Source organism: Camellia sinensis, chromosome 1, assembly GCF_055761805.1.
Source record: "Camellia sinensis isolate YWXY chromosome 1, ASM5576180v1, whole genome shotgun sequence".
NCBI lineage: Eukaryota > Viridiplantae > Streptophyta > Magnoliopsida > Ericales > Theaceae > Camellia > Camellia sinensis.
The window spans coordinates 248,888,192-248,960,280 of NC_138961.1; the positions used below are offsets into that span (position 1 = coordinate 248,888,192).

General features: G+C 44.4%; 1 pseudogene across 1 annotated transcript; it reads right to left on the reverse strand.

Annotated features, from left to right (window-relative positions):
• Nucleotides 1-208: 208 nt before the first annotated feature.
• On the reverse strand, nucleotides 209-48,884 carry LOC145823083 (protein SIEVE ELEMENT OCCLUSION B-like; annotated as a pseudogene). Its single transcript, XR_014365204.1, has 6 exons — nucleotides 48,410-48,884; nucleotides 48,037-48,135; nucleotides 47,784-47,917; nucleotides 46,886-47,222; nucleotides 1,294-1,448; nucleotides 209-1,030 (listed from the first exon to the last, which is right to left on the reverse strand). The product of XR_014365204.1 is annotated as a protein SIEVE ELEMENT OCCLUSION B-like (transcript).
• Between the last annotated feature and the right edge of the window lie 23,205 nt (nucleotides 48,885-72,089).

The window sequence follows — 72,089 nt, forward strand, 5'->3', positions numbered from 1 at the left end:
GGTCCGATGAGCGGCCAAGGCAAGGTGCCTCCCACCGGTGAAGTGAAATTACTAGGTACTTATGCATTGTATTCAATGAATATTATCTTGTATATATAGGCTGAGAAAAAAGTATCCTATTAAAAACCTAATACTGAGAAAGAGTATTTTACAAGAAACCTAACTATGGCTATTCCTAAATATATCTAAGAAATCAATATCTAATATAGTCTAGGAATATCATATAGACATTAACAATATCAAAGCCCAAGGACCTTGACAATTACATTTCATCACACTGGAATCTTATTACACGAAAAAAAAGATATACGTATAAAACACAAAAAGCATTATTCATATTTCAATAGCAATAGTATAATAATAATTGTTCAACATCAGGGTACTCAGTCAAGTATGTTGGTAACAGGATTCTCATCGTGGCAGCATATGAAGGTGATGTGCTTCTCCATGCTACGGAGGCACTCCGGGCATTTCATGCTCTCCAGTATCCTTTCCACCATGCTTGGGGATTCAAAGCGACAACACAGGTGCTCAAACCCATGAAGCCTGTCATGGTGATCCTTGAACGATTTATCAAACCCTTTGGTGATCACATTTTGTTTCCACATATCGGTGTACTCCAACAAAGTAGGTAACACCGTGCGCCCATGCCCATTGACCACCACCTCCGATCCCTTGCAGAACACAGCCCATCCTCCTCCACTCTTGTCATAGCTAAGAAGTTTTTTGATCTCTTCCATCATGGGGTCGTAATCATTGGCCCTGCCAAGTTGAATCTTGGAGAACAGCATGTTCTCTAGCCGAGTCCAGAAAAACCATATCATAGGCTCTTGCCAGGCAGTCCCTATTTTACCAGTATTGACAGCTTGAATGGCTCGCCTAACTTGTTCCCTTTTACTACTCTTTCCGACATAGACCATCTCCAGAGGGATGTGTGTTCCCGTGCAACAGAGTTGGCCATGGTTGTGAATCTTTGCAACCACTCGACGTCATCCCCTCCATACAAGAAAATGTGTTTTCCTTCTCTAATCTATAATAAAAAAAGGTCGATCCGAATCACATGTTAGTTATCAAACTCAATAATTTGATCATATTAGTTTAAAAGATGAAGTACTATATAGAGATTGACATCCAATTTGAAATAGTCAATTTATTTTTAATAAACTATTTTGCCTTGGGATTTATATTATATTTTTTAATAGATGTTATCAATTGGACCAAATTAATAATGCAATAATGGTTATCTAGCTAGACAAAATAAAATATATATATATATATATTTTTGATGTTTACCCAATTGAGTATCGTTTGGTCGATACCATTCACCAGCAACTCAACCTTCCAAGTCTCTTCCTTCCAAAGAGCTTCCTCTCTCAAGCTGGTAAAAGGAAACGCATTGCTTCCCCATATCCACATCATGTGGATGGCATTGGGGCTCACCACCTTACCTTGTGTAGACGTCCCCGAACGCCCCCGGGGAGGAACGAGTGCCCCCCGTTCCGTTTGATATTGGGCTCACTACAGTTCGGACTCTCAAATTGTCACGGTTCTAAGTCTGAACCAAAGAGTCCAAATCCGGCAAATCGTTTTTGAGAAAATAGATTTTTTTTAGAAAAGAAGTGCCAAACATGGACTGCTTTGCCAGATACAGAGTCGCCACCTAAATGTTTTATTTTGGGGAAATTTAGGAAACCCTGACTCGTTTGCATAAGGCCACGTGTCCATCATCACCAAAGTTGCCTCGGCTCGGGAACTTGGGTACGATTGGGGAAGGTCACTTCGTGAGCACCCCCGCTCGCCCGATCAAAGATCGGCCTCTACTAACCATGATATCTATTTTTGAAAACATTATGTGTTCTTATTCCGGTTATTAGCCTAGATTACTATGTGATGCGCACAGCATACAAGTATAGACTGGGTCGCCTGAATTGGAACAAAACATTTCATGTTCGTTTGTTTGAAAATGGTTTGATGGTGCTACCCGCAAGTAGGCTAAGACGTGGATTTGCCACCCTCAGGTGGGCTTAGAAAACATGATTTTGCCACTATCTAGTGGGCTTTAAAACACACATTTGATGAATTGTTCCAATTCAAATAACCCAACCTTCACCCACAGGCATTCAGGCAGTTATATCACATAAGCATATAGCCTCATGGTAAGCATGCTATTCATGGCAGTCACTCACACGCATGCAAGGATGCTAAAGCATAAAACTTACCGAGTACTCCAAGCCAAAACAGAAGCTAATTAGAAATCCATGCATGACCCTAATTATACAGAAATGCCTAATGCAACACATGCAAAAGTGTAACTATAGCAGGCTCGGCTATTCTAAACATGGCATATGAAATGCTACAGCTAACATGTATTCAACTTTGGAATTGAAAATACAATGCAGTTAGTATGATGCGCCGAGCCCGGTGCATGCAAAACAGATGAATGAATGCAAACATGCTATCATACTGTATGCTAATCAAAACATGCCCTAATCTAACCATCATAAGCGGGTAAATAAAATGGAGAAAGACGTGGGGTTGGAAGACATACATCACACACACGCACACTTATTACAGCATTGCCCTCGCGCAGAGGGTCTGAATAAATAATATACAGTCCCAAATAATTACAGTCCAAATAATTACAAAAATCCTAATTAATTACCAAATTAACTAAGAAAACAATAAACAGACAGGCAAGCCAGGGACTGCCTTGACTCTTTTCCAGATGATGGATGATGCATGTTTGGGTCGCCTTTGCACGGAAATCCACTGTGATGCCCCAATTAGCCTCTGTTTTGCAATATTTTTTGGAAAGCGCGCCAAGCCCCGGAAGACTGCTGATTCTTGATTCGCTGCAACAGAGAGCAGGAAAGGGGCATGGCAATGTATTTTCACACATGTATACGTGACTACTCTTCAGGGAGTGTAGTCCTCGATCCTTGTGCCACCAATCACGCATCTCGATGCATGATGGCCGAGGAGTCGAATTGTGCAACTCAATATAGAATGAATGCATATGAAAACACAACAAGACCTAACTCCATCATGGATAATCTGGAGTGTTGGTGACTGGGAATTGAGACACGTTCCGTCACTCGAAGTACGAAACGTCCCTCATTTCCCGTGCTCGGACTAACTCCTATCCCAAGCACAATGCAATATGCATGACATGCATAAATGCAACTAATATACAACCTAGCATGCACAATGCTATGAGATGGCATACACGATGCACAAGGTAACATGGCATACACAATGCATTAACATACATCCTAGCATACACAATGCTATGAAATGAAACGGCATACACAATGAAATATGGGCTTACACCAACGTGAGTGGACCTCAGCCGCACTCACATAGGAGGCCATGTGATGAAAATGAGACAACTCGGAATGCGTGCACACATGCACGCAAACCGAGGACCAAACCTAAAGCACGAATGCCACTCTAACAAGACATGGAAAGGCATGAATATGGAATACTAGCATGCAAATTTCAGCACTAAAATATGACCCAAAACAGCCCCGAATCATGCAAACATGGCACCCGATGCATGGAATGAGACCCGAAATGCAAAACTAGGCATGCGCGATGACCTATAGCTATACAAAACATGCACTATTTGAACATGAAGTATGAAGACAGATTCAAGGCAGTCCCAAAACAAGCATGTTTATAGTTTTAAGCAAGGCCAAACAATGAACACAAATGGGGCTAAGCTAGCATGCAAAAAATGGCCCCGAAAGAGAGGTAATGAAGCAAGTGGCAGCTTATGGCCCTGAATGGCTAAGAGCCCTTCAACAAAGTTGAAGAGGGGCTCAAAATGAATCTCTTTACAGTTTATAACCGAGCCCAAAACAGTGCATAAGCAAGACTAAAATATTATGCAAAATAAGGCCTAAAAAGAGGCTTAAACACAAAGTGTAAAAATGGGGCCTAAAACAGCAAAAGACCCTTGATCAAACATGAATAGGGGGTCAAAATAAGGCCATTTACAGTTCGGACTAGAGTCCAAAAATGCAAACACAAGGGGCTAACAAATCATGCAAAAATAAGGCCAAAAGAGGGATATAAAGGCAAGTGGAAAATGGAAGCCTCAAATAGTGATGAGCCCTTCAACAATGTTGAAGAAGGGCTCAAAATAAACCACTTTATAGTTTATTATAGAGCTCAAAACAATTTACACGTAGGCCAAAAATACTACACAAGAAATAGGCACACAAGAGGGGTAATGAAGCAAGTGGTAGCTAGGGACCTAAAACATGGAAAGACCCTAAAACAAACATGAAAAATACATCAAAACAAGACTATTTTCGGTTAGGGTCGGAGCCCAAATATGCAAGCATGTATGGCTTAGAAATGATACAAAAATAAGCTTAAAAGAGAAGAAATGTTGCTCACCCTTGAAGACCAAACTTTAGCAGCCTTTTGGCTTGAGAAAAGGTGCCTCCAAAGCTCTAAGAAGGCCCTCCAAACTGCTGGAATGGAGTGGTGGTGTGGTGTTAGGTGGTGGTGTAGAAATGAGTGTAGGACTTGAGAGGTTTGAAGCTTGGAAGTGTAGAGGGAGAGAGATACAATATGGGAGCTCAAAGGCAAATTTTCTAACCCTTAAAACAGAGATGGGAGGCTGGTTTTATAGGCAAAAGAGGGGGAGAAAAGGGGGGGAAAATGGGGGGGGGAAAGGAATTCAAGTTTCCTCCCAAAAAGTTGGCCCCCCAAATACAAAATCTGGGGGGGAAAGAGATGCATATTTGAAATGTACCTGCAGCAAGGAGCAAGGCCGGCTGGTTATTGAGGTTGTAGGTGGCCGACCGGCTCTCCCCATGGCCGGCCGGCCAAGGGTCAAAAGGGTCAATGAGGATTAATGGCCGGCCATACCAAAAAAGGAGCCTCTCATGTGTGTACAATACAACCATGTAGTCAAAAACTGGAGAAAGTGAACCAGGAGAGAGAAAAGGCCACTTTTAGGAGGGGTTCAAAAGGGTCAAAAAGAATTACTGGCCGGCCATGTGATATTGGTGGCCTCCCAGGTGTGTACAACACAAATATGTGGTTTGGGGCAAGAAAAAGTGGCCTTAGGGTGGTCAACTTTGGCTTTCAAGTGGGAAACACGGGCGACGGAGGGCGATGGAGGAATAAAACTGGTTGTCAGAACAATTACTGGCCTCCCACCCTTCTACGACCTTTCCAATAATGAAACAGAGGTCCCTGCCAAAAATGAGCTCAAACTGATGCAAAATGGAGGTTTGGGGGCCGAAACGCGCAGTCCGAGGCCCCGAAAACTGGCTGTTAGGCACCGGAAGTGGTGTTCGACCACGAAGTTGGTTTTTCAGGCCACAGTGTCCCTCAAAAGGGAGCAAACAAGATGCATGCCAAAAACCAGAACAAACGGAGGTGGTTAAGCGGTCCCGAACCGAGGCACACGGCCAACGGCTCCAGAAAACCGGAAATCGGACTCCAAACGGGCAAAATGGCCTACGACCACGAAACGTAGCCTACGGCCACTGAGAGATGATCTACGAGACCTCTCCCTCCCTTCGAGAAGAGCAAACAGAGAAAACAGAGCCTGGTTCGCAAGCCGAGGCAAAGCATGAAAGAGTCCGGAAGTCCGGAGGCAAGGCTCGCGGCCAAGACTCTGAAACCTCTGAACAAGCACGATATGCAACATCACCAAGCGCTTAATCGGTGACGTCTGAGTCTTAAGGTCGGTCAAAAATGGGGTGTCTACAGTTGCCCCTCTTTGACAGAACTCGAAAGTCATAAGTGACGGGAGTGAATGTCAAAGCCCAGAGACGACCTATTTTTGACAAGGCCGAAGACTTAGACAAACAGGCGTGATAAACAGAGATGTGCCCACAGGAAGGGGCAAAATGCAACTGATAATGCAAGAAGCCAAACGTAACTCAAGGTCATGCAAATGCAGTAAGCTGTAATGAAGCACATATTCACAATAGATGCAACAGTTTTAAGCAAGAATGCAAAGCAACAACTACATTTCATGCAGTTAAGAATGCAGAGAATTATTCAATTCTCGTCGCGTCTCACACGGAGAAGATACGATACCTACGTGATTCGTCTGGTCGCACCAGACTCAAATGAACCGTACATACAATATCGTGCCTGCAAAATAAAGAAACTCAACAAGCACAACATATCTAACAGCATACGTTCAATGTGATATCGAATGCAGACAATCGCGGTGTTGATGGAAAAGTGCATCGCAATGCAGGAAGAAGCGCGCGTGACAACGCGAGTTTAAGCACGGAGGCTCGGTGATATCAAAGAGACATGCATAATAATGCAAGTATGTGCATGAGAATGCAAGTTATGCTCATGATAATGCAAGTTATGTGCATGATAATGTAGAACAAGCGTAAACCAGGATGTTTGTTTGTCACAAAACAACGAGCAAGGAAACGCGCGTTTCGGCGAGGGCGACTCGATCGCGGCCTCCAGTCCACCTCCCGAAGAGGTTACAACATGTGCAGAAGGATATACCTCACTTTCGATGAGTAAACGATGAGACATGCATCGGAAGTTGAAGCTGAAGTTCCGGCGGAGTGATTTCGCGACAGAAAGTGCACTTCTCTCAGACTTTTTCAGGTCTCAGGGACTCCAATCCTCCCCAAAATTTGCAGGGACCTTGGGGGGCATGTGAGGAACACCACCAGCCACCTTTATTGGGAGAGGGAGGCCACCGGCCAGTTTTTGAAAAGTGAATGGCTGGCCTGCCAGAAAAAGTGGCCGGCCGGCCACTTTGCCAAATCCGAGGGCAGTTTTGTCTTTCCGGCCTCTTTTCTTTAAATACACTTATCCAAACACTTTGTCCTCACAAGTGCAGCTCCGAAATCCTCTTCTCTAGCTTCCCAAACCATTTTGTCCCTCAGATCTGTGCTCTATACGCGTTTTCCAACGTCCCACGCAAGTTGTTTTCGCGAAATCTTTCAGTTTTAAGCATTTTGAACCGATTAAATTTTGGTTTCGGGGCTTCTTTTCTCATTTTCGCCACTTGAGGTGAGTTTGTCTCAATATTTGGAAGATTTTCTCGGGAGTTGACTTTTGTTGACTTTTTCATTTCCCGAGAGTTGACTTTTGTTAACTTTTTTCAAATTTTGCTCATTTTTGCCCCTTTTGCAGATTTCTTGAAATGGCGGGTCAATTTCCCCACGGCGGAGGTTCTCCAGGCGCCGGAGGCGAGCCTGACATCATGTCTTTGCCTCTGAGGGTTCGCCCCTTCATCCCCGAGAGGTATGACCCACCAGTACACATTCTCCCGCGGGCTGTTTTCCATCATTTCGCCGATTTTGACAAGCGAGCACCCGGGGATCTCCTTCTGCAAGAGCCGGAGTATCATCTCTCCCATGAGGCACGAGAGGTATTTACTTCGTTCTTACCTTTTCTGTAACATATTATGAATTTTTCTTGCATTCTGTTTGCACTCTGAACACACGGTCTTATCACTTGAATTCCTTAACACTCAGCCCATAAATTGATTGTGAACACACGGCACACATCGGTTGAGGGTTGAACACGCAGCCCAACACACTGATTTTCTGAACACACAGCCCAAGTTAAAGATGAACACACAGCACACACTAATTAAGACTTGAACACGCAGCCCAAAACATCGATTTTCTGAACACACAGCCCAAATTGAAGGTGAACACACAGCACACACGGATTGAGAGTTGAACACGCAGCCCAACACACTGATTTTCTGAACACACAGCCCAAATTGAAGGTGAACACACAGCACACACTGATTGAGATTTGAACACGCAGCCCAAAACACCGATTTTCTGAACACACAACCCAAAACACTGATATTTTGAACACACAGCCCAAATTGAAGGTGAACATACAGCACACACTGATTGAGAGTCGAACACGTAGCCCAAACACTGATTTTCTGAACACACAGCCCAAATTGAAGGTGAACACGCAACACACACTGATTGAGAGTCGAACACGCAGCCCAAATTGAAGGTGAACACACAGCACACACTGATTGAGGGTTGAACACGCAGCCCAAACTGATTATCTGAACACACAGCCCAAATTGAAGGTGAACACACAGCGCACACTGATTATTTGAACACACAGCCCAAATTGAAGGTGAACACGCAACACACACTGATTAAAGTCGAACACGCAGCCCAAACTTTTGAATTTCTGAACACGCAGCCCATTTTTTGATTGTGAATACACAGCACACATTCGTTGAAAGTCGAACACGCAGCCCAAACTTTTGAATTTCTGAACACGCAGCCCATTTTTGATTGTGAACACGCGGCGCACACTTTGTTGAAAATCGAACACGCAGCCCAAACTTTTGAATTTCTGAACATGCAGCCCATTTTTTGATTGTGAACACGCAGCACACATTTGTTGAAAGTTGAACACGCGGCTCAAACTTTTGAACTTCTGAACACGCAGTCCATTTTTTGATTGTGAACACGCAGCACACACTTGTTGAAAGTTGAACACGCAGCTCAAACTTTTGAACTTCTGAACACGCAGCCCATTTTTTGATTGTGAACATGCGGCACACACTTGTTGAAAGTCGAACACGCAGCCCAAATTTCTGAATTTCTGAACACACAGCCCATTTTTTGATTGTGAACACGCAGCACACATTCGTTGAAAGTTGAACACGCAGCTCAAACTTTTGAACTTCTGAACATGCAGCCCATTTTGAAAGTTGAACACGCAGTCCGAACTCTTGATGGTGAACACACAGCCCACAGTTTTTAGAAGTCGAACACGCAGCTCATTCATTTCATTTGCACGCAGCTTATACATCACACTTTGAACACACAGCTCACACATTTCACTTGTGAACACGCAGCCCACACATTTCTCTTCTGAACATGCAGCTCATTCATTTCATTTGCACGCAACTTATACTGAACACACAGTTCATACACTTCACTTCTGAACACACAGTTCATACACTTCACTTCTGAACACACAGCTCATTCACATCAGTTTGAACACGCAGCTCACATATTTCAATTCTGAACGCGCAGCTCATTCATTTTCATTTGCACGCAACTCAATCTTAATTCTGAACACGCAGCTCATAAATTTTCACTTCTGAACTCACAGCTCATTCACTTCATGTTGAACACACAGCTCACCTACTTCAATTCTGAACACATAGCTCATATACTTCAATTCTGAACACACAACTCATATACTTCAATTCTGAACACACATCTCATATACTTTATGTTGAACACTGTAGACACCCCATTTTTGACCGACCTTAAGACTCAGACGTCACTGATTGAGCGCTCGGTGATGTTGCATAATGTGCTCGTTCAGAAGTTTCAGAGTTGCGGCCGTGAGCCCTGCCTCCGGACTTCCGAACCCTCTTTTGTGCTTTGCCTCGGTTTGCGAACCAGGCTCGGTTTTCTTTGTTTCTTTTCCTGAGGGGAGGGAGAGGTCCCGTAGACCATCTCTCAGTGGCCGTGGGCTACATTTGGTGGCGGTAGGCCATTTTGCCCATTTCGGGGTCCGGTTTTCAGTTTTTCGGGACCGTTGACCGTATGCCTCGGTTCGGGATCGCTTAACCATCTCCGTTTGCTCTGATTTTTGGCATACATCTTATTTTCTCCCTTTTGAGGGACACTGGGGTCTGAGAAACCCACTTCGTGGCCGAATGCCACTTTCGGTGCTTAACAGCCCATTTTCGGGACCTCGAACTGCGCGTTTTGGCCCCCGAACATTCGTTTTGCAACGATTTTCGTTCATTTTTGGCAGGTACCTCTGTTTTATCACTGGGAAGGTCACTGAAGGGTGGGAGGCCAGTAATTGTTGCAGCAACCAGTTATATATCATCCGACGCCCTCCGACGCCCGTTTTTCACACTTCCGGGCTAATGTTGAACACCTTGGGCCCATTTTCTTGAACTTTGAACCACATATTTGTGATGTACACACATGGGAGGACCCTAAAAGTTGGTGGCCGGCCACTAATGTTACTTGACCCTTTTGAACCCCTCCTTCTGGGCTAATGTTGAACACCTTGGGCCCATTTTCTTGAACTTTGAACCACATATTTGTGATGTACACACATGGGAGGACCCTAAAAGTTGGTGGCCGGCTAGTAATTCCACGTGACCCTTTTGAACCCCTCCTTCCGGGCTAATGTTGAACACCCTTGAGCCACTTTCTTGGACTTTTAACCACAGGGTTGTGTTGTACACACATGGGAGGACACCACCATGTGGTGGCCGGCCACTAAACCAGCTTGACCCTTTTGACCCATAGCCGGCCGGCTAGGGGATGTGGCCGGCCGGCCACCTGCAGCAAAAATACTTGGCCGGCCATGATCCTCACACTGTTCACTTTACAGCTGTATAGCTTTATCCCCCAGAAAATATCTATATCCGGGGGATATTTTGTGGGGGAAAGTTTGCCTCCTTTTCCCCCACCTTTACACCCCCTTTTTGGTCCTTATAACCAGCAGGCAATGTTACATATAGGGGTTAGAAAAAATTGTCTTCAAGCCTCAATACACATATCTCCCTCCATCTTTCTCATTTTCCTAAAAATCCTTAAGTCCTACACCTTGTTTTCTTCATCACCACCAAGCTCTACCACCACCACTCCATTTCAGCAGAAAGGGGAAGAATTCCAGCAGCTTAGAGTCATCAAAATTGGTCCAAGAAGCAACAAAAGTATTGATCTTCAAGGGTAAGTCCATTTCCCTCTCTTTTAGCTCATTTCTTGCAACATTTCTTAGCCTCTCCTTCTTATACATTTGAGCTCCGACCAAAACTGAAAGTACCCCTTTTTTGAGCTCATTTTCATGTCTCATGAAGGGCTCAACCCTGTTTGAGCCCCCCATCTTGCACTTGCTTCATTATCCTTCTAAAGTGTCATTTTCTTGCATGATATTTTTAGCTTATGAGTGATTTATTTTGGAGCATGTTATAAACTGTAAGTAGTCTTATTTTGAGCCCCTCTTCAACATTTAAGAAGGGCTCAACACTGTTTGAAACTTCCATGTTGTACTTCCCTTTATATCCTCTTTTTGGTCCCATTTTTGTATGCCTTGGCAGCCCCTGATTTTGCTGTTTTTGGACCTTGGTCCGAACTAAAAGTGGCTTTATTTTGACCTCCTGAACATGTTTTATTAAGGGTATTTTCTTGTTTGGTGAATTTTTTGTATACCTCATGTTATAGCCACTTTTGAGCCTCATTTTTGCATTGCATTTCTAATATATTTGTATACTGTTTTTGGGGCTGCCATAAACTGTAAAACATCATATTTTGGGTCCCTCTTCAACATTGTTGAAGGACCCTAACCTGTTTGGGGCCAGAAGCTATGAGTTTCTTTTTAATCTCATGTTTAGGGCCATTTCTTGCATGCTAGTTTTGCCCTATCTTGGTTTGCTGTTTGGCCATGTTTTGTACTGGTAAAATGCTAATTTTGGGGCTTCCTTGCTTCTGTCTATACATTCCATGTCCATATTGTGCATGTTTGGTATAGCTATAGGCCATTTCGGGTGCCAAAATTCGTGTTTCGGGACTATTCCGTGCATCGGGTGTACTTTCGCCTCGTTTTGGGGCTGTTTTACCCCATATTTCATTGCTGAAAATCCATTAGCATGCTTTCATACCATTCTAGCCATATTGCATTGCGTATGCCATTGCCTCGGTTTGCGTGCCCGTGTGCACGCATTTCGAGGCACTTCATTTTCATCTATCGGTATCTTATGTGAGTGTGGCTGAGGCTCTCTCATGTTAGTATAAGTCCATGTTGCATTCTATATGTCATTTCCATGCCATTGCATTGCATATACCATTGCTTCGGTTTGCGTGCCCGTGTGCACGCATTTCGAGGCACTTCATTTTCATCTATCGGCCTCTCATGTGAGTGTGGCTGAGGCTCTCTCATATTAGTATAAGTCCATGTTGCATTCTATATGTCATTTCCATGCCATTGCATTGCGTATGCCATCGCCTCAGTTTGCGTGCCCGTGTGCACGCATTTCGAGGCATCTCATTTTTACAGCATAGTGCACACTAGGTTGTATCTTAGATCGCATTCTGTCATTTTCTCGGTTTGCGTGCCCGTGTGCACGCATTTTGAGGCATCTCATTTTCACGGCATTGTGTATGTTAGGATTGTATCTTAGTTGCACTTCATACATGTCATGCATATTGCATTGTGTTCGGAATAGGAGTTAGCCCGGGCACGGGAAACGAGATGCGTTTCGTACTCCGAGTGACGAAATGCGTCTCAATTCCCCAGTCGCCGACACTCCGGATTATCCATGATGGAGTTAGGTTTTAGCTGTGTTTCATGCGCATTCATCCTATATTGAATTATGCATTTCGACTCCTCGGTCATCATGCCTCGGTATGCGTGATTGGTGGCACGAGGATCGAGGCATGCATATATTTGTGAAATACATTGCTATGCCCCTTTCCTGCTCTCTGTTGCAGCAAAATGAAGAATCAACAACTTTTCGGAGCTCGGCACGCTTTCCAAGAATAACTGCTAAACAGAGGCTAATTGGGGCATCCTGCTGGATTTCCGCGCGAGACAACCCGGACATGCATCATCCATCAGAAGCAAGGCAGTCCCTGGCTTGCACGCCAGTTTTATTAAGCTTTCTTAGTTAATTTGTTAATTAATTAGGAATTTGTATATTATTCGGACTGTATTATTTGGACTATAATATTCTTTCATTCGGGACTGTATTATTTATTCGGACCCTCTGTGCGAGGGCATAATTGTAATAAGTGTGCGTGTGTGTGTTGTATGTCTTCCAACCCCACGTCTTTCTCCCTTTTATTTATCCGCTTATGATGGTTAGATTAGGGCATGTTTAAATTAGCATACAGTATGATAGCATGTTTGCATTCATTCATCTATTTTGCATGCACCGGGCTCGGCGCATCATACTAACTGCATTGTACTTTCAATTTCAAATTGAATACATGTTAGCTGTAGCATTCCATATGCCATGTTTAGAGTAGTCAAGCCTGCTATAGTTGTATTTTTGCATGTGTTGCATTAGGCATTTCTGTATACTTAGGATTCATGCATGATTTCTAATGAGTTTCTGTTTTGGCTTGGAGTACTCGGTGAGTTTTATGCTTTAGCATCCTTGCATGCGTGTGAGTGACTGCCATGAATAGCATGCTTACCATGAGGCTAATTGCTTATGTGATATAACTGCCTGAATGCCTGTGGGTGGAGGTTGGGTTACTTGAATTGGAATAAATCATCAACTATTTGTTTCAAGCCCACTAGATAGTGGCAAAATCATCTTTTCTAAGCCCACCTGCGGGTGGCAAAATCTGCATTTCAAGCCTACCTGCGGGTAGCAAACCATTTTTAAAAAAGCGAACATGAAATGTTGTGTTCCAATTCAGGCAACTCAGTCTATACTTGTATGCTGCGCACATCACATAGTAACCTAGGCTAATAACCGGAATAAGAACTCACAATGTTTTCAAAAATAGATATCACGGTTAGTAGAGGCCGATCTTTGATCGGGCGAGCGGGGGTGCTCACGAAGTGACCTTCCCCAATCGTACCCAAGTTCCCGAGCCGAGGCAACTTTGGTGATGACGGACACGTGGCCTTTTGGCACCGAGTCAGGGTTTCCTAAATTTCCCAAAATAAAATATTTAGGTGGCGACTCTGTATCTGGCAAAGCAGTCCACGTTTGGCACTTCTTTCAAAAATCTGTTTTCTCAAAACGATTTGCCGGATTTGGACTCTTTGGTTCAGACTTAGAACCGTGACTACAAAATCGAGTCCGAGCTGTAGCGAGGTCCCCCGCGGGCTTGTTACAAACACGCAGCTCACATACTTTAATTTTGAATACACGGCTCATATACTTTATGTTGAACACGCAGCTCACGTACTGCAATTCTGAACACACAGCTCATATACTTCAATTTTTGAACACGCAGCTCATAACATAACACTGCTCAATTTGAACACACGGCCCATAACTCAGTAGTCTTTTAATTTTGAACACACAGCTCATTCTGAACCTACAGGATGCGATGACGGAACTTGCAAAAGTTGAAACAAACTCAGATGTCCGACATCTTCCTCTTTTTCTTTTGCTTTGAAGTTTGGAACCTATATAGCTTCAGATGGGTTTTGGCTTTACTGTTCCCACATGGTTCGGGTTGAACCCTGCGTTTTTTTGAAAGAACAAAATCTTGTTTTGTACAAATGTGGAGAACGACACGGCACTCTGAGCACAAGACAATTTTTTGAAATTAAGAAATGTGTTCTTAACTGGGCATTGAGCCTACGACTGAACACAGCGAAAAAGACTGAACAATGAAAAAGAAAAGGTAAACAACCTAAACGCATCGAGACACACTCGGAACGACTCAAAGCAAGAATCGAGACAAACAAAACAAAAGACACGACACACAGACGTGTTACAAAGACGAGAGACCTCTCAGTACGCGAGGAGCCAGTTTCTTCGGGTATTGTTTCCCACCCTTTCTCATTTGTGATTCTCACATCACTTAGCCCTCAGGCTCTGTTTTTGTTGAAAAAGCCCTTTTCCTCACTTTTTCTCTCAGCGCACATCTCTCTATTCTTTAATCTCTCATTTTTTATCCCTCCCCTGGGTGGTTGATGGATGAACAGGAAGTTGCGGGCTCACGCCCAACATAATCAGCTCACGGCTATTTCCTTCGGTGACATCTTTCGATGCGCCGGATGAGGGAATGGAGCATCTCGATCCATTCCAATTTGTGTTTCGCACTCGGCTTGATACCTCGTTGCTTGGAGGATGAGAGAGCTTTTAGCCCTTTGTTGTTAACTTCAGTTATCCCCTTTTCTGGCGGGTAGAGTGTCCTTTTTGGCAAGTAGAGTGCCCTTTTCTAGCAAGTATGTTGACAACGGGGAAAAGACAGAACACCTGACTTAACTTTGCCCTTAGTTCATTATTTTGACCATTTTTGGTTTTTGACGTTCTGTTAAAACAATTTTGACCAACATGAGAGTTAGATTAACATGCTTGTTCGATTTTCTGATTTAAAATCATTCAAGTTAGGTTATGAGCACTGAAAATTTTCCTTTTTTGGGTCTAAGAAATGTTCCAGTTTTGAAAAATGGAGTACTTTTCGAGAAGATTAGTCAACCTCAGTAAAAATTCTCAAAAACTATTTTTGCAAATGACCACTGCTCAACGAGCACGGAACCTACTTTTGAGATGCACAACTTCGGACCCATAGCAATGGAAAATTGCCCCTTGTCTGAAAGACACTGCATGGCAACGGAAAGTTGCCCCTTGTTTGAAATGACACTGCGGCGTTTTGAATGGCAACGGAAAGTTGCCCCTTGTTTGGATAGCACCGCAACGCATTGTAGTCAGTCCTCAGAGCGACGAACACAACCAGACTCTCAGATACAGAGAAGACAAAGATGACCAAAACCATCGCATGGACACAATCGAATTTGGAAGTGTTTGTGGCTGGACTTCAGAATGAAGTTGCCTACGTATCCCAAGCATGGGAATCAAGCCTTACGTAGTTCGGGGTTAGGTTCACTCGAGTATTTTCACTCTCCTTTTACGCTCTAACTTTTGCCAAGGTCGCCCTTTGCAGGTTTTCAACCTTGCGAGCTCAGTTTTTATATTTTTCAATTTTTTGTGCTCTAACTTTTGCCTAGGTCACCCTTTCGGGTTTTCGGCCTAGCGAGCCTCTCAGGGGTAATATTTCTTCAACTTGTCCATGTTGATCGGTTGGGAGAACTCTAGTCCATCTAGATCCATCAGAACCACAGCTCCACCTGACCAGATAGTTTTCATGATGTAGGGACCAGTCCAATTGGGTTTGAACTTGCCCTTTGGGTCGTGGATGGGAGCTCGGTTGTCCTTGAGCACCAAATCTCCTTCATTTAGATTCCTGGACTTAACTTTCTTGTTGAAAGCCCGGGCAATTCTACGCTGATAGCCTTGAACATGGTACAGTGCTTTCAGTCTTCTCTCATCAAAAAGCATGAGTTCCTCAAATCTGCTCTGCTGCCAATCTACTTCGGCTATTTGACACTCAGCCAATACTCGTAATGACAGAACCTCAATCTCGATAGGTAGAACGGCCTCCATCCCATAAACCAATGAATACGGAGTCGCTCTGGTAAAAGTTCTGATTGAAGTCCTGTAGCCCCACAGAGCAAATGGCAGCTTATCTGGCCAATCCCGGTAGGTTTCCACCATCTTCTACAGTATGTGTTTGATATTCTTATTGGCGGCCTCGACCGCTCCGTTGGTTTGCGGCCGGTATGTAGATGACTTATGGAAAGCCACGTTGTATTTCTCCAACAAGTCAATCACTTCCTTCTTAAAGTGGGATCCATTATCTGAAACGACCTCGTTTGGGACCCCATAGCGACAGATGATGTTGTTTCTGATAAATTTTGCAACGTGCGACGCCTTCAACATCGCATACGATTGGGCCTCGACCCACTTTGTGAAATAATCTATCGCAACCAGGATGAACTCATGCCCATTCGACCCCTTCGGAGTGACAGCCCCGATCACGTCGATTCTCCAAACTGAAAATGGCCATGGCGAAGTCATGTTGTACAGCTTTGACGGTGGGATATTCATGCGGTTTGCATGAATCTGACACTTGTGGCATCGCCGAACAAAACCGATACAATCCTCCTCCATGGTGGACCAATAGTAACCCTGTCTGAGGATCTTCCATGCTAACATTACTCCGTTCATATGCGCACCACATTCTCCTCCATGGATGGCCTCCATCAGGCGCTTCGATTCCTCGGCTTCAACACACAGCTTATGCATTCCCAGATGACCTCTCTTATACAGTTTACCCCCACAGATGATGAACTGAATGGCCATTCTTCTGATTGCCCTTTTATCCTTGGCATTTTCCCATGGCGGGTATGCTTCCTTTTCCAAGAAATTCCAAATGTCATAATACCAGGGGTTTTCGTCCTGAACCTCATCTATAGCAGCAATCGACTCGTAGGCTGGCGCAAATTTTTGGTCAATGACGACTGGACGCATCCGGATTCCAAATGGGATGTCTATCATGGAAGATAGAGTTGCTAAAGAATCTGCGAACCTGTTGTTCTCTCTTGGAAGATGAGTAAAGTTTAGCTTTTCAAACCGAGGAATTAACAAGTCCAAGGTCTGGTGGTACATCATCATCTTTTCTTCTTTGACTTTCCAGTCTCTGTTTGCTTGAGATACAACAAGGTTTGAATCCTCGATGACGTCCAACCGTCTTGCCCCTAGTTCCAGGGCCGCTTCTAGGCCGACAATGCATGCCTCATATTCTGCTTTGTTGTTCAAGACTTTGAACTGGAGTTTGAAGGCTAGAGGGATACGGGCATTGTCGGGTGTTATCAGCAACACTCCTATCCCATACCCGTACTGATTTGATGCTCCGTTAAAGTACATCGTCCAATATTCATCGTCGATGTGCAAAATGGCTTCATCTGGGAATAAATACTCAACTGCTTCACCTCCTTCGACTAGATGATCGGCTAAGAACTCTGCCACTGCTCTTCCTTTGACTAACTTGCGTGTCACATATTTCAGATCGAATTTGGAGAGCAACAACAACCAACGAGCTAGCCTACCCGTAAGTGCCGGTTTCTCGAAAAGGTATTTGATGGGATCCAGTCGTGAAACCAACATTACGGAGTGAGCTAACAAGTAGTGCCGCAGCTTCCTGGTAGCCCATACCAAAGCTAAGCAAGCCTTCTCGAGCGGAGTGTAGCGGGTCTCGTAATCCAACATCTTCTTGCTCAGATAGTAGATGGCCCTCTCCACCTTATCCTCTGATTCTTGTGCGAGCATGCAGCCCATTGTAGTCTCAATCACTGAAAGGTACAATATCAACGGTTTCCCCGGCTTTGGTGGCGACAACACGGGCGGGTTCTGTAAATATTTCTTGATCTGTTCAAAAGCAGCTTGGCATCGGCCGTCCCATTGGAATTTCTTTCCTTTCTTCAGAAGACCAAAAAGTGGTTCACAAGTCAAGGTTAATTTTGAGATAAACCGTCTTATGAATTGCACTTTACCCAGAAAGCCTCGCACCTCCTTTTCAGTCCTTGGTGGTGGCATTTCTAAGATGGCCTTGATTTTTGAAGGGTCGACCTCGATGCCCCTTTGTGTAATCAGAAATCCCATCATTTTTCCCGCTGTAACACCGAACGTACACTTCTGAGGATTTAGCCGCAATCGAAATTCTCTGATCCTTTGAAAGAACTTTTGTAAGGCGGTGTAGTGGCCCTCTCTTTCTTTGGACTTGACAATCATGTTGTCCACGTACACCTCAACCTCTTTGTGGATCATGTCATGCAATATTGTGGTCGCGGCCCGTTGATAAGTAGCTCCGGCATTCTTCAACCCAAACGGCATTACTCTGTAGCAGTATGTCCCCCACGGGGTGGTGAATGCAGTCTTTTCCCAATCTTCAGGTGCCATCACTATCTGATTGTACCCTGAGAAGCCATCCATGAATGAGAGCAAAGCATGCCCTGCTGTGAAATCCACCAACTCATCAATATGTGGCAAGGGAAAGTCGTCCTTCGGACTGGCTCTGTTCAAATCCCTGAAATCCACGCACACCCGGATCCTGCCATCCTTCTTCGGCACTGGGACGATGTTGGCCAGCCAAGTCGGGTATTCGGACACCAACAGGAAGCCTGCGTCGATTTTCTTGGTGACCTCTTCTTTAATCTTGAGAGCCCAGTCCGGGCGGATCCTTCTGAGTTTCTGTTTGACAGGTCGGGCCTCGGGGTCAAGGGGGATCCGGTGCTGTACAATCTCAGGATTGATCCCAGGCATGTCTTCGTAGGACCACGCGAAAATATCTTTGAAATCTTTTAATAAAGCGACTAAGCGCTCGCGTTCCTCCGAAGACAACGTGGACCCGATCTGGACCAGCCGCGGGTCCTCCTCAGTACCAATATTCACGGTAATGATTTCATCTGTTAAGGGTTTGACAAATCTCTCCTGCTCCTGCTCAATTAAACGTTGCAAACCGGAGGAATTTCCTCCTCGTCGTTTTCATCAAAATTTTGAAAGTCTGAGTTTATGCAATAAATTAAGGGCACAGAAAAGTACTCAGAAACCACAGCTACTTGATTCTCATTAAGCACATCCAAATCATCCGAAATCTCGGTTACAACAGACTCAAATGAGAAAGAAAAAGACGACCTGGACATAACTGTGGCATCCGGGTTATCATCCCCAGGATTACCAGACTTAGATTCAGTCGAGCTGGAACCTGATTCCGACTCACAAGACTCGGTGGAATCAGATTCTGGCTCACTACTTGACTCGGTGCTGCTGGACAAAAATCCCTCATCGTACTACCAAGTGAGAGAGGGTGCGATAGATGCATCCAACATAGTTGCTGGTAGGCCCGCAACCGTTTCATCCCCAATCATGGAAACCGAGGAGTTATCCCCCAAGCACTTTTGGTCGATCGAAGGATCTGAAAGTAGACATGCCAGCATTACCCCTATCTCAAGTTTGGCGCTCTCGGAATCCACTGCCTTACACTGCCCAACCTTAGCTGATGGGTCTGTCTGCTCTTCGGCAACGTCATCCCCGGGTAGTTGCAGGTCGAAGAAGATCTCGAAACCAGGCACGCGCTTCTTCTCCGCGTTTAGCCATGGTTCTGGGAAGCCACAAAATGGAAAGTCATCCCCCTCCCGAACGAAGCGTCTGTTTAGGGTACCCCGAATGGGCCGATGCATTAATTCAAAAGGCTTCCCCGCCTTCTTTGCTCTGGCTCTCCCAGCTATCTCTTTACCCTTCCTCACCCAGTCCTCTTTGGTGGGCAGATAACCCAGGCCAAAGGTATGTGTAACAGCGCCCGCGGGCCTCATGCTACAGTTCGGACTCGATTTGTGTCGCGGTTCTTAATCTTGAACCAAAGAGTCCAAATCTGGCAAATCGTTTTGAGAAATAGATTTTTGAAAAAGTAGTGCCAAACATGGACTGCTTTGCCAGATACAGAGTCGCCACCTAAATATTTTTTATGGGAGAATTTAGGAAACCCTGACTCGGTGCCGAAGGCCACATGTCCGTCATCACCGGAGTTGTCTCGGCTCGGGAGCTTGGGTACGATCGGGGAAGGTCAGCTATGAGCACCCCCTTTCGCCCGGTCCGAAGACCGGCCTCTACTAACCATGATATCCGATTTTGAAAAACGCTATGTGTTCTTATTTTCCATTTATTAACCTAGAATTACTATGTTATGCGCGCAGCAAACAAGTATAGACTAGATTGTCTAATTTGGAAATAAACATTGCATATCCGTTTGGTTTGAAAATGCTTTGGAATTTGCTACTCGCAAGTAGGCTAAAATACGGATTTCAACGAGTTTTTCCAACTCAAACAATCCAACCTTCACCCACAGGCATTCAAGCAGTTATAACACATAAGCATCTAGCCACATGTTAAGCATGTTGTCATGGTAACATTCACACTCATGCGATATGCTAAAGCGGAAATACTTACATCGTACTCCGTGCCAAAACAAAGAACTCGTTAGCAAACATGCATGATCCAAGTCCATGTTAAGTGCCTAATGCATCGCATACAAAGTGTTGCTAGAATAGGCTCGGCTATCCTAAACATGGCATGTGAGAATGCACAACTATCACATATTCAGTTTAGAATTTGAAGTACAAATGCGGTTAACGTGATGTACCGAGCCTAATGTATGTAATACAAAATGCATGAATGCACGCATGCATAGCATAAGGTATGCTGAATTTAAACATGCCCTAATCTACCATCATAAGCAGGTAAATAAAAGGGAAGAAAGATGTGAGGTTGGAAGACATACACACACTCACGCACACTTATTACAGATTTGCCCTCGCTCGGAGGGACCGAATAAATATTACAAATTAATTAACTACGCAAGCTAATTAATATTACAAATTGCCTAATTTAATTAACAAATTAAATAGACTAAGAAAAACAGTAAAACGCCTCGAGAAGCGCGCCGCCATGCGCAAGCTGCCTCTGTTTTCCTTCCTTTCCTCCCTCTAGAGGCTGTCAAAGTCTCAGGACTGCTCCCTTGGACAGAGAGGATCACCACCGGCTGATTGAAATTGCCACCGGCAGTGTGGTATGGCCATCGGCACAAAATTGAATCTGTCGGCAGAGAAATTGTTGCCGGTCGGCACATTACACTGCCGGTCGGCAGAGCATTCCTGCAAAACCTGCAACTCACAGCAACAGAGGGCAAGGCGAAGCATGGCAGCACAATTCAAAGCATGTATGCATCAACCATGTCCCTTATCATTGTAATGACTCAAAGGGGCATGCGCCTCGATTCTCGGACCACCAATCACGCATTTCCATGCATGATGGCCCAAAGAACCAAGTATGCAACTTTGATTTCAAATGTATGCAAACCAATCAAACAAAACTCCCAATCCCTATCACCCAAGTCAAGGGACAAGGAATGCATGCAAGATGCAATGCAACCTAGGCATACAAGCTAAGGATGCAACATGGCATGACAATGAAATTATGCAATCATGCAAGCATACATATGGCAATGCAAATAGATGGAAAGGTGGTCTTATACATGAATTAGGAAGCTCTAATAAGGCCTAAAACAGTGGCCAAAGTGCTAAAAAGTGAGGGCTAAATGGCATATACACACACATGCACATAAGGACCAACACTTAAGCGCAAATCAAGCAACATTCAAGCACACTTGAAAGGGACAAATATGAACAATTAGCATGCATTATAAGCTTTGAAATCATGCTAATACAATCCTCAAGGATCACTTAAATGGCATTCAAATGACTCAAAACAAAGGCATGAATAAGCACCAAACACATGGAGCATTGCTACACAAGCTTATGAGGCATTAAAGAGACATGCAAGGCAATCAAACAAGCATGGAAATGGGACTGAAATGGTATATAGAATGATCCCAAATCACCAAAACAATGCAAAGATGCCATACTACACATGTACATACTCAAGGCCAACAAGCCCAAATACAAAGGAGCTATATCAAGCATGCCAAAATCAACCCAAACACTTATGGACAGACCTAGAACATGGCAAAATAAGCACATAATCTTCACAAGACTAAGCCTAAAACATGCTCCAACAAAGGCTAACAACCTAAGGCACATTAAGGCATAAACAAGGCATTACATGGCAACTATGCTAAACATGCATGGAGTTCCAAAACCAACTTGAAATCATGTTATATTATGGATATATAAGCATGAAAAACAGCCCAAACATGTTCAACACACACTCAAACAAAGGCTTCCTTAAGAGGCCAAAACATGCCCTTTTCAAGGACAACAAGGAGAGGGGGTGGCCCTCTCCTTCTTGGGACTTCAAGGCATCATCTTCACCACTGAAATCCCTCAAGATTTCAGTGGTGAAGAGACCTCAACACCAAAATCCCGGAGCTAGCACAAAATGGCTCAAAATGAGCCCTTTTAAGGCCTAAGGGTGGTCAACAACCCTCAAACAACAAAACACTCTTAATAAAAAATAAAGAGGGCCTAAAAATAGAACTTTTTTATGTTATACAATAAGCACAAAAACAGCTCTAAGATAGGTATAAAATCAATGCAAAAATGGGAGAAAATGGGACTAGATTCTCACCCTTGATGACCTCTTCACAAATGGTGCTCCAATGGCCTCCTTGAGCTTGAATCCAACACCAAAACTTCAAAACAAACTCTTTAGAACCTCAGCTCCGAGAGGAAGGTGAAACACTAGGTGTTTGTGTGCAATAGTAAGACACAAAGCACCTAGTGAACAAATGAAAGGGAAAGAGAGATAGAAAATATATGTAACTCAAACCCTAAAACCAGAGCTTCTCTCTGTCTTTTTTCCTCTCTAAAATGTCTAAAGTCTCTCCTCTTTTCTTGCCTTAGAGAGAGATCCCCCTATCTATTGTAAAGCTTACAAGTTAAGCCAAACTAGAGGGCCATCCCTCCATACACGTGTATGGAGGGAAAGTCACTGCAATACAGCTGCCTAAAAATATCTCAAAAAGAAATTACACAGTAACCGGCCGGCCAAAAATGCCATCTTGGCCAAAAAGAGTGCCGACCGGCACAAAATAGTGCTGACCGGCAACAAATAGTGCCGGCCGGCAATAAACATTGCCGGTGGCAGCAAACACCAGCCGGCGGCCTCTAGCCACTGTCGGTGGTGGGTGGGGATGGTCTACAAGCCCCACACTGCCTCTCAAGGGCAAGATGCAAGTGTTTGGTGCAAAACCAGACACTAAACGGTCGAGTTCGAGGATCCTGAGGCAAGGCGCGCGAGCCGAGACCTCCGGGAACTCCAAACGAACACAAACATGGATAATCACCGAGTGTTCAAACGGTGACGTCCAAGTCTTGAGGACGGTCAAAAATGGGGTGTCTACAGTTGCCCCTCTTTGACAGAACTCGAAAGTCTTAACAATGACGGGAGTGAATGTCAAAGCCCAGAGACGACCCATTTTTGACAAGGCCGAAGACTTAGACAAACATGCAAGACGATCAAGATATGCGCCCGAAGGCAGGGGCAAAATGCAAGACAATGCACGGAGCCGAGCATAACTTATGATCATGCACAGAAAGCTGTAATGAAGCAAACATGCGACAGTTTTAAGCTAACACACACCAAACTACACTACAATGCAGAAAGGATGTGAGAGAATTATGCAATTCTCAATATGTCTCACTCGGGAGATACAATACCTGTGCGGCTCGTCTGGTTACACCAGCCTCAAATGAACCGTACATACAATATCGTGCCTGAAAAGAAAACAAACTTAACAGGTACAACATTGTTAGCAACATGCATGACAATGCAAATGTGGATGCAAAACGAAATGCAATATATACAAAACAATGTATAAATAATGCAAATGAAGATGCAATGTAATTGAAACAATGCAAGCTACATGCAAAGCATTTGAATCGTGATCCAATCACGAACGGTTCGAAACCAAACCTATGTCAAATAGATTGATGGAGATAACAAGTCTGTCTACCATAGAACGGTCAACTGAACTATGAGTATTGTAGACAGACGCAAGAACAAGTATTGGGTGGAATTGACATAAGCGGGGAAACGACCCGCTGGAGAAAGGACTACGATCCTAATGCCGGATGCAAAAATTACACTACAATGTAATATGTAAATATGGCACGTAGGCCAAACCAAATCTTGCCTAGGAAAGGCATGTACGCATACAAGCCATGTGTAACACAGAAAAGGTGCCGCAACCCTCAACCAACATATCAGCGTGGAATCGGCGCGATACACATGCAGAACTGTGTTTTAACATGAAAAGTAAGGGCACATATCAGACCAAGCTCAACTTGGAAAGGCGCAAGCCATAGGCGGAAGGTGATGCAATGAATGCATGCAATCTACAATGCAATATCTACAAATATGCAATGGAATGGATATGGATACAATGGATATGGCACGCAAGCCAAACCAAATTTTGCCTAGGAAAGGCATGTACACATACGAGCCATGTGTAACACAGAAAAGGTGCCGCAACCCTCAACCAACATATCAGCGTGGAATCGGCGCGATACACATGTAGAACTGTGTTTTAACATGAAAAGTAAGGGCACATACCAGACCAAGCTCAACATGGAAAGGCGCAAGCCATAGATGGAAGGTGATGCAATGAATGCATGCAATCTACCATGCAATATCTACAAATATGCAATGGAGTGGATATTTACAAATATGCATGACAATGCAATGCAATGCGACCTACTGGGGAAAATGCAATGGATGCATGCAAGCTACAATGGAAATGCATGACAATGCACTATGATGCAATGACTATGGTTGCGACTTTCCCTATCTTACCAACAGGGTGATATACTAGGTTGGTTCAGTATCCAGAACTGAGGCGTAGACACGCCGCCTCAACCTATGGGGCTTCCATACAGATTTCAAGCCGAGGGTAAACCCCTGGGTATTTAAACCAGACTTTAGTCTCGGAACTCCCGAACCTTTGCGTTCTAGGCATAAGCCATTCGAACTCTAGTTTCCACCGTCCCAGTTGGTCTTCTAGGAACTCACCGCAAACATAGGCAGGTGGCTGTACCAGGCCACCGAAAGTCGTTCGGGCACGACAAACACCAAAGGAATTGCACCTTTAGAGGATTTAAGGTCTCCTAGACCGGAATGCAAAATGTATGCATGACAATGCATGTTTTTTTTTGAAATGCAAATGATGTATGAAATGCATGTTGCATGGAATGCGCGACAACACACGGCTTTCGAAGTGTACGGCAACGCGAACACTAAAGGTCTTACACCTTCCAAGGATTTAAGGTCTCCTAGACCGTACGTGTTTAAGGTCTCGCCAGACCATGCGTGTTTAAGGTCTCGCCAGACCGTGCGTGTTTAAGGTCTCGCCAGACCGTGCGTGTTTAAGGTCTCGCCAGACCGTGCGTGTTTAATGTCTCGCCAGACCGTGCGTGTTTAAGGTCTCGCTAGACCGTGCGTGTTTAAGGTCTCGCCAGACCGTGCGTGTTTAAGGTCTCGCCAGACCATAGATCACTGTGGGATGATGCGCAAAATAGCGCAATGCGTTAGGCAATGCGAGTGCACAGGACAGTGCGATGGAATGCATGCAAAATGCAATGAGATGCGCAAAACAACGCGAAATTTGAAATGCACAAAACAGTGCGATGCGCAGAACAACGCGAGATTTGAAATGAACAAAACAGTGCGATGCGCAGAACAGCGCGAACAATTTTGAAATGCACAAAACAGTGCAATGCGGAGAACATCGCGAGGTTTGAAATGCACAAAACAGTGCAATGCGTAGAACAGCGCGAGGTTTGAAATGCACAAAACAGTGCGATGCTAAGTGCGACACGCATGCCACACGGAGTGTAAATGGGCTCAAATGCGCAACAACGCACGTATTCCGGAATGCATGACAATGCATGGAATGGAAATGCAATGATGATGCATGAGAAATGTGCACGACAATGCAAAGGGGTGCGTGTTGCGACGCATGTAACACGTGCATAACAATGCAAATGTGTGGTGCATGACAGCGCGATGTAATGCATTGAAGTAGTGTGATGAACTCGTGCAACACACATAGGGCAACTTTTGAATTTAAAAGGATACAAAAAGGATACACCTTGCACGAATTCGAGTGCCACGCACTGGAGACACAGCCCGAAGTCAAAACGGAGGCCGGTTGAGCGTCGGAGATGCACTTTCTTGAGCTATGATGACCGAAAACTTCTCATATGGCCTAAACAAGGCTGTGGGAACACCACCGGCCGGGAGGGGAGGCCACCGGCTGGCCACCGGCATCAAAATAATTCCATCGGCACAAAAAAGTGCCGGCCGGCACAAAACATTGCCGACCGGCAAACAGTTGCTGATGCGGGGCAGTTTCGACTTTTCACCTTGGGTGTTTTAAAATAGGGCTTCAAGCCCTATTTCCTTACTTCTCCACCGCCGAAATCCCTTGCTCTCTCTCTCTAGAGTGTTTCTCTCTCATTTTTCGCCCGTTTCTTCACGTTCTATGCTCGTTTCGTCGTCGGATTCGCGATTTCCTTCCCGTTTCGGACATTTTCCACCGATCACATTTTCGTTTCGGCGCCTCGTTTGGTGTTCTCGCCTTTTCGGGGTTTGTTCCCCTCACTTTCCTCTTCATTCCTGTGCCTTTTCACATTCCGGCCTTCCCAGTCATTTTCGACCCTCTCGGGAGTTGACTTTTTGGTTGACTCTTCGTATTCCGACCCGGTTTTCCTTTTCCGAGCCATTTTCACATCATTCTCTACATGGCGGATGACATTCCATGTGACGGGACTCCCCCGGACCACGAGATGGATCCCGGGGTCGAGCTCCTACCACTGAGCGAGCGCCCGTTCGACCCGGCGACCTACCGGCCGGCGATCCACGTTCTGCCCCCCGACGGCCTGCGTCAGTTCCGGAGCTTCGAGAGGCATGTGGCTCCTGAGCTACTACTGCGTGAGCCTACCTCCCACCTTTCATTCGGCACTTCCGAGGTAACTCTCTCCTTTCTGCTTTACTTTCTGCAATGTAGGATACAAAACTGCCATAGTTAGTTGTACTCTTTAACTGCTGAAATCTGATACACTATAGACCGTAGTTGACTGTAAACATACATACAACTGATATCTGCTTGAGACTGACACATGCACACACACTGCACTAGCCCTGAATCATTCAAACACACTACACTCACTGTATTTTACTGCATATACACTGGCACCCAGTATTCGTCTGAATCTGTTAAATTTGCACATAGGCTATATCTGCTCTGAAACACCCAAACACGCTGACACAGCACACGTATTTCACTGTAAGCACACCGGCACCCGGTATTTTCCTGAATCTGACAAACTTGCATACATGCCATATCTGTCCTTTCAAAACTGCATTTTGAATATTTTTTGTTTACAGGAGGGTTCCCATACCATTCGCGGGTATGGGAATACTGGTGCACAGGAGTGGTATGATGAGCTCCCTGATGCGGTCCGACGCATCGTGGACCGAGCGGGCTTCGGCACCTTCTGTCGAGGGCTCTCCAGGTTGTCCACATGCAGGCCTCTCCTTGCCGCTCTGGCGGAGAGATGGTGGGACACCACCAATTCTTTTCATTTCTCTGCTGCAGGGGATATGACGATGACCCCTTATGATTTCTCGATGCTCACAGGCATCGGGATGGGGGGTGATCCGATCCCTTTTGACATCGCGATGGATGAGTGGACCGCCGCTCAGGTCCATCTACTGGGGGAGGCGCCACCCCTAGCTCACCCAGGTTTCGTCCGATACTCCTGGTTCGACATACAGTTTCGGGTTCAGCCCGTATTGGAGGAGGAGGCACAGATGACCCCGGAGGACGTGGAGAGGTATGCTCGCGGCTTCCTCATGTTCCTGTTCGGGACTACTATCTTGGCCGACCGGGCGAACATCGTGCCTCTCTGTCTTCTCAGCGCACTGGTGGACGTCCGGGACATCCTGCACTATGACTGGGGCGGTGCTGCTCTGGCCACCCTTTATGGATATATGAGCTCGGCTTCGCGCGGCAGCGGCCAGCTACTTGGAGGTTACTGGCGGGCTTGGGAGGTACACTTCTTCTCCGCTTTTTCATTTCTGTTTCGTACTTTCTGTACTCTGTACATTGCACACACTGTAGTCTGCTTTACACTTGCTGTATATTATACACACGGCACACAAATACATTCTGCTTTACACTGACTGTATACTGCTCACACTGTACACTGCACACAATACACTGCACAACACATGGCTCTGCCATTTCTGCTTTATTCTGCATTCTGCTCCAACTGATGGCCGCACTGACGTCTGTTTTGCAGTTGTGGGTTTACGCCTACTTCCCTAGGCTTGCCCCCGTGCCAGTTGCGGAGACTCCCCTGGCCGTCCCCTTTTCGAGTCGCTTCGATGGGAGATGCACCCGGCGACCACGGGAGACGTTCGGCTTCTTCCGCCGATATTTCGACACCATCACCCCCGCGGAGGTATGCTTTACTTTCAGTTCATTTAAGCTTCGCTTTCCAACTGCATATTTCAGTAACAGTAGGTAACAAACTGTCTGTCATTTTCAGATCACATGGCGGCCGTGGGCTCCTATGCCAGCGGCGATGCGGGGTCGGTTCCCTGGTGCGGAGGAGACCTCGCGTTTCCGGATTTTGCTTGAGGGCCCGGTCTGTCGGGCTTGGTACCTGGGGGAGCGTTTTCTACGCCAGACCCTAGGGTTACCTGAGCAGATAGTCCCGGTTCCCCCTCCTGCAGACATGAGGGAGACCGAGGGGCTCACCACTGAGCAGTTGGATGATTACTCCATCGGCTGGGAGGAGGCTGGTTTCCGAGGCACTGGCGACTATCAGGAGTACGTGCGGACGTACCTGATGCGCCCCCTGAGCGGCCGTCGAGCAGAGGGGGCCAGGCCTGTGGCATCGGCGGCTGGGGCCGGAGCGGGAGCAGGGGCTGGATCTTCGAGGAGGGCCCGGGTCCGTGGCAGGGGCGGATTGCAGGGAGGACGGGGAGTTGGCTGGCCTGCCCTGCCTGCTGTACTGACTTTCCAGGGGCAGGGTGGGTCGACCTATCAGATCCCCTTCGCCCCTCCACCGGTTGGTCACGAGTTCATCGACATCCCTGACCTACCTCCGGTATGTTCTACTGCATTTTGTACAGTTATTCATTTCAGTTTACTTGATATTCCACAGAATATTGATGCATCTAATACTTTTGCAGGCTTCTTCTGGGTACACCCATCAGTCGTTGGCGATGAATGCCTCGATGATAGGGATGCTCCAGCGGACATTTGATCTCCTAGCCCTCTACAGCATACCGGTATGTCCTTCTGACATTGGCCTCAAACCATTCATATACTGCTTTACATAATCTGATTCATGGCACAACACCTGATACACTGATCTCACAGCATCTGATACACTGCATTCTGCACTGTACTCTGTACCGATAAACTGCTCACGGCATTCCTACACTGTATTCGCACACTGTATTCTGCACTGATAGACTGCTCACGGCATTCCTACACTGCATTCGCACACTGCATTCTGCACCTTTAAACTGTTCACAGTATACTGATGCATTTCCCTTTTTGTGTACTTTTTCAGCCTCCTTTCCAGATTCCCATGGCAGGAGGTGCTCCAGCCGGACCTTCTGTCACTGCTCGGGGGAGAGATGAGGAGGGCAGGATATTTCCCCGTACCAGGGGAGGGCGTACTCACGTTGGGAGCAGCTCGCGAGCTCCAGTCCCGGATGATGACGATGACGAGGAGTCAGAGGCGGAGGCAGAGGCGGAGTCAGAGTCATCAGAGGAGGAGACCGGAGACGGTTCTAGCTCGGGCTCTGACGACGACACTGATGATGCTCCTGGACCCTCGTCCAGGAAGAGGACTAGGACGGACTGACGGCCCCCTCCCGGGGTGCTTGACATGGATGCAGATTTTTGCTATCTTCTTCTTTTTTGTACTTTTGTTTTTTGTTGGTAGATAGATTACCTTGTACTGCCGCAGGCAGATTTTTGTTTTCTTCGAAACTTTGTACTTGAAAAAGATTATGAAATGAACAGATTTTTGCTTAAAAAATGTTACATTTGCATATCTCATGTATTGCATCGCATCTCATCATGCCACACCTCCATGTAGATGAAATTGATTGGTTATCTGAAAATTGAACACTCGCACTGTAATAACCAGATAACTTAAACAGCCAACAGCCAAAATGACCCAAGCAACCCACTGCCTGATCCTTAGACACACAGCCCTTACTCTGTTAGGGATTAATCTGCATACAGCCCTTAGCACAGCATTCAATTCATTCTGCACACGGCAAATTCTCAAACAAACAGCCCAATCTGACAGGACGGACCTCAGAGATGGAACCGGTTGGAGTCGAAACACGTTCAAATGTAGAGAATGGCACAGCATTCTGAGCATAAATGATTTTTGAAATTGAATGAGGGTTTTTCAAACCGAGATATCGAGCCTACAACTGAACACAGCGGGGAGGACTTAAATATAGGTACACGACCTAAACACAATGAGACACTCTCGGAAAAAAAAACCTGAAACAAAGGTTGAGGCAAACACAATAAACGACACGACATACAGACGTATTAGCAACAACGGAGGGACCTCAGATCACGAGGAGCCAGTTCTTTTAGGCATTGTTTCCCACCATTTCTGATTTGTGATTCTCACATCACTCAACTCTCAAGCTCGGATTTTCTCTCGAAACCCTTTTTCTTCACTTTTCTCTCAACTTACACCTCTCTATTCTTCATTCTCTCATTTTCCATCCCTCCCCAGGGTGATTGATGAATGAACAGGAAGTTGCGGGTTCACGCCCGATGCCGTTAGCTCACAGCTATTTCTTCTGGCGGGCATAGCGCTCTTCTGACAAGTACGTCGATGACGGGGGAAAGACAGAACGCCTGGCTCAACTGTGCCCCTAGTTCATCATTTTAACCATTCTTTGTTTTTGCTTTCTACTAAAACAGTTTTGATCAAAATGAGAGTCGGATTAACGTACTTGTTCGATTTTTGATTTGAAAAGCATGCAGGTCAGGCTGCAAGCACTGAAAATTTTCCTTTTTTGGGTCCAAGACAATGGTCCAGTTTTGGAAAATGAAATAGTTTTCGAGAAAATAGTCAACCTCAGTAAAAATTTTCAAAAACTATTTTTGCAAACAGCTGATGCTCAACAGGCATGGAACTTACTCTTCGAGATGCACAACCTCAGATCGGAGGCAATGGAAAATTGCCCCTGGTTTGAAGGGGGGTGGGAGGCAACGGAATGTTGCCCCTAGTTTGAATGGCGTCTCACGATGGCTTGTGGCAACGGAAAGTTGCCCCTTGTTTGGGATGGTGCCGCAGCAATCCGCAGACAGTCTTCATTGGCGGTGGTCGAGCTCTTGGACACAGCGATGACGAAGACGGTCACAACACATATATGGACACAATCACCTTGAAGGGTGTTGGCCACTGGACTTTGGAGATGAAATTGAAACCATTGCATGGACTGAGACGCTTATGAAAGCGTTGGGGGCTGGACTTCAGGGTGAAGTTGCCTACGTATCCCAAACATGGGAATCAAGCCTTACGTAGTTCCGGTTAAGGTACACTCGGGTATTTTAACCTTCACTTTGTTTGGCTCTTACTTTTGCCAAGGCGCCCAATGCGGGTTTTCGACCTTGCGAGCTTCTTTTTATTTTCTATTCCTTCTTTTTCATTTTTTTTTCTTCTTTCTTTTTTTTTGTTCTTTTCTTTGCATTTTTTGCTTTTTTGTATTTTTTGCTTTTTTTTGTATTTTTCTCTTGCTCTAACTTTTGCCTGGACCGCCCTTCCGGGTTTTCGACCCAGCGAGCCTCTCAAAGGGTAAAAAGTGTAGCAAGTCCATGCCAAATGGTTTTTTGAATTGAAGCCCCTCTGTATCTAAGAGAACGACTGTTGCACTGATTTGCGGAGAACCCATCCCGATTGCTCCACGAGCTTCTTTCGGCGAGATCCACTCCTTCTGATTCAATTTATGCGCCTCTTGGTCGAGGGCTGCTTCAAAACTGGCCACACGGGCCTTCTCTGACAATCGGCCGTTTAGATGTTCTGAACGGGTCCAAGGTTCGGAGCGGGTGAGTCGAATCTTGAGGCCGAGAGCGATCTTAGGCTGTGTAATCTCAAGAGCGATTCCACACAGGTCTTCGCAGGGCCGCGTAAAACATTTGTTTTTTGAAAGTTTTTAAGAAAGCGACAAATCGCTCGTACCGAAGATAGTGTGGAACCAATCTGGATCAGGCCAGGATCCTTCCCAGTACTCACGCCGACAAGCATGGTTTCATTCATAAAAAGGCTTAGCACGCCTTTCTTTCTCTCAAAACGATCAAAATTTGCAAAACCCGAGGAATTCCTTCCTCTTCGTTTTCATCACCGCAGTGTTCAAAAAGTTTGTTTTTTGGAAAACTTAGGTTAATGCAATGAGTTTGGCACGCAGGGGAGCAGGCAGGATGTAGTGTCAGCCCGATCAAATTCTCTGGCACTTATGCTGAAAGCAATCATGAAGTTTGAGATAGCAGCAGCTGTTTCAATCGGCTCTGTTGGTGCAACTGGCTCCTTGGCAGAAACAGACTCAAAACAAAAACAGATAATAATTACAAAACAAAATGGTGTTCGGGGCGACATCCCCAGAATCACCTGGTATTATATACAACGGGGACTGACTCGATACAATCAGACGGACCCTTAAGCAAAAAAAAAAAGACTGACTCAAGACAAAGAGACAGACTCAAAACAAAAGACTGACCCGATATCCAAGCCAGGATTTACAAAACTCGATTTCACCGATGCTCAAAAATGCGTGCCAGACGCTTCACCCAAAATGTACAAAATGTTGCCCGCAGGCGGTTCACTTTACATACTCGCAGTATCTGAGCCCTCAAAATCCAACAACTGAGTGGTGACGGGCTTGCCTGAGGTGGGTGGTAGGATAACCTTGTTATCAATCAAATCCTACACTTCATGACGAAGGCGGGAACATCCATCGGTACTGTGACCGGACTGTTGATGGTACGCGCAGTACAAGGTGGCATCATGAGTGGTGGGGAGATTCTTCGGGAGTGGCCGGGGCTCCAAAGGCTTAAGATGCCCATTCTTCGCCAATATTAACAATGCCCTAGACAAAGGCATGTGGAGGTCGTGAAAGACCCTGCGCCCTCGGGGCAGGTACTTTGAAGCTTGAGAATTCTTGCCAGATACGCTAGTGAAAGGGTCGGCTGGCGCTGCCTTGGCTTTTTGAACCTTTCCCGGTGCAGGGTTGGGAACTACAGGAATTGTCTGGGCATGACGGGGCCCATCCCGGTTTTCTATCTGGCTTGAACTGCCTTTGGTTGGAGCGGGGAAAGCATCATCTACAGCTTTGGTCACTATTGCAGATGTTTGTTGCTTGTTCATCCCTCTGACTTTCAGAGCCTCGACTGCCCACAGCAGTTGCTCAATGGGGTCGGCATCTACCTTTGCCTTATTCTTTCCTCTGGCCTCAGCCTGATCAAGGGTCGGGGTTGATGTTGGCATGTCGCGGCTGTAGCTGGAAGCCACCTCTGGCTGGCTGAGCTCTATCACAATCCGCCCCAGTAGCGGGGGCTCCTGTGGTACGAAATTCCCGGCATATGACGTCGTTGGCGGTGAAGCCGACATTCCATAGGCTAGGTCTGCCACAGACCTTTGGAGATCGCCTATCATCCCCATCAATTCGAAGGTGGTGGGCTCACGAGCCTGGTATAACTGGGGAGCCCAAATCGGGTGCACAACGGGCGACCTGGGCGGGTATGACATACTGATGCTGGCCTCACTCTGCGGAGCGGTCCCCTGCTCCGATGCAGCCGCCATAACCACAACTTCTTCTGAACTTTGTGCCGCCATAAATCTTGCCTCAGCAAAGGGGAGACCCTGGCTATTCTGTATCAACTCTGCCACTCTCTCAACTGAAAGGAAAAACAGACAGCATTTCAGCCCAAACTGATCAAACACGGGTGTAGCCAGACAACTGTACCCTACTGCTGATCACTGTTCCCAGATTTCTGTTCCCAAAAACTGAACCCGATACCCGCAGATAACTGATTCCTGATAACTGATTCTCAACAATACTGATTCTGGTGCCCTCGGGCCTGATACTCAAACTCGCAAACTGGTATATGCGTTCCTGTAGAGATACACTCTAAAAGCACATAGCAAGTAAGTGAGAGTCAAAACACCCCTATGTTGGGGTAGGGTTTCCCTGTCCTATTTTGTCAGGAACTAGGGTTTCACTACGCACACAGCGGTTTCAAACAACCTAACATCGGGTGAGCAACCTGTCCTAGTTTGGAAGGGTCACTATAGATTCCGAATATGCACTAGGTCGAATGGTCAAAAAGGGTGCCCCGGTAAACCGGGGTTTGTGTTCCCATGCTATTAGAGCCCATAGCCGGTCAGCCTTATGGACATGCCTTGACAAGACAAGCCTCCGGCAAACCGTTCAGGAATGGCAGATAGCAAACACCGTGTTCCTAGGCGCACCAATGCACATGCAATGCAAAGAAACACATAAATGAAATCAAAACGGGATATCACGAGTTCGAGTCAGGCTCTCTAAATCTCCCCAGCAGAGTCTCTAGAAACTGTAACAGCGCCCGCGGGCCTCATGCTACAGTTCGGACTCGATTTGTGTCGCGGTTCTTAATCTTGAACCAAAGAGTCCAAATCTGGCAAATCGTTTTGAGAAACAGATTTTTAAAAAAGTAGTGCCAAACATGGACTGCTTTGCCAGATACAGAGTCGCCACCTAAATATTTTTTATGGGAGAATTTAGGAAACCCTGACTCGGTGCCGAAGGCCACATGTCCGTCATCACCGGAGTTGTCTCGGCTCGGGAGCTTGGGTACGATCGGGGAAGGTCAGCTATGAGCACCCCCTTTCGCCCGGTCCGAAGACCGGCCTCTACTAACCATGATATCCGATTTTGAAAAACGCTATGTGTTCTTATTCCATTTATTAACCTAGAATTACTATGTTATGCGCGCAGCAAACAAGTATAGACTAGATTGTCTAATTTGGAAATAAACATTGTATATCCGTTTGGTTTGAAAATGCTTTGGAATTTGCTACTCGCAAGTAGGCTAAAATACGGATTTCAACGAGTTTTTCCAACTCAAACAATCCAACCTTCACCCACAGGCATTCAAGCAGTTATAACACATAAGCATCTAGCCACATGTTAAGCATGCTGTCATGGTAACATTCACACTCATGCGATATGCTAAAGCGGAAATACTTACATCGTACTCCGTGCCAAAACAAAGAACTCGTTAGCAAACATGCATGATCCAAGTCCATGTTAAGTGCCTAATGCATCGCATACAAAGTGTTGCTAGAATAGGCTCGGCTATCCTAAACATGGCATGTGAGAATGCACAACTATCACATATTCAGTTTAGAATTTGAAGTACAAATGCGGTTAGCGTGATGTACCGAGCCTAATGTATGTAATACAAAATGCATGAATGCACGCATGCATAGCATAAGGTATGCTGAATTTAAACATGCCCTAATCTACCATCATAAGCAGGTAAATAAAAGGGAAGAAAGACGTGAGGTTGGAAGACATACACACACTCACGCACACTTATTACAGATTTGCCCTCGCTCGGAGGGACCGAATAAATATTACAAATTAATTAACTACGCAAGATAATTAATATTACAAATTGCCTAATTTAATTAACAAATTAAATAGACTAAGAAAAATAGTAAAACGCCTCGAGAAGCGCGCCGCCATGCGCAAGCTGCCTCTGTTTTCCTTCCTTTCCTCCTCTGGAGGCTGTCAAAGTCTCAGGACTACTCCCTTGGACAGAGAGGATCACCACCGGCTGATTGAAATTGCCACCGGCAGTGTGGTATGGCCATCGGCACAAAATTGAATCTGTCGGCAGAGAAATTGTTACCGGTCGGCACATTACACCGCCGGTCGGCAGAGCATTCCTGCAGAACCTGCAACTCACAGCAACAGAGGGCAAGGCGAAGCATGGCAGCACAATTCAAAGCATGTATGCATCAACCATGTCCCTTATCATTGTAATGACTCAAAGAGGCATGTGCCTCGATTCTCGGACCACCAATCACGCATTTCCATGCATGATGGCCCAAAGAACCAAGTATGCAACTTTGATTTCAAATGTATGCAAACCAATCAAACAAAACTCCCAATCCCTATCACCCAAGTCAAAGGACAAGGAATGCATGCAAGATGCAATGCAACCTAGGCATACAAGCTAAGGATGCAACATGACATGACAATGAAATTATGCAATCATGCAAGCATACATATGGCAATGCAAATAGATGGAAAGGTGGTCTTATACATGAATTAGGCAGCTCTAATAAGGCCTAAAACAGTGGCCAAAGTACTAAAAAGTGAGGGCTAAATGGCATATACACACACATGCACATAAGGACCAACACTTAAGCGCAAATCAAGCAACATTCAAGCACACTTGAAAGGGACAAATATGAACAATTAGCATGCATTATAAGCTTTGAAATCATGCTAATACAATCCTCAAGGATCACTTAAATGGCATTCAAATGACTCAAAACAAAAGCATGAATAAGCACCAAAACATGGAGCATTGCTACACAAGCTTATGAGGCATTAAAGAGACATGCAAGGCAATCAAACAAGCATGGAAATGGGACTGAAATGGCATATAGAATGATCCCAAATCACCAAAACAATGCAAAGATGCCATACTACACATGTACATACTCAAGGCCAACAAGCCCAAATACAAAGGAGCTATATCAAGCATGCCAAAATCAACCCAAACACTTATGGACAGACCTAGAACATGGCAAAATAAGCACATAATCTTCACAAGACTAAGCCTAAAACATGCTCCAACAAAGGCTAACAACCTAAGGCACATTAAGGCATAAACAAGGCATTACATGGCAACTATGCTAAGCATGCATGGAGTTCCAAAACCAACTTGAAATCATGTTATATTATGGATATATAAGCATGAAAAACAGCCCAAACATGTTCAACACACACTCAAACATAGGCTTCCTTAAGAGGCCAAAACATGCCCTTTTCAAGGACAACAAGGAGAGGGGGTGGCCCTCTCCTTCTTGGGACTTCAAGGCATCATCTTCACCACTGAAATCCCTCAAGATTTCAGTGGTGAAGAGACCTCAACACCAAAATCCCGGAACTAGCACAAAATGGCTCAAAATGAGGCCTTTTAAGGCCTAAGGGTGGTCAACAACCCTCAAACAACAAAACACTCTTAATAAACAATAAAGAGGGCCTAAAAACAGAACTTTTTAATGTTATACAATAAGCACAAAAACAGCTCTAAGATAGGTATAAAATCAATGCAAAAATGGGAGAAAATGGGACTAGATTCTCACCCTTGATGACCTCTTCACAAATGGTGCTCCAATGGCCTCCTTGAGCTTGAATCCAACACCAAAACTTCAAAACAAACTCTTTAGAACCTCAGCTCCGAGAGGAAGGTGAAACACTAGGTGTTTGTGTGCAATAGTAAGACACAAAGCACCTAGTGAACAAATGAAAGGGAAAGAGAGATAGAAAATATATGTAACTCAAACCCTAAAACCAGAGCTTCTCTCTGTCTTTTTTCCTCTCTAAAATGTCTAAAGTCTCTCCTCTTTTCTTGCCTTAGAGAGAGATCCCCCTATCTATTGTAAAGCTTACAAGTTAAGCCAAACTAGAGGGCCATCCCTCCATACACGTGTATGGAGGGAAAGTCACTGCAATACAGCTGCCTAAAAATATCTCAAAAAGAAATTACACAGTAACCGGCCGGCCAAAAATGCCATCTTGGCCAAAAAGAGTGCCGACCGGCACAAAATAGTGCTGACCGGCAACAAATAGTGCCGGCCGGCAATAAACATTGCCGGTGGCAGCAAACACCAGCCGGCGGCCTCTAGCCACTGTCGGTGGTGGGTGGGGATGGTCTACAAGCCCCACACTGCCTCTCAAGGGCAAGATGCAAGTGTTTGGTGCAAAACCAGACACTAAACGGTCGAGTTCGAGGATCCTGAGGCAAGGCGCGCGAGCCGAGACCTCCGGGAACTCCAAACGAACACAAACATGGATAATCACCGAGTGTTCAAACGGTGACGTCCAAGTCTTGAGGACGGTCAAAAATGGGGTGTCTACAGTATGAGGGTTGTGTGGCACTTCGGCCAATGCTGCGACGCCCTTCCGGCCGCTCCTTCCCAATCCCATTCCGGGGATGTGTTGTAACTTGTTCATGAGGTAGACGGATTGAGCACTGATGTACACCCCCTCATTCACAGCCATAATATTCTGCACCACTCGAGCATCAGCCAAAGTGAACCCTGATAAGAACACATCCTCAGTGCCATGCTCGATTTTCAAGACTGGCGTGGACACTTTCGGCGGCGGATGGATTGATGAATTCCTGAAGACAATAGCCACCACCTTCCCATGAGGGTACTTCAACATCTGATGTAAGGTGGAAGAGACTGCCTTAACCTGGTGCAACCACGGTCGCCCCAAAAGTAGATTGAAGGTTGCGGGAACGTCCATGACATGGAATTCAATGTTGTGTTGTCCGGGACCAACTTGAGTCTGGATTTTGACAGTCCCCATCACTTCCCTGCTAGTATTATCATATGCTATGATCACCTGAGTAGTTGGCACGATGTCCGCGGGCTTCAACCCGATTGCATATGATGTTCTGGCTGGGCAGACATTGATGGAGGACTCGGTATCAACAAGTACCACCGGTATCCACTTGTCTCTACATTCCACGGAAATGTAGAGGGGTTTGTTGTGATTTGTGCCCTCAGGCGGTAGTTCTTTGTCTGAAAAGGTTAATGCCGGGGAACCTCCTCCCGGAAAAACCAGCCCAACCAGCTGTTCTAGTGTAGTATCTATGGAGAGTTTGGACTTGTCCATAGCAGATAAGACAGCCTGTCTATGTACTCGCGACGCCATAAGCAGTCCCCAGATGGAGATGTCTGCTTGTATCTTCTTTAGCTGTTTCAATACAGCTTCCTCTTCGATCTGCTTCTCTTTCTGTCTTTCGGCTTCTTTGTCTTTCCCAGATGCCTCGGGTTGGTCTAGGTGCAGGGGCTTGAAGTACCGCTCGCTTCTTGTCATGTGATCAACCTCATCGAGGTACCAGGTGTCGTCCGGTTGATTGCTTCCCCAGTCTTCGTCTGTGTGGGCAAGACATAAGTCATCGTCTTCCCACCACATTCCGTTGGCATTCAAAAGGCACCTGTCTAGTTCGGACATGTTTGTACTCACAGCACTTTCAGCCTTCATGCTCACAGCATCCTCTGTTCTTGTGTCTGCAGCACTTCCGATCCCCTCATGGATTTTGGCTTTCCCGGTTCTCTCAGAACCCTGTTGTTCTACCTGCGTCAGTGCAGTGTGTTGTTCAACTTTTCCTGCATTCACAATGCTTCTGTCCTGAGCGAAATTCTTTGTACCGGCGCTCTCCGGCAATATAACCTGACTTCTGGCCCTTCCAACCACAGTTGATACTCTCGCCCCTACCGGGCCCTGTTCTGGTTGGGCTTCTTCCACCACATCTGGTTGATCATCGAGCCATCCAGTGGCCTCTGCCGATTCCTCATAATCAAACCAGTTGACTGCCGCGTCCCCTGATTCTTGGTCATCGAAAAACTGTAGGTTGGCAAAGTCCTCCTGCACAGCCGTCAAATCATTTGCCCCTTGCCCAAATCCATCCCCCTGGATCACACACAGCTCTTCCTTCTCTGGCAATTCTATACCCAGCCCAATCTGGCTTGTTGACAAAGATGTACTCACTTGGATCATAGGCTTCCCCAGCAAAACTCTGTTCAATCCCAGACTCAACAATCCCATTCTTTCCTGAAGTCTGCCCTGCCCCATCTTCGATGGTCACCACCGTCGATTTTGGTTGGGTTGTGGAGATGTCCATCATGCACAAGAAGTCAGTGCAGTCGGGAAGGAGCACCTCCGGCTTAGGTAGATGAGTTGGAGTAATATAGATGCTAGGATCGTAAGACACGACCCCAATCTGGATAAGATTGACTCTTTTGGGAGGTGGAGTTTGGTTGTGTGTAGGGAGGGGGTTGGTTGTGACGTTGGGTTTTTCTGGCAGCAAAATCACATTTTTGTCAACGAGGTCTTGAATCTCGTGACACAGCCTGAAACATTGGTCAGCATCATGACCGTGCTGCTGGTGATATGCACAGTACTTGGCTGGGTTGTGAGAGGGAGGGAGTGGATTCGGCAATGGCCTCGGCTCTAGGGGTTTTAGATGCCCCTTTCTGATCAAGACCCCCAGAGCCTTAGACAAAGGCATGTATAGTGGGGTGAAGGTTCTTTGGCCTCTGGGCTGGTATTTAGTGGTCTGGGTATTACTTCCGGATGCACCGGAGAAGGGTGTGGCTGCCATAGGCCTTGGAAGGGGAGGGGGCATGGTGGCGACCATGCTGACCTCCGAAGCTCTTGCAGTTGCAGCTCCACTCGGGCCTGCGTTATTGTTGCGGTTAAATGTTCTCCGGGGTTGCTCCCTATCCTGGTCGATCAGACCTTGCTTCATCGCATCCTCGATTTGTACCCCCATCTCATGTAGATCCGAAAAGGTGGGAAAGGGGAGTACAATCATCTTCTGCATCAATTTTGGTTGGAGATTGCGCACAATCATCCGGATTTGGTCCTTATCAGTGGGCCTCAAAGTCATCATCGATGCCTTCGCCCTCCACCGAGTTACGAAATCTGAGAAAGTTTCTTTGGGCTCCTGCCTTGTCATTTCGAGATCACGAGTTGTAATCTCGATCTGGGTATTGTACGAGTACTGTGCGACAAAGGCCTCTGTCATTTCATCCCAACTTCTCTTTACCTCATCTTCTAACTTTGCGTACCAGATAGCGGCCACACCCGACAGGGTTCGGCTGAACAGCGAAAGCTTTTGTGGTCGGGTTACGCCCATTGGCCGCAGTATATCTGAGAATAACTGGAGGTGGACCATGGGATCTCCGGATCCATTAAAACGATCAATCTGCGGCATCTTGAATCTATCTGGCAAAGTTACGGCCACATCGGTATATCCGTCCTCGATATCCGGAATAGCCTTTACCCCTTGTGATTTCTTGAAAAGCTTCTCGAGCTTGCTCAGTTTCAGAGCTGTATGGTCTATTTCGAACTCGAAAGGAGAGTCCGGGTGGTTGGGTGTATGGGTTTTGGACAGTTGAGGCGGAAGCGGGGGCGGAGCTGGCCCCGTTGGGAGGTCCGTGTCCTCTTAGACGTTCTGGATATTGGGTAAGGTGTTCTGGGTGTTTGGCAGAGCATTCTGGACAGTAGGTGCTTGCTCGGGTAACGGGACCCCTGGTGGAGTTTGCTGTTGCAGTCTAGTGATTAGCTCAGCTTGCTGAGCCATGACTGTGGCCTGTTGTCTAGAGAACTCTACTTGGCGGGCGGCGTCCTCCTGCATTTGTTTCATGCTCTCTTGGAGCTGGCGCATCATTTCCTCCATTCCGGCTACACTCTGTTGATCCTGCTGACTGACGGGTATGTGTATTTCTACGGCAGAAACTAAAACCTCAGCCCGACTGTTCACTGCTAGGGTAGACCACTATTCTGGTAACCTCTGCTCAGACACACTGCGTCTTCTCGGCCTTTTTCTGACAATTGGGGATAGAGAATGAAACACTGGCTGTCCGTCAACCAGATCCTCGGATCGATTGAGTCGGCGACCTCTTGTCCAAAGTGCTTGGGGAATATCTACTGGGTCGGAAGCAATTGTGCTAGAACTGCCCTAGTAAAAAGATAAATAAAGCAATAAGGAAAGAAATAAACAGATAAACAGACAGCATAACAGCTTAAAGTAAATGCATGACACAAAGCCAGGCATAACAACACACGGTCGACAAGCTGAATACACACTGTCCTCCAACACTAATTATTATCCCTGAATCACTGTCCCCAAAACTGAATCTCTGATACCCGCAGATAACTGATTCTCAAATACTGACTGATGCCCGCAGGCCTGATGCCCCAAACTCATAAACTGATACATGCATTTTCCCTGTAGAGACGCACTCTTACAGCACATAATAGATAAGTGAGAGCCAAAACACCCCTATGTTGGGATAGGGTTTCCCTGTCCTATTTTCTCAGGAGCTAGGGTTTCACTACGCACGCAGCGGTTTCAAACAACCTATAAACGGGTAAGCAACCTGTCCTAGTTTGGAATGGTCACTATGGATCCGAATATGCACTAGGTCGAATGGTCAAAAAGGGTGCCCCGGTAAAACCGGGGTTTGTGTTCCCATACTGGTAGAGCCCACAACCGGTCAGCCTTATGGTCATGCCTTGACAAGACAAGCCTCCGGTAAACCGTTCAGGAATAGCAGATGGCAAACACGGTGTCCTAGGCGCACCAATGCAAATGCAATGCAAAGAAACACACAAGTGTAGTCAAAACCAAATATCATGAGTTCGAGTCAAGTTCTCTAACTCCCCAGCAGAGTCGCCGAAACTCTAGACGTCCCCCGAACGCCCCGGGGAGGAACGAGTCCCCCGTGTTCCGTTTGATATTGGGCTCACTACAGTTCGGACTCTCAAATTGTCACGGTTCTAAGTCTGAACCAAAGAGTCCAAATCCGGCAAATCGTTTTTGAGAAAACAGATTTTTTTTAGAAAAGAAGTGCCAAACATGGACTGCTTTGCCAGATATAGAGTCGCCACCTAAATGTTTTATTTTGGGGAAATTTAGGAAACCCTGACTCGTTTGCATAAGGCCACGTGTCCATCATCACCAAAGTTGCCTCGGCTCGGGAACTTGGGTACGATTGGGGAAGGTCACTTCGTGAGCACCCCCGCTCGCTCGATCAAAGATCGGCCTCTACTAACCATTATATCTATTTTTGAAAACATTATGTGTTCTTATTCCGGTTATTAGCCTAGATTACTATGTGATGCGCTCAGCATACAAGTATAGACTGGGTCGCCTGAATTGGAACAAAACATTTCATGTTCGTTTGTTTGAAAATGGTTTGATGGTGCTACCCGCAAGTAGGCTAAGACGTGGATTTGCCACCCTCAGGTGGGCTTAGAAAACATGATTTTGTCACTATCTAGTGGGCTTTAAAACACACATTTGATGAATTGTTCCAATTCAAATAACCCAACCTTCACCCACAGGCATTCAGGCAGTTATATCACATAAGCATATAGCCTCATGGTAAGCATGCTATTCATGCCAGTCACTCACACACATGCAAGGATGGTAAAGCATAAAACTTACCGAGTACTCCAAGCCAAAACAGAAGCTAATTAGAAATCCATGCATGACCCTAATTATACAGAAATGCCTAATGCAACACATGCAAAAGTGCAACTATAGCAGGCTCGGCTATTCTAAACATGGCATATGAAATGCTACAGCTAACATGTATTCAACTTTGGAATTGAAAATACAATGCAGTTAGTATGATGCGCCGAGCCCGGTGCATGCAAAACAGATGAATGAATGCAAACATGCTATCATACTGTATGCTAATCAAAACATGCCCTAATCTAACCATCATAAGCGGGCAAATAAAAGGGAGAAAGACGTGGGGTTGGAAGACATACATCACACACACGCACACTTATTACAGCATTGCCCTTGCGCAGAGGGTCCGAATAAATAATATACAGTCCCAAATAATTACAGTCCAAATAATTACAAAAATCCTAATTAATTACCAAATTAACTAAGAAAACAATAAACAGGCACGCAAGCCAGGGACTGCCTTGACTCTTTCCCAAATGATGGATGATGCATGTCCGGGTCGCCTTTGCACGGAAATCCACTGTGATGCCATAATTAGCCTCTGTTTTGCAATATTTTTTGGAAAGCGCGCCAAGCCCCGGAAGATTGCTGATTCTTGATTCGCTGCAACAGAGAGCAGGAAAGGGGCATGGCAATATATTTTCACACATGTATGCATGACTACTCTTCAGGGAGTGTAGTCCTCGATCCTTGTGCCACCAATCACGCATCTCGATGCATGATGGCCGAGGAGTTGAATTGTGCAACTCAATATGCAATGAATGCATATGAAAACACAACAAGACCTAACTCCATCACGGATAATCCGGAGTGTCGGTGACTGGGAATTGAGACATGTTCCGTCACTCGAAGTACGAAACGTCCCTCATTTCCCGTGCTCGGGCTAACTCCTATCCCAAGCACAATGCAATATGCATGACATGCATAAATGCAACTAATATACAACCTAGCATGCACAATGCTATGAGATGGCATACATGATGCACAAGGTAACATGGCATACACAATGCACTAACATACATCCTAGCATACACAATGCTATCAAATGAAACGGCATACACAATGCAATATGGGCTTACACCAACATGAGTGGACCTCAGCCGCACTCACATAGGAGGCCATGCGATGAAAATGAGACAACTCAGAATGCGTGCACACATGCACGCAAACCGAGGACCAAACCTAAAGCACGAATGCCACTCTAACAAGACATGGCAAGGCATGGAATATGGCATACTAGCATGGAAATTTCAGCGCTAAAATATGACCCAAAACAGCCCCGAATCATGGAAACATGGCACCCGATGCATGGAATGAGACCCGAAATGCAAAACTAGGCATGCGCGATGACCTATAGCTATACAAAACATGTACTATTTGAACATGAAGTGTGAAGAAAGATTCAAGGAAGTCCCAAAACAAGCATGTTTACAGTTTCAAGCAAGGCCAAACAATGAACACAAATGGGGCTAAGCTAGCATGCAAAAATGGCCCCGAAAGAGAGGTAATGAAGCAAGTGGCAGCTTCTGGCCCTGAATGGATAAGATCCCTTCAAAAAAGTTGAAGAGGGGCTGAAAATGAAGCTCTTTACAGTTTACAACCGAGCCCAAAACAGTGCATAAGCAAGCCTAAAATATTATGCAAAATAAGGCCTAAAAAGAGGCTTAAACACAAAGTGTAAAAAATGGGCCTCAAACAGCAAAAGACCCTTGATCAAACATGAATAGGGGGTCAAAATAAGGCCATTTACAGTTTGGACCAGAGTCCAAAAATGCAAACACAAGGGGCTAACAAATCATGCAAAAATAAGGCCAAAAGAGGGATATAAAGGCAAGTGGCAAATGGAAGCCTCAACCAGTGATGAACCCTTCAACAATGTTGAAGAAGGGCTCAAAATAAACCACTTTACAGTTTATGACAGAGCTCAAAACAGTCTACACGTAGGCCAAAAATACTACACAAGAAATAGGCACACAAGAGCGGTAATGAAGCAAGTGGTAGCTAGGGACCTTAAACATGGAAGGACCCTAAAACAAACATGAAAAATACATCAAAAAAAGACTATTTTCAGTTAGGGTCGGAGCCCAAATATGCAAGCATGTATGGCTTAGAAATGATACAAAAATAAGCTTAAAAGAGAAGAAATGTTGCTCACCCTTGAAGACCAAACTTTAGCAGCCTTTTGGCTTGAGAAAAGGTGCCTCCAAAGCTCTGAGAAGGCCTTCCAAGCTGCTGGAATGGAGTGGTGGTGTGGTGTTAGGTGGTGGTGTAGAAATGAGTGTAGGACTTGAGAGGTTTGAAGCTTGGAAGTGTAGAGGGAGAGAGATACAATATGGGAGCTCAAAGGCAAATTTTCTAACCCTTAAACCAGAGCTAGGAGGCTGGTTTTATAGGCAAAAGAGGGGGAGAAAAGGGGGGGAAAATGGGAGGGAAATGAATTCAAGTTTTCCCCCAAAAAGTTGGCCTCCCGGATACAAAATCTGGGGGGAAAAGAGATGCATATTTGAAATATACCTGCAGCAAGGAGCAAGGCCGGCTGGTTATTGAGGTTGCAGGTAGCTGGCTGGCTCTCCCCATGGTCGGCTGGCCAAGGGTCAAAAGGGTCAATGAGGATTAATGGCCGGCCATACCAAAAAAAGAGCCTCTCATGTGTGTACAACACAACCATGTAGTAAAAAACTGGAGCAAGTGAACCAGGAGAGAGAAAATGCCACTTTTAGAAGGGGTTCAAAAGGGTCAGAAAGAATTACTGGCTGGCCATGTGATATTGGTGGCCTTCCAGGTGTGTACAACACAAATATGTGGTTTGGGGCAAGAAAAAGTGGCCTTAGGTTGGTCAACTTTGGCTTTCAAGTGGGAAAAACGGGCGACGGAGGGCGATGGAGGAATAAAACTGGTTGTCAGAACAATTACTGGCCTCCCACCCTTCTACGACCTTTCCAATAATGAAACTGAGGTCCCTACCAAAAATGAGCTCAAACCGATGCAAAATGGAGGTTCGGGGGCCGAAACGCGCAACCCGAGGCCCCGAAAGCTGGCTGTTAGGCACCGGAAGTGGTGTTCGACCACGAAGTTGGTTTTTCGGGCCACAGTGTCCCTCAAAAGGAAGCAAACAAGATGCATGCCAAAAACCGGAGCAAACGGAGGTGGTTAAGCGGTCCCGAACCGAGGCACATGGCCAACGGCTCCGGAAAACCGGAAACCGGACTCCAAACGGGAAAAATGGCCTACGACCACGAAACGTAGCCTACGGCCATTGAGAGACGATCTACGAGACCTCTCCCTCCCTTCGAGAAGAGCAAACAGAGAAAACAGAGCCTGGTTCGCAAGCCGAGGCAAAGCATGAAAGAGTCCGGAAGTCCGGAGGCAAGGCTCGCGGCTAAGACTCTGAAACCTCTGAACAAGCACGATATGCAACATCACCAAGTGCTCAATCGGTGACGTCTGAGTCTTAAGGTCGGTCAAAAATGGGGTGTCTACACCTTGTGGGTCTAGCACCACAAGGATGGGCTTGTTCTTGAAGTGCTATTTCTCCTTGATGAACCTAATCACCAATCGATCAATTAATGAGGGGTGGTGCACCGTGTACCATGTCATCATGGATTGCATGCTCTCAAACTGCCTTTGCATGGGCTCTGTCCATTGCACTGATTGGTTCATAATTGGGATCTAGACCATCTCAAACAGATTATCCAACCTTGTTCCATGTTGACGAGAATCATTATAAATCTATTCGAGAATTGAAAGCTCATCCGGAGAGATGTCTAGGCTTGATATCAGCAATAATACATTCTTCCTCCTCAAAACTTCCAGATTAACCTGTTTTTGGCCATACAGGCAAAGAAATCAGTGAATATGCAAAGGCTACAAATGTTGAAAACAAGTAGGCGCTGTTTGTTTGGTTGGATTAATAGTCCTGGGTTTATTAATGCCTTACAAATTACGATTATGTATCCTATCCCACATTTGGAATGTCTTAGATTAGGAGGGGGATTAGTAGAATCCTATTCTATCCCTTTTTTCTTTTTCTTTTTTTTGGGGGGGGGGGGAGAATCACTAGACATAGACTAAATGGTGTAATGACCGTAATTTGAGGATATTTTTGTCTTTTAGCCTCTAATCTGGACACCCTATAATCCCCCATTTTGTATCCCATTACCCTAGTTCCTCATATGGGGGGATATATGGGCCTGTCAATCCAAAAATTCACTTTGTATCCAAATATGAGATTCGAGATTGACTAAAGATACATGATCCAATGGTCTAATCCCACAAACAAATACAACCACCTTAGTCTACTCATAATCTTAACATGTGTCATTGATAGATTCATCAGACTAATTGTAGTTACTATACTACTAGTAGAGTCAATGTTCAAACCCTTCTCTTAGTAGAACCATCAAAGAGTGGCTGCAGATCATCCTTGGGATAAATCAGCGTCCTGAGAACTTTTATGTTGTCTATGTGGACCATTTCAAAGATATACAGCAGTGCCTCATAAGTTTTTTTCTCCTCTGCATCAAGCAATAATATTTAGTTAGAATCAGTCCATCCATATGTAGGACATTACAATGAGCAATTGAGTCCTCCTACCTATATATATATCCATACAATTGATATAGCGTTTAATTACCTATGAGTTTGTAGCAGAGATCGAGTTTCCTCTTAAGATGGTCGTGTATGATGTTGATCTTGTAAGTAATGGTGGGTAGGTCCTGCAGATGCTGCATATCTGAAATTATATGTACATGTAGTCTCAAGAAAGAAACTACATATGTATATAGGTCATGTAACATTGTTTCAGTGACAATTTTTAACCTCATATATCCATTAAATTCCACCAAGGTTAATTCTCAAAATCATAGATTTGTTATTGAAGTTGAAACGCCGCCATTACATATGATCAATTGCTATAATTTTTGTACCCCTAAATTGATATTTTGAATAAGGTAATGCATAATTAATTTTGTTTATCAAATAAACATTGATGATGCATTTTATGTAACTGCATTCATTGACAGCAAAAACATACCTATAGGCAAAGTAGATCTGATTTGCACAAGTAAGCATGCCTCTAACGGTCGAATAGACAGCAATTGGGATAGTGGCCATGGCTTCTGACAAGGCAGGCATATCCTGTGTGACGTATGAAGAGGGTAGCTCCATCAACGCCACAATGCACCGGCTCAAATCCAACATGACCGTGATTAGTTTGCTTAGTTCATCAAACCAAAATTTCGGTGCGTCAATGTGCTCCATGATGCGTGGTAATCCCTTAAGCATTGCCATTGATTTTGTAAGTACGTTTGATGTATGAGTCTGAACAAGGAGCCATAAGTGTCCATTGTACAATGCAAAAGCTGATAACGTTAACACCAGCCTAGCATCCCATGAATAGCTTGATAGCATGTTAAACATTAAGGCTGCCACTTGATGATCATCTTTGCCTTCAATACACTTGAATAGTATCTGATAATACATATTAAAATGGATAAATAGTAATGTAAATAGTTAATTAGATAATTAAAAAAACAAAACTAAAATAAATAAATCTCTAGATGCCAATGAATTGAATAAAATAAAAATTAAAAAAAAAATGATACAAGTTTTATAGGGATGATATAGGGAATCCAATAAACGCCTCTTACCCTTGTCTTTCTCTCATGATTGGAGCATTTCTTACATTGCATAAATACTATAAAAGGACATGCATGCATTTTCGTACCATGTATTGTATTATACGAAATATGAAATATGAAACAACTGTAATTCTGTATGTGTTAAAATAAATTTATGAGCAAAGTTATACAAAAACCCATTTTTTTACCTTATTTTTTTCCCTACCAAATACAAAGCAATGTGACCCACATTAATAAATTTATTAGAGATCCACTCACTTTGTGTCTAGATGTGAGAAAATAGAATAAGAAATTCGATTATATGTAGCATTTTTCTGAATTTATAACCTCCCCCGTAAGTCGATCAATTATAGGATGCACTGACTCAAGTGAGTGTTGGCGGCCTTTGTCATCCATCTGTTCCACGTGTGCATCGATGTCCATGCTCTACAGTCAAATCACAAGTGAATTAATTAGCAACGACAATGAAAAAAATTGCAGATTTATATAATTTGCTGCATTGCATCTCTTTTGCTTAAACCAAATGATGATAATAATTAATGATGGCATTCATTTTTGCAGCACTTGATGTTGACATGAGTGGAACATAAACTTCATTTGTTTAAGGAAGAGGAGGATTAATGTAGAATTTATATTTATACCGTCACGGAGCTTGGAGCATGCATGCCAGAACGGGTGAGTATATCCTCAACGATTTGAAAAATAAATCTGACGTTGATTTCATGGCCATCTGGAGCATGAGTTGCCTGAATTTGCTTCATCAGCATAGTGTCTTCGGTGCCCTTGAACATAATTCGGTCACTTTTGATAAGTTCCTCGGAACCTGATGTCATCTTGGCCATGTTAGGCTACGTAGACAAAAGCAAGACAATGCAAAAACTCTTTCTAAAATTAGAATATGAAGGCTTGTGTTGTGTGCCTTCTTGCAATCTGACTCGCCCTTTATATAGAACTCATAAATGAAATTTAAAAAAAAAAAAAGAAAAAAAAAAGAAAAGGCATCTGCTAAATCGACTTCCTTGCTTGCTTACAGTGAAATTAAAATTCCCCGACAATAAAGTTGAAGCCTAGGCTTTTTTCAATCACTCTACCCCCACATCTTTAACTTTCAATGTGGGTGTCCAAGAATCTTTGGCCAGTGAATTCACTGTGATTTGTGTGTTAGAGTATAGCGACCCCGGTCTTTTTCCATTTGATTATTGTATCCGGACTTAGGTTCCGTAGATTCTGTCATTGTATAATTGTTGTTGTTGTCCCTTATTTTCTCATTTGGAGTTATAGGATGTGTTGGACAGGTTTGTTTCAGGTTGGTTGGGTTTAGAAACCAAGTGTTGCTGTCCAGAATTTTGGATCTTCGCTCGAGCGAGGAGTTGGTCGCTCGAGCGAGCTGTTGTTTTTGGTTCTTCGCTCGAGCCGAGGTTTGGTCGCTCGAGCGAGAGTTTGCCTCTAGTATAGACCTGAAGTATTGCATTCTTGGCTCGAGCGAGATTTTCTTCGCTCGAGCGAGGTTTTCTTGTGTCTGGTCGCTCAAGCGACCAAGTCTTCGCTCGAGCGAGCCTTTCCAGTTTTAATAGGCAGCAGCGGGTTTTTGATCAGTTTTTCATCCTCTTCTAGTGTCCAAACCCTAGGTCCGATTTCTCTCTCTCTAAACTCATCTTCTCTCTAGGTGTTCATCTACTTCTAGTGTGAATCCATCTTAAGTTCTTTGTAAGAAAGATAGAGGGCGGCTTGGGCTTCCATTTAATCTGAACATTTGGTGATTTGGAGCACATTGGAATTTGGGTATTTATCTCTGTCTTCTCCATTCTGGTTATTTTCTTCGACGTAGGGATTTCCTACTCCATCTTATAAGTTTTGTTCTAAGTTTTAGTATTTTGATATGTTGGGGGTACTTTGGTAATTTTGGGAAAAACCCTAGTTGTATTAATAAATTAATTTGTATAATTAATTTAAGGAAATTGGGGAAATATGGTTAAATTCATGGAATTGAGGAATTCATTGATTAAGTGGTGTAGTTGGATAAGTTAAATCACTCGCCTATTGAATTGTTGATATATTTATTTTCAGTTTAGAAATAACTGTTTTGGGCTATCGGTGGAGGATAGCTGTGATTGTTGTAGACACTGCATGTGGATTAGGGATAACTGAAACTAATCATTGATTAAGTCATCAATTTTGACTGCTGAATTAATACAGACATTATGTGTATTGATTGTGTGTTGTATATGTTCTATGTTTGCATACATTGTTTTGTGTGGGAGGAGATACGGGATGTACTCCACGGTTCAGGAGAAGATAGGGGATGGACCTCTAAACCGGATTTTGTTTGGGAGGAGATAGGGGATGGACTCCATTAGCATCACTTTTATGTGTGCTTATTTATATAGAAGTGTTTTTATTGATACAGCACTAAAATGTGTATCAATCTGGAAGTATGAAGTGTTTTGATTTGAGCTTGAGTCTCATTTGTTTGTTGACATTGGAAGAATGTGAATATGATATATATAATTCACTGTTGTAAGTTTGGCCAGGTTCTGAGCCATATTGATAATGTTGGAAAGTGGAACGTGTCATTGACAATAGTGTCATGAAACTATATAATGATGTAATTGATTATCTTGGTTAACCATCTATTGAATGCTATTGCTTTATTCAATGCTTATATTCGGTTTAGTATATTTCTACTGGGCTGTGGCTCACCCTTTATGGGAACATTATTTTCAGGTTCAGGTGATAAGCTACCTCCAAGGACTTAGCTTGGAAGGACTTGGATTTTGAAGACTATTTTCAGTTATTTGCTTTTATTTGTTAGTACATGTAAACACACAAGCCTAGGGCTTTATTTGTATATGAGTTAGAACTCATACTTTTGTGTCCAAGTGTTGGCTTGGAAAGATGTAAGCCTGTAGGGCATTTAATTTGATGTTACATGTAATGCTTTTGTTTAGTAAGACTCTGATGAATATTATAATGAATTGTTTCCTTTTTAACATTGCATGTTGATGTTACATATATTTAATGGGTTTATTTTTTTGAGGGCGTTACAACTTGGTATCAGAGCGTACCGGGTTTGAATACTTTGGGTACGTGGGAAGTGATTAGTATCACAATGGGTTCGTCTCGTTTGATAGAGACTTAGTGTAATGTTATATGCTTATGTGATAACATGTTTATGTGATTATGTAGGTATGGAACGTAGTTTCTAGGATGTTGATTGGACCCTTGAGTTTCTAGTAGTCTTGTTGGAAAGGCACTTGATCACTGCTGCTTCCAACCGGAACTATAGCAACGCATTGGGACTATCATTATCCAGGAATGAAATTCGTAGGTGCTTATGTGATTATGTGCTTACGTGGAATGAATTATTGTTGTCCCATGCATTAGGACGCGAGTGTTTAGTTTCGGCACATTTATTAATGTGCTAACGTCTTTGTTTCCTTTATTAGGATGTCAGGACGAGGACGAGGACGCGGTAGGCATGGTAGGCCGGGTAGGCAGGAGGTGCCTGTGCCAGAGGAGATTCCAGCAGTTCAGGAGGGAGTTGGCCAGGCCAATGTGGCCGAGCCAGTAGGCCAGCAGGCTATGGGCGCTCTAGCCCGAGAGATAGCAGGGGCATTCAGGGAGTCAGTAGGCATTCTCAGAGCTGAGAATCAAGCTCGGGATGTTGTTGCAGATGCAGGACCTTCCTTTATGAAGAGGGAGTTCTTCCGGTCTAATCCGGATGAATTTGTGGGTGATCCTAAAGAGCCGCTTAAGGCAGATGAATGGCTCGAACAGACAACGAAGACGTTTGAGATGCGTGGCATCGAAGACGAGGGGTTGAAAGTGACCTTGGCATCTTTCCAGTTGAAGGGGGATGCGGGTCAGTGGTGGAAGTTTTACTAAGGGTCGTATAGGAGGTACATGGGAGGCTTTTGTGAATGTTTTCCAGGAGAAGTTCTTATCTCCAGCAGTTAGGGAGAAGCTGAGAGACCAGTTCTGCCAGCTTAAGTAGTCGAGTTCCTCAGTGACCGAGTTTGAGGCTGCATTTACTAGTTTGTCCAGGTTTGCACCTGAGTTGGTGGCGTTTGAGGAACGCCGTTGTATCGAGTTTGAGAAGAAGTTGAGGCGTGGCCTCAAGCTGCGAGTTGGGGGAACTATGATTCGGGATTATGGGCGTATGGTTGATGCTGCAGCCCATATGGAGATCATGATGCAGGAGGAGGAGGAAGGGCAGAAGGGCTTCAAGAGGAGTCAGGATGGTCAGAGTGATGGTAGGAGACAGAAGGGTTTTAATCCTCAACAGTCTCAGAGTAGCCTTTCTAGATCGACTTTTCCTGTGCCGAGTGCTAGTTCGGGGAAAGGCAGTCAGGGAGACATTACCTGTTTCAAGTGTGGCCAGCTGGGCCACAAGTCTCCAATTTGTCCTCAGAGAGGAGGAGTGCAGAGAGCAGCATCATCTTCGGCTCGATCTCAGAGCCAGAGTCAGGGTAGAGGCCAGCCACTCTCGTGTTATCAGTGTGGTCAGCCAGGGCATATGAAGAGGTATTGCCCGTAGTTGGGTGGCACACCTGGTGCATCTGGTTTGAGGCAGATTCAGGGTCAGCAGCCAGCTCAGTCGGGTCAGGCCTCGAGGGCCAATCAGGGGGCTTCATCGTCCCTGTCGGTACAGCAATCTTATGCTCCTAGGGGTGAGCAGGTTGATCAGAGGTCGTCTGGGCGCACGTATGCTGTTACTGCGCAGGATCTTGTGCCGACACCATCAGTTGTGAGAGGTACCTTCTTGTTTTGCAACTCGGTTGCTAATGTTTTGATTGATACGGGTGCATCCCATTCCTTTGTGTCTGCTGCATTTGCATCTGTTTTGGAGTTGGAGTTAGCACAGTTAGCATCTCCTATTTGTGTAGTGTCACCTCTTGGGGGTGAATTGATTTTGAAACAAGGTGTTAGGGGTTGTGATATAGAGGTTGATTATCATAGAATCCCATTTTCCTTTGTAGTTATGCCTATGAGGGGTTTCGATGTTATTTTGGGTATGGACTGGTTATCGTCATACCGGGCAGTTATTGATTGCTACCGCCAGAGGGTCACTTGTTGTACCGTGAGCGGAGAGTGTTTTCATTTTCTGGGGGACCGGGTTGGTAGTGTGTTGCCACCGGGGTATGTTCCGCGAGGACGGAGTGAGCTTAGTGGTCTACTTGCTAACCTTTCGATTAGTGAGGATGATGACACTCAGATTGTGTTGCCAAGGGTGGTTTGTGAGTACTCGGACGTCTTTCCCGAGGATCTTGTTGGTTTCCCACCGCCTCGAGAGATTGAATTCTCTATTGACCTAGTGCCCGGCACGGCGCCGATTTCTATGTCACCTTATCGTTTTGCCCCAGCCGAGTTAGTTGAGTTGAAGATTCAACTCCAGGAGTTACTAGACAAGGGTTATATACGTCCTAGTGTTTTGCCGTGGGGAGCACCGGCCCTCTTTGTTAAAAAGAAATGTGGTGCTTTGAGACTTTGTATAGATTACCGGAAATTGAATCGGGCTACGGTTAAGAATAAGTACCCTATGCCTCGTATAGATGATCTGTTCGATCAGTTGAAGGGTTCCCGTTGTTTCTCGAAGATAGACTTGAGATCGGGTTATCATCAGTTAAGAGTCAGGGAGGAGGATATTCCGAAGACGGCATTCCGTACGCGGTATGGCCACTATGAGTTTTTGGTGATGTCATTTGGGCTCACCAATGCACCGGCAGTTTTTATGGATTTGATGAACCGGATATTCCGGGAATTTTTAGATCGTTTTGTGGTCGTCTTCGTGGACGACATCCTTATCTATTCACCTTCTGAGGAGAAGCACAAGGAACACTTGAGAGTGATGCTTGAGTTACTTAGAGCCCATAAGCTTTATGCTAAGTTTGGGAAGTGTGAGTTCTGGCTAGAAGAGGTCAAGTTCTTAGGCCATGTAGTTTCTAGGGAAGGAGTGTCTGTTGATACATCCAAGACTGAGGCGGTGCAAGATTGGGCACAGCCTAAGAGTGTGTTTGAGATCCGCAGTTTTCTGGGGTTAGCTGGGTATTATCGTCGGTTTGTGAAAGATTTCTCCAGATTAGCTTCGCCTTTGACTAGATTGACTCGGAAGGGAGTCAAATTTGTATGGAGTGAGACTTGTGAAAAGTCGTCCCAGGAGTTGAAAGTTAGACTGACCACCGCTCCAGTCTTGATTATTCCAGAGAGAGGGTTGGGTTATGCAGTCTATTGTGACGCCTCACGAGAGGGTCTGGGTTGTGTGTTGATGCAGAAGGGGAAAGTGATTGCCTATGGCTCACGTCAGTTGAAAACTCACGAGCAGAATTACCCTACGCATGATCTAGAGTTAGCAGCTGTGATATTTGCCTTGAAGATTTGGAGGCATTATCTTTATGGTGAGAGATTTGAGGTATTCTCGAATCATAAGAGTCTGAAATATTTGTTTACACAGAAAGACTTGAACTTGAGGCAGAGGAGGTGGATGGAGTTCATAGAGGATTATGACTTTGAGTTGCATTATCATCCGGGAAAGGCCAATGTGGTGGCCGATGCCCTTAGCAGAAAACCTGTTGGTGTCATAGCTAGTATAGCCATCCGAGAATGGGAGATGTTGGGTGCACTTGGGGAGTTTAATTTCCTTCTGGGCGAATCTGTTGAGGCTGCGGCCTTGTTTTCTGTTGTTGCACAGCCTACACTTGTGACTCGAGTGTTAGAGGCTCAGGGGGGTGACCTTGAGGTAGAATCCCTCCGTGAGAAGATTTCCAGTGGGAAGGTTGAGAAGGGTTTGACGGTGTATCCCGACCTCAGTGTGAGATACCGAGACCGTCTGTTTGTGCCGGAGTCTTGTCGAGAGGAGGAACTCCGAGAGTTCCATCATTCACACCTTGCGGTGCATCCGGGAGGCACTAAGATGTATCGGGATTTGGGTCGCCAGTTCTGGTGGCGGGGTATGAAGAGAGATGTGGCAGCTTTCGTATCTAAGTGCCTTACTTGTCAGCAAGTGAAGGCCGAACATCAGAGGCCAGCGGGTTTGTTGCAACCCTTGCCTATTGCCGAGTAGAAGTGGGAACACGTCACTATGGATTTTGTTGTGGGTCTTCCGAGGACTCAGCGAGGTAGTGATGCTGTTTGGGTGGTTGTAGACCGGTTGACTAAGTCGGCGCACTTTATTCCTATGCGTGTTAGAGATTCAGTCGATCATCTGGCCGATTTATATATTCGGGACATAGTGTGGTTACACGGGGTTCCAGTGACGATCGTCTCAGATAGAGATCCTCGTTTTACTGTCAGGTTGTGGCAGAGTTTGCAGAGTGCCTTAGGCACTAAGTTGACCTTTAGCACGGCTTATCATCCTCAGACTGACGGGCAGTCCGAGCGTACTATTCAGATCCTTGAGGATATGCTTCAGGGTTGTGTTCTAGACTTTAGCGGGTCGTGGGAGAGGCACTTGCCGTTGGTGGAGTTTGCCTACAACAACAGTTTCCAGTCTAGTATCGGTATGGCACCGTTTGAGGCCTTGTATGGCCGACCGTGTAGATCTCCTGTTTGTTGGGCCGAGGTGGGTGATGCACCTCTGTTGGGTCCGGAGTTGGTGAGGGAAACGACGGAGAAAGTTGAGCTGATCCGTAAGAGGCTTGTTACAGCACAGAGTCGTCAAAAATCTTATGCCGACCGTAGGAGGAGACCTTTGGTGTTTGAGGTGGGCGATCATGTCTTTCTGAAGATATCACCTAGACGAGGTTTGATGAGGTTTGGGAAGAGTGGGAAGTTGTCCCCTCGGTTCATTGGTCCGTTTGAGATCCTTGAGAGGATTGGCGAGGCTGCTTATCGTTTAGCTTTGCCGCCACAGCTGTCCGGAGTACATGACGTGTTTCATGTGAGTATGCTTCGGAAATATGAGCCGGATCCATCACATGTGTTGGATTGGACCGATTTAGTGGTTGATGAGGATGTCTCGTATGAGGAGAGACCGATTCGAGTCTTGGATAGGCGGGATCAAGTTTTGCGAGGCAAAACCATCCCTTTGGTCAAAGTTTTGTGGAAACATCACGGAGTGGAGGAAGCCACTTGGGAACGTGAGTTGGAAGTCCGCGAAAAATACCCGAACATGTTTATTGATTTGTAATCTTGTATTTAGATTTTGTAATATTGTTGAACTTAAGAGCTTTACATATGTCTTAAGTTGTAAAACATTGAGTATGTTTTGGTAAATGGGTGTATCTTGAAACTTGCTTCATTATAGAAGCTTAGTGTAACATTGCATATGTTGATTACATTGTTGAATGTGTTGTATATATCATGCAATTGAATTTGATATGGGAATTGCTAACATTGAAAGGAATAATGCATAATAGTGATGCAGGTTGAGATATATGTTGTTTTATATATATATTGTGAGATGCCTCTTGATAAAGAGATGAAATGACCAGTTTTGGGTCAAGATGTTTACTAATGAATTGTCACATTATAAATAAAAAAAAAAACCTGTTTTCAAAAACTTATGCTTAATTTCGGGGACGAAATTCTTTGAAGGGGGGGAGGTTATAGCGACCTCGGTCTTTTTCCATTTGATTATTGTATCCGGACTTAGGTTCCGTAGATTCTGTCATTGTATAATTGTTGTTGGTGTCCCTTATTTTCTCATTTGGAGTTATAGGATGTGTTGGGCAGGTTTGTTTCAGGTTGGTTGGGTTTAGAAACCAAGTGTTGCTGTCCAGAATTTTGGATCTTCGCTCGAGCGAGGAGTTGGTCGCTCGAGCGAGCTGTTGTTTTTGGTTCTTCGCTCGAGCCGGGGTTTGGTCGCTCGAGCGAGAGTTTGCGTCTAGTATAGACCTGAAGTATTGCATTCTTGGCTCGAGCGAGATTTTCTTCGCTCGAGCGAGGTTTTCTTGTGTCTGGTCGCTCGAGCGACCAAGTCTTCGCTCGAGCGAGCCTTTCCAGTTTTAATAGGCAGCATCGGGTTTTTGATCAGTTTTTCATCCTCTTCTAGTGTCCAAACCCTAGGTCCGATTTCTCTCTCTCTAAACTCATCTTCTCTCTAGGTGTTCATCTACTTCTAGTGTGAATCCATCTTAAGTTCTTTGTAAGAAAGATAGAGGGCGGCTTGGGCTTCCATTTAATCTGAACATTTGGTGATTTGGAGCACATTGGAATTTGGGTATTTATCTCTGTCTTCTCCATTCTGGTTATTTTCTTCGACGTAGGGATTTCCTACTCCATCTTATAAGTTTTGTTCTAAGTTTTAGTATTTTGATATGTTGGGGGTACTTTGGTAATTTTGGGAAAAACCCTAGTTGTATTAATAAATTAATTTGTATAATTAATTTAAGGAAATTGGGGAAATATGGTTAAATTCATGGAATTGAGGAATTCATTGATTAAGTGGTGTAGTTGGATAAGTTAAATCACTCGCCTATTGAATTGTTGATATATTTATTTTCAGTTTAGAAATAACTGTTTTGGGCTATCGGTGGAGGATAGCTGTGATTGTTGTAGACACTGCATGTGGATTAGGGATAACTGAAACTAATCATTGATTAAGTCATCAATTTTGACTGCTGAATTAATACAGACATTATGTGTATTGATTGTGTGTTGTATATGTTATATGTTTTCATACATTGTTTTGTGTGGGAGGAGATAGGGGATGTACTCCACGGTTCAGGGGAAGATAGGGGATGGACCTCTAAACCGGATTTTGTTTGGGAGGAGATAGGGGATGGACTCCATTAGCATCACTTTTATGTGTGCTTATTTATATAGAAGTGTTTTTATTGATACATCACTAAAATGTGTATCAATCTGGAAGTATGAAGTGTTTTGATTTGAGCTTGAGTCTCATTTGTTTGTTGACATTGGAAGAATGTGAATATGATATATATAATTCACTGTTGTAAGTTTAGCCAGGTTCTGAGCCATATTGATAATGTTGGAAAGTGGAACGTGTCATTGACAATAGTGTCATGAAACTGTATAATGATGTAATTGATTATCTTGGTTAACCATCTATTGAATGCTATTGCTTTATTCAATGCTTATATTCGGTTTAGTATATTTCTACTGGGCTGTGGCTCACCCTTTATGAGAACATTATTTTCAGGTTCAGGTGATAAGCTACCTCCAAGGACTTAGCTTGGAAGGACTTGGATTTTGAAGACTATTTTCAGTTATTTGCTTTTATTTGTTAGTACATGTAAACACACAAGCCTAGGGCTTTATTTGTATATGAGTTAGAACTCATACTTTTGTGTCCAAGTGTTGGCTTGGAAAGATGTAAGCCTGTAGGGCATTTAATTTGATGTTACATGTAATGCTTTTGTTTAGTAAGACTCTGATGAATATTATAATGAATTGTTTCCTTTTTAACATTGCATGTTGATGTTATATATATTTAATGGGTTTATTTTTTTGAGGGCGTTACATAGAGTACTATATATATATGAAAAATATTCTCAAAATTATTCATAGTAATAAAATATTCATGTAAATGATATATATAATCATATATTTTGTGGGTATCTTTCCACATATTGTGTCTTGTTCTTTTTCAAAATTACTGCATCAGCGTGTCCAAGAATCAACAAAAATACACATGAATCATAACAAATGTTCATGTCAGAATTTCTTCAATACTAACCTAACCCAATCCATTTATTTTACTGTGTTATCGTGTTGTCTCATTTTAGGTTATTGTCATATTAATGGGTCATAAAAAAAAATTCACACTTAATTAAAAATATCAAATGTATACAAATATTAATTTTTTTTGCAGTTTAAATTTTATGAAACTAATCTCTACTAATGTGAGATGATTCATAAAATGTGTTTAATTTCAAATCAATTTTATTTCTCCAATTTCAAAATTTTAAAACTTATTATTTATTACTAGATTAACTACAAAATAGTAGATGAAAAATCAAATTATCTCAAATGAAAAACAAAATGACTATATTTATTTTACATATATATTTTTTTAATTCAACTAAATGAAGTTATATAAGAGATATGAACATATGATCTTAAAGAGAAATTTTACAATATAAACTGATTCCATGTCTTTAATATGGAATATTGACAACAAAAATAATGTTGGATGGCTACTAATTTGCTACCCTTTCATCTGTATAACATCATTGAAAATTTGTTTCTTCTTTTTCTTTTTTGGTTTTAATAATATCAGAGCTGCTATAGGCCCCGAAATTCTCAAGCTTGAATTTGTCCCGAATCCAAAACGACGTCGTTTTGGATTTTTTTTTTCTTTTCTTTTTTCTTTCTCACTGTTTTGAAGATGATGAAGAACAAGCAGAAGCAGATGAAGAAGAAGAAGAAAAAAAACAAAAGAGAAAAGGAAGAAGAAGAATCAACAACATCTTCATCAACACATCAACAACAACATCTTCATCAACACATCGTCAACTAGGGAAAAAAAAAAATCAGATCATCAACTAGGAAAAAAAAAATTTCAGATCAGATCCACTTGAAGAAAAAAAAAAAAAATCAACATCTTCATCAACACATCATCATCATCAACACATCATCATCAACCCAAAAAAAAAAAAAAAAAAAAAAATCAGATCCGACTCTGACCACCACCATCACCGTCGATCTTTCTCTTCGCCATCACCGTCTTATTCTCTTCCTCCTCCTTCTCCCCATCTTTTCTCCTTCTTCTCTCTTCCTCTTCTCTTCTCTTCTCTTTTTTCTCTCTCTCACCTTGCCTCTATAACAGGAAAAGGAAGAAAAAGAGACCCAAAAAAAAATGAAACCCAAAACGACGTTGTTTTGGGTTTCGAGCCAAATTCGAGCCATTGATTTCAGGCCCTCAAACAATTTTTTAATAATATAAACTAAAGTGAAAGAAGCAAAAAGAAAGATTTGGTTCCTTACTTCTACTTCCATATTCTGAAGATTAATTATAATGTTCAACACCCCCCAAAAACAAAATAACTTTCAAATATCAAAATTTTATTACTAGATCACATTTTTTTTTTTTTGGATAAGTTGCTAGATGACAAATTTGCAAGTAAATATAATTTATTAGATTTGCATATTGTTACGGTGATAAATATATCTATATAATAAGGGAGAGTGGTGTTTGAATTCTGATGAGACTGTTGTCCCTTTGACAAAATGTGAACCGTTGGATTGATTCAATCCAACAGCTAAAAAATGTCAAGAGACAATGGGGTTTACAATGGTGATTCAATCCTACAGTGGGTTTACAATGGGGTTTCTTCTTCCCTTCCATCCATCTCTCTCTCTCTCTCTCTCTCTCTCTCTCTCTCTCTCTCTCTCAAAATTTAAAACTGAGTTGTCTCCCTCATCTCTCATTCTCAGAGTTCACTCACGACAACAAATCGGTGAGGTTCTCCAAAATCTTGACTATATTTGTTCATTCCTCATGAGGTTCTTCTTCCTCATCTCTCACTCTCAAAGCTCACTCTTAATACATAGCAGATCGGCGACATTGCGGCAACAAATCGGTGAGGTTCTTCTCCCTCCATTTCTCACTCCGACCACTCCAACCATTGTTCTCTCGCAGCTTGGTTGCCATTGTTCACTCTGGCAGATTGGTTTACTCTGACCGTCTACAATTTGGGTTTGTGTTTCTAAGATTTGAATTTGTTTTCCTAAACCTTAAACTGATATGTATTTGGGTTTCTCTTTCTTTTTTTGTGTTATGTTTCTTTTTCATTTTTTATTTATGCAGCTTTCAATTTCTATGGGTTGGTGTTATGCCCCTTTTTTTATTTTCTTTTGGTGCATTGTTGCCAATAAAATCTCACAGAATCTATAGCGACCCCGGTCTTCTCCTATTTGATTATTGTATCCGGACTTAGGTTCCGTAGATTCTGTCATTGTATTATTGTTGTTGCTGTTCCTTATTTGCTCATTTGGATTTATAGGATGTGTTGGGCAGGTTTGTTTCAGGATGGTTGGGTTTAGAAACCAAGTGTTGCTGTCCAGAATTTTGGGTCTTCGCTCGAGCGAGGAGTTTGTCGCTCGAGCGAGATGTTGCGTCTGATTTGGACCTGTAGCTGTGCATTCTTGGCTCGAGCGAGTTTTTCTTCGCTCGAGCGTGAGTCTGGCTACAGACCTGAGGGTTTGAGTTCTTCGCTCGATCGAGTTTTCTTTCGCTCGAGCGAGCTTTTGGGTTGTTGGCTCGAGCAAGGTTTTCTTGGCTCGAGCGTTTCTTTTCTGTGTCTTGTCGCTCGAGCGAGCCTGTCAGGTTTAAATAGGCAGCAGCGTGTTTCAGATCTGATTTTCATACACTTTCATATTCCAAAACCCTAGTTACGAGTTTTCTCTCCCTTTACACACCTTCTCTCTTAGGATTGATCTTCTTAGGGTGTGTTTCTACCCTAGATCCTTCATTAAAAAGAGTGTGTGAGTCGAGGGCTTCGTTTTAATCTGAATTGTTGGTTGTTTGGAGCACATTGGTATTTGGGCACTCATCTCGGTCTTCATCATTTGGGTTGTTTTCTTCGAGGTAGGGATTTCCTACTCCATTTTATAGGTTTTGCTCTAAGCTTTGGTATTTTGATATGTTGGGGATATTTTGATAAATTTGGGAAAAACCCTAGTCATATTATTAAATTAATTTGTATAATTAATTCATGGAATTGGGAATAGATGGTTAAATTCATGGAATTGGGGAAATTCATTGATTAAATGGCGTAGTTGGATAATTTGAATCATTTGTCTATTGAATGGTTGATAATAGTTATTTTCAGTTTAGAAATAACTGTTTTGGGCTATCGGTGGAGGATAGTCGTGATTGTTGTAGACATTGCATGTGGATTAGGAATAACTGAAACTAATCACAATTGGTTAAGTCATTAATTTTGACGATTGCATTGATACAGAAAATACATGTATTGATTGAGCATTGCATTTGCATACATTGTTTTGTGTGGGAGGAGATAGGGGATGTACTCCACGGTTTAGGGGAAGATAGGGGATGGACCTCTAAACCGGATTTTGTTTGGGAGGAGATAGGGGATGGACTCCATTAGCATCACTATTATGTGTGCTTATCTATATTGAAGTGTTTATTGATACAGCACTAAAATGTGTATCAATCTGGAAGTATGAAGTGTTTTGATTTGAGCTTGAGTCTCATATGTTTGTTGATATTCGAAGGACGTGAATATGATATATGTAATTCACTGTTGTAAGTTTGGCCAAGTTCTGAGCCATGTTGATAAAATTGGAAAGTAAAACATGTGTTAGACAATAGTGTCATGAGACTGTAAAATGAAGTAATTGATTATCTTGGTTAACCATCTGTTGAATGCTATTGCTTTATTCATTGCTTATATGTGGTTTAGTATATTTCTACTGGGCTGTGGCTCACCCTATATGGGAACATCATTTTCAGGTTCAGGTGATAAAATACCACCAAGGACTTAGCTTGGGAGAGTTTGGCTTCTGGATTATGAAGAAGACTATCTTAGTTAATGTAACACAGGCCGCGGGGGACCTCGCTACAGCTCGGACTCGACTTTCGTAGTCACGGTTCTAAGTCTGAACCAAAGAGTCCAAATCCGGCAAATCGTTTTAGGAAAACTGATTTTTGAAAGAAGTGCCAAACATGGACTGCTTCGCCAGATACAGAGTCGCCACCTAAATATTTTATTTTGGGAAATTTAGGAAACCCTGACTCGGTGCCAAAGGCCACGTGTCCGTCATCACCAAAGTTGCCTCGGCTCGGGAACTTGGGTACGATTGGGGAAGGTCACTTCGTGAGCACCCCCGCTCGCCCGATCAAAGATCGGCCTCTACTAACCATGATATCTATTTTTGAAAACTTTGTATGCTCTTATTCCGGTTATTAGCCTAGGTTACTATGTGATGCGCACATCATACAAGTATAGACTGGGTCGCCCGAATTGGAACAAAACATTTCATGCTTGTTTTTGAAAATGGTTTGCTACCCGTAGGTAGGCTTGAAACATTTGATGATTTATTCCAATTCAGATAACCCAACCTTCACCCACAGGCATTCAGGCAGATATATCATGTAAGCACATAGCCTCATGGTAAGCATGCTATTCATGGCAACACTCACACGCATGCAAGGATGCTAAAGCATAAAACTTACCGGGTACTCCAAGCCAAAACAAAAAACTGTATTAGAAATCATGCATGATCCTAAGTATACAGAAATGCCTAATGCAACACATGCAAAATGCAACTATAGCAGGCTCGGCTATTCTAAGATGGTATATGAAGTGCTACAACTACCATGTATTCAATTTGGAATTGAAAGTACGATGCAGTTAGTATGGTGCGCCGAGCCCGGTGCATGCAAAACAGATGAATGATGCAAACATGCTGTCATACCGTATGCTAATTTAAATATGCCCTAATCTAACCATCATAAGCGGATAAATAAAAGGAAGAAAGACGTGGGGTTGGAAGACATACATCACACTCATACACACTTATTACAGTTGTGCCCTCACTCGGAGGGTCCGAATAAATATACAGTCCAAATATTACAGTCCCAAATAAAAGAATATTACAGTCCAAAATATTACAAAATTCTAATTAATTAATGATTTAACTAGGAAAGCGAATAAAACTGGCGTGCAAGCCAGGGACTGCCTTGCTTCTGATGGATGATGCATGTCCGGATTGTCTTGCGCGGAAATCCACCGGAATGCCCCAATTAGCCTCTGTTTACACCTGTTCTTGAAATGCGTGCCAAGTCCCAAAAAGTTGCTGATTCCTGATCTGCTGCAACAGAGAGCAGAAAAGGGGCATAGCAATGTATCTGCACAGATATATGCATGTCTCGATCCTTGTGCCACCAATCACGCATACCGAGGCATGATGGCCGAGGAGTCGAAATGCACAACTCAATATAGGATGAATGCACATGAAACTACAGCTAAAACCTAACTCCATCATGGATAATCCGGAATGTCGGTGACCGGGGAATTGAGACACATTCCGTCACTCGGAGTACGAAATGTACCTCGTTTCCCGTGCCCGGGCTAACTCCTATTCCGGACACGATGCAATATGCATGATATTCATGATGTGCAACTAAGACACAATCCTAACATACACAATGTCATGGAAGTGAGATGCCTCGAAATGCATGCATACGGGCACGCAAACCGAGAAAATGACAAAATGTTATGAAAATAAGATACCTTGAAGCGCGTGCACACGGGCACGCAAACCGAGACGATGATATGTGTCTCGAACTACGTACACGCGGGCACGCAAACCGAGGCAATGATATGTGTCTCGAAATACGGGCACGCGGGCACGCAAACCGAGGCACTGATATGTGTCTTCAAATACGTGCACGCGGGCACGCAAACCGAGGCAATGATATGTGTCTCGAAGTACGTGCACGCGGGCACGCAAACCGAGGAAATGATATGTGTCTCGAAGTACGTGCACGCGGGCACGCAAACCGAGGCAATGATATGTGTCTCGAAATACGTACACGCGGGCACGCAAACCGAGGCAATGATATGTGTCTCGAAGTACGTGCACGCGGGCACGCAAACCAAGGCAATGATATGTGTCTTGAAGTACGTGCACGCGGGCACGCAAACTAAGGCAATGATATGTGTCTCGAAATACGTGCACGCGGGCACGCAAACCGAGGCAATGATATATGTCTCGAAATACGTGCACGCGGGCATGCAAACCGAGGCAATGATAAAATGTGATGAAATGACATGGAAATGACAAGTGGGTTTAAACCAACATGAGTGAGCCTCAGCCACACTCACATAGGATGCCGGCGGATAAAAATGAGTGCCTCGAAATGCGTGCACACGGGCACGCAAACCGAGGCAGTGATAAAATGCAACGAAATGGCATGGAAATGACAAGTGGGCTTATACCAACATGAGTGAGCCTCAGCCACACTCACATAGGATGCCGGCGGATAAAAATGAGTGCCTCGAAATGCGTGCACACGGGCACGCAAACCGAGGCAGTGATAAAATGCAATGAAATGGCATGGAAATGACAAGTGGGCTTATACCAACATGAGTGAGCCTCATCCACACTCACATAGGATGCCGATGGCAGAAAATGAGGTGCCTCGAAATGCGTGCACACGGGCACGCAAACCGAGGCAATGCAAAATGCGATGAAATGTGGCAAAAATGATATGCAAGCATACTAATGGAATTTCAGCACTAAAATATGGGGGAAAACAGCCCCGAAATGAAGCGAAATGACATGAAATGCAAGGAAATGTCCCGAAATGCAACATTAGGCACCCGAAATGGCCTATAGCTATATCAAACATGCACAATATGGACATGTAATGCAAATACAGAAGCTAGACAGTCCCAAAAGATGCACTTTCACAGTTATAAACATGGCCAAACAGCAAGCATAGGTAAAGGAAACATAACATGCAAGAATAGGGGCCAAAAGAGGGGTAATGAAGCAAGTGGTATAAGCAAAACTCAAACTGAAAAATTTCCTTCTACAACACTGAAGATGGACCAAAAATATGAACATTTACAGTATATGGAAGCCTCAAAATCAGTATACAAACATGCTAAAAATATGATGCAAAATGAGGCTCAAAAGGTGCTAAAACATGAAGTATACAAAATAATCACCAAACAGAAAAAGAGTGTGAATGAAACATGAATTATAGGCCAAAATAAGGCCACTTTCAGTTCGGACCAAGGTCCAAAAACAGAAGCAAAGAGGGCTATCAATTTATGCAAAAATGGGGCCAAATAAGGGATTAAACTACAAGTGACACAAGGAAGCACCAAACAATGTTGAGCCCTTCTCCAATGTTGAAGAGGGACTCAAAATAAGCCTAATATCAGTTTACCATATGCTCGAAAATAAATTGCTCATGGGTCAAAAATGGCATGCAAAACATGACATACAAGATGATTAATGAAGCAAGTGTATTATGGAGGGCTCAAACAGGGTTGAGCCCTTGATGAAAAGTGAAGATGAGCTCAAAAGAGGGCCACTTTCAGTTAGGCTCGGAGCTCAACACAAAAATCATGCATGGCTTACATATTGATCAAGAAAAAGGGTCAAAAGGGTAAAAGTATTACTTACCCTTGAAGATCCAAGCTTTTGTTGCTTCTTGGGTTGATTTGCAGCTTCTTTAGCCTTCAAGAATCCTCCCTTGTTGCTGGAAATGAGATGGTGGTGGTAGAGCTTGGTGGTGTAGAAGGAATGATGGTTAGGGGGTTAGGTTTTTTTGGAGAATTGAGAGAGAAGAAGATGGAGATGGCTATGGAGCTTTGAAGAGAATTTTTTCTAACCCTTGTAGAGGAGGCCATCAGCTGGTTAAAAGGGCCAAAAGGGGGTGTAAAAGGTGGGGGAGATGGAGAGGAAAACTCCCCCTCAAAATATCCCCCGGATACACAAAATATCTGGGGGATATTGCCCCACAGCTGTAAAGTGCACAGTGCGAGGAACACGGCCGGCCTCTTACTTTTGCTGGAGGTGGCCGGCCGGCCACACCCCCTAGCCGGCCGGCTAGGGGTCAAAAGGGTCAAGGCGATTTTCTGGCCGGCCAGCTATGGGAGAGGTACCCCTATGTGTGTACAACACAACCATGTGGTTAAAATTGCAAGAAAGTGGGTCCAAGGGGTTCAACAATGGCTCGGAAAGAGGGGTTCAAAAGGGTCAAGTTGAATTACTGGCCGGCCATGAACTTTTAGTGGCCTCCCAGATGTGTAGATCACAGATATGTGGTTCAAAGTTCGAGAAAAAAAGTCCAAGGGGTTCAACATTAGCCCGGAAGAAAGGGGTCAAAAGGGTTAGGTGACCTTAATGGCCGGCCACCAAATTTTAGTGGCCTCCCAGATGTGTAGATCACAGATATGTGGTTGAAAGTTGGCAACACTACCCCTAGGGTGTTCAACATTAGCCCGGAAGTTGTAAAAACGGGCGCCGGGAGGCGCCGGAGGAGAGATAACTGGCTGCTGCAACAATTGATGGCCTCCCACCCTTCAGTGACCTTCCCTGTGATAAAACAGAGGTACCTGCCAAAAATGAGCGAAAACCGTTGCAAAACGAATGTTCCGGAGCCAAAACACGCAGTTCGGGGTCCCGAAAATGGGCTGTTAAGCACCGAAAATGGTATTCGACCTCGAAGTGGCTTTCTCAGCCCCCAGTGTCCCTCAAAATGGATGAAATAAGATGTATACCAAAAATCAGAGCAATAGGAGATGGTTAAGCGGTCCCGAACCGAGGCACACGGCCTGACGGCTCCGAAAACCGAGAACCGGGCTCCGAAATGGGCAAAATGGCCTACGGCCACAAAATGTAGCCTACGGACATTGAGAGATGTTCTACAGGACCTCTCCCTCCCCTTAGGAAAAGAAACAGAGAAAACTGAGTCTGGTTCGCAAACCGAGACAAGGCACAGAAAAGGGTTCGGAAGCCCGGAGGCAGGGCTCGCAGCCGCGACTCTGAAACTTCTGAACAAGCACATTATGCAACATCACCAAGCGCTCAATCGGTGACGTCTGAGTCTTAAGGTCGGTCAAAAATGGGGTGTCTACAGTTACCCCTCTTTGACAGAACTCGGAAGTCACAAGTGACGGGAGTGAATGTCAAAGCCCAGAGACGACCCATTTTTGACAAGGCTGAAGACTTAGACAAACATACAGGATAAACAGGGATATGCCCGCAGGCATACCCGCAGGCAGGGGGCAAAATGCAAATGATATGCAAGAAGCCGAAGATAACCCAATGATCGCGCAAATGCAGCAAGCTGTAATGAAGCAAGTATTCGCAAACAGATGCAACAGTTTTAAGCAAGAATGCAAAGCAACAACTACATTTCATGCAGTTAAGAATGCGGAGGATTATTCAATCCCCGCCACGTCTCACACGGAGAAGATACGATACCTGCGCGATTTGTCTGGTCGCACCAGCCTCAATTGAACCATACATACAATATCGTGCCTGCAAAAGAGAGAATTTGCAACCAGCACAATATGCTAACAACATGTATTTAACGTGATTTCGAAAGTTCGACACACGCAGTGCCGGTGAGTGAATGCATCGCAATGCAAGAACAGAATATGCGTGACCACGCACGCCCAAGCACAGAAATATGATTAACATCAAGAAATGTGCATGTTAATACAGGTATGTTCATGAAAATGCAAGACAATGTGACATGAGCACGAATCAGGGCGCCCGTTTATTATGAAACAACGAGTACGGAAATGCGCATTTTGGCGAAGGCGACTCGACCACGGCCTCCGATATGCTTCCCTGAAGGGTTACAACTCATTCAAAAAGGATACACTTTGATTTCGATGAATGATGATGAGACACATGTCAAAACTTGAAACCGAAGTCCCGACGGAGCTATTTCGCGACCGGAAGCGTACTTTTCTTGAACTTTTTCAGGTCCCGGGAACTCCGATCTTCCTCAAAATTTGCAGAGAGCTAGGTGAGCATGTGAGGATGATGGCCGGCCGTTTATCCTCCCAAGGGGAGGTGGCCAACCGGTTTCCACAAAAGCTAATGGCTGGCCGGCCATTTCTGCAAAAAGCAGATGGCTGGCCAGCTAGAAAAAGGGGCTGGCCGGCCATCACCTTTTCCCAGGGGCATTTTGGTCTTTTTCCCTCCTTTTGCATGCCTTTTCACCCAAGGCTTGAAGCCTACAAATGGCAGCCGAACCTCACTTCATTTCTTGCCTCTTTCAAAGCTTTTCTCTCCAGTTTTGAGTTTCACGCGCGTTTTCCAACGCCCCGCGCAAATTGTTTTCGCAAAAACACTCAGTTTCAAACACTTTGGAGCGATTAAATTTTGGCTTCGGAGCTTCTTTTTGCATTTTCACCACTTGAGGTAAGTTTATCTTAATATTTGGAATATTTTCCCGGGAGTTGACTTTTGTTGACTTTTTCAAATTTTTGTTCATTTTGCTCATTTTTGCTCCCCTTTTGCAGATTCTTGAAAATGGCGGGCAATTCTCCTCACGGTGGAGGTTTTTCAGGTGCCGGGGATGAGTTCGATCCCATGACTCGACCTCCGAGGACCAGACCTTTCATGCCCGAAAGGTACCGTCCGGCAGTACACGTCCTCCCCCGTGCCGTTTTTCGTCATTTTACCAATTTTGACGAGAGAGCACCCGTGGATCTGCTTCTCAGAGAGCCGGAGCAGCATCTCTCTCACGATGCCCGAGAGGTATTTACTTCATCTTCTGTATTTTACATTTTGCACCTTTGCCATGCTTGAACATGCTGTTTAGCTTATGACATAGTACTTTGCTTACATCTTGAACATGTAGTTTCAACACTTGAATTTTTGAATATTCAGCTCATCAAATAATTGCGAACACACAGCCAACATTAGAACACACGGTTCAAACACTGATTTGTCGAACACACAGCCCGAATTCGAAAGTGAACACACAGCCCACAAATTAACTGAAAATTGAACACGCAGCCCAAATTTCAAATTTTCTGAACACGCAGCCCAGGTAGATAGTGAACACGCAGCCCACAAATTAACTGAAAGTTGAACACGCAGCCCAAATTTCAAATTTTCTGAACACGTAGCCCAGGTAGATAGTGAACACGCAGCCCACAAATTAACTGAAAGTTGAACACGCAGCCCAAAATTCAAATTTTCTGAACACGCAGCCCAGGTAGATAGTGAACACGCAGCCCACAAATTAACTGAAAGTTGAACACGCAGCCCAAAATTCAAATTTTCTGAACACGCAGCCCAGGTAGATAGTGAACACGCAGCCCACAAATTTAACTGAAAATTGAACACGCAGCCCAAAATTTCAAATTTTCTGAACACGCAGCCCAGATAGATAGTGAACACGCAGCCCACAAATTAACTGAAAATTAAATATGCAGCCCAAATTTCAAATTTTCTGAACACGCAGCCCAGATAGATAGTGAACACGCAGCCCACAAATTTAACTGAAAGTTGAACACGCAGCCCAAAATTCAAATTTTCTGAACACGCAGCCCAGGTAGATAGTGAACACGCAGCCCACAAATTAACTGAAAATTGAACACGCAGCCCAAATTTCAAATTTTCTGAACACGCAGCCCAGATAGATAGTGAACACGCAGCCCACAAATTTAACTGAAAGTTGAACACACAGCCCAAAATTCAAATTTTCTGAACACGCAGCCCAGGTAGATAGTGAACACGCAGCCCACAAATTAACTGAAAATTGAACACGCAGCCCAAATTTCAAATTTTCTGAACACGCAGCCCAGATAGATAGTGAACACGCAGCCCACAAATTTAACTGAAAGTTGAACACGCAGCCCAAAATTCAAATTTTCTGAACACGCAGCCCAGGTAGATAGTGAACACGCAGCCCACAAATTAACTGAAAATTGAACACGCAGCCCAAATTTCAAATTTTCTGAACACGCAGCCCAGGTAGATAGTGAACACGCAGCCCACAAATTGACTGAAAGTTGAACACGCAGCCCAAAATTCAAATTTTCTGAACACGCAGCCCAGGTAGATAGTGAACACGCAGCCCACAAATTAACTGAAAGTTGAACACGCAGCCCAAAATTCAAATTTTCTGAACACGCAGCCCAGGTAGATAGAATTTGCATGTAGCTTATTTTACTTCATCGGCACACGGCCCATTTCATCTCATTGGCACACAGCCCATTTCATTATCATTGGCACACAGCCCATTTATTTCATTATTGACACATATATTCATTCTGAATGCAGGCTTGCTCCCGCAGTGTGCGAGGATATGGTTCCACCATGGCGCGGGATTGGTATGCTGAGCTCCCGGAGGGCGTCAGAGACTTAGTGGATCTGGCAGGATTTGGACCCTTCTGCGTCGGGTTATCACGCTGTCCTGCCAGGAGGACCTTGATGGCAGCTCTGGTAGAGAGATGGTGGGACACCACCAATTCCTTCCATTTCTCTGCTACCGGGGACATGACTATGACCCCTTTTGATTTCGCTGTATTGACCGGTTTAGACGTCGGAGGTTGGTCCATTCCCTACGACGAGGATATGGGCGAGTGGGAGGCCGCCTGGATGTACTTGTTGGGGGCTCGCCCACCTGTTG